The 59,762-nt window shown below is 40.1% G+C and overlaps 1 protein-coding gene across 1 annotated transcript; it reads right to left on the bottom strand.

The window, feature by feature from the left end:
- Window positions 1-337: 337 nt before the first annotated feature.
- On the bottom strand, window positions 338-41,742 carry cdh31 (cadherin 31). Its single transcript, XM_048546840.2, has 16 exons — window positions 41,502-41,742; window positions 41,125-41,224; window positions 26,352-26,548; window positions 25,861-26,016; window positions 22,393-22,548; window positions 19,642-19,786; window positions 17,117-17,289; window positions 16,549-16,677; window positions 15,926-16,108; window positions 14,322-14,566; window positions 12,386-12,528; window positions 10,359-10,583; window positions 8,690-8,914; window positions 5,608-5,738; window positions 2,472-2,612; window positions 338-2,353 (listed from the first exon to the last, which is right to left on the bottom strand). Exons 1-16 carry the CDS (start codon window positions 41,646-41,648, stop codon window positions 2,144-2,146), a joined length of 2,706 nt encoding a protein of 901 aa, XP_048402797.2. The 5' UTR covers window positions 41,649-41,742; the 3' UTR covers window positions 338-2,143.
- Between the last annotated feature and the right edge of the window lie 18,020 nt (window positions 41,743-59,762).

The raw sequence follows: 59,762 nt of genomic DNA, 5'->3' as shown, positions 1-59,762 counted from the left end.
GCCAACCTGGTTTCCAGTTTGAAAGTGTTCTCCAATTGGATTGGCTGCTTAGCCAGCTTCATTTTGCTTGGTATGTGACAGAACCACCATAGACATCACCAAAATAAAAGCCACAACAGAAAGAACAGGGGAAAAAGTGACACCACAGAATTTGCCAAATCTTTGAACAGCTTTCAACAATGCCAGCCATGAATATTGCCCTTTGCTATTGAATATTTGCTTGTCTTATTTAATAACACTTTAGCAATTATTCAGACAACTCATTAAAATCCTAAAAACACAGACTAATAAATTGCAAGTAGCCATTTCAAGCTCAGGAAACATCTAACGAAACAAATTTGAACTGTTATAAAGATTTATTTAAAAACCACAATGCTACTGTAATCAATGGCAGAACAAATTAAAAAGGTCACTTAGGAAAACAGATATCAAAATTCTCTCAGTACATTAGATTACTATGAATATCAAAAAGACACAATCTTTGGTTGTCAGGAATTAGCTTCCTTTGACCATTAGACCATCCTTAATGGATAAACTGAATAGGTAAAAACAACTAATTCAAATATTCCTAAAACTGTACTCTACATTTCTCCATTAGAATTCATATCATACAAATTATACTTTGAACTAAAAGATAGAAATGAGCAAAAATTATAGAATTCATGTTTCACAAGAAGGAGTACTCTGCTGAGAGCACAAAATCATGAATGAAGAATAAATCAGTCTGCCAGGATGACACATGTTAAACATGCATTGGCCACAAAGCTCTCAACTGCTTGTTGGTTTAAAAGAACAAACTCAAATTTGAAACTGACCTGGCCCAAACATGTTGGGTGTAGTAAGAGAAGGGAACTAATATCTATCCATGTTCAAACTGCTATTGAAATGTAAACAAACAAATGCAGGTCTTCAAACCTTGACAGGCCTACTTTGCATTTCCTACCAAGATTCTTCACGTACAGACTAAAGTGGGAATGGAGTAGGCAAAATAAGAGAGAAAATGGGTAAAAGGGAAAATGCACAACCACAAAGATGCACTAGAGATTCTTGTGTAAATTTGTGTCTGAAACATCTCTTTCAGTTGGAAGATTTTTAAAATTTTACAACCCAAATTTTTGTTGCAAATTTATCCCATCTACTTTCTTTTTTGTATAATTCGAGATGCACAACACAGACTAGAGCATAAATTTATTATTAGGCAACGGCATTTAAACCTATGAATTTATGCAGCACAACATAAAATTTTGCTGCCCAAACGTGTATAGATTGCATTTGTTTCCATTCAGTGTAAAACTGTACAGTAGTTAATTACCTACTTTGATAAAATGAATGATGTGAATTCAGTCAAGCAATTCAAAGCCTACCTGTCAATCACAAAGTCACGCTTCGGAACCTTGATATAAAATAATAATTTTATTCTTTTGCTTTTAATTATTGACAACCCAAGATGTTAGTGCATCAACTGGGGAAATAATATCTTTTCTTAAAAGTTTTGCTTTTCTTAAAAGCTCAGAAATGAATATTTCCTGAGAATGCATGTGCTGGCTGCATTTTGGCTAGTAGCTATAATAGTTCCCACAATGGTTTACACCGTACACACACGATACAGGGGATCGAAATAAATGAAGGAAATCAACTGAACACGGTATTTACTTAAGTCTACTGAAAGCAATATATATTTAACTAAAATAACACTACTTTAAAATTTTATGTGTTACTTTTAAATTCTTCACATTATGTTTCTTACACAAAAGAATGAAATTATGTTGCAATTAGTTCAGTAGTAATGTACCGGAGGAGGAAGAAAATGTGCTAGGACTACAAACTTAACAACCTTTGGCTCGTTTAACTTTGGAAAAATCCAACTGCATGAGTTATGGACTATTGGAAACAAAGCTCTTCAGGGATGATTCATGCTGGCGAGCTTAGATAAATTTGGTATTTATCTAAATTTTAATGGCAATTTAGTAACCAGCTTTCAAACACTGACGCAAGATTGGTTGACATGTAATTTCAATTTGACCCAATCCTGCCACCAATAGTGCCATACATTGATTTCCTAACATCTGCTGCACTCATTTCTCTTAAGCATTTACAGTGATTAAAAAAGTAGTCTCTAAAATGGCTGATAAAAGCCATCCTCTCATTCTTCCCCACCGCCGTACATCTCAGCGAGTTTTTTGAAGCGTGGTCCCCAATCGTTCAAGTGGTCGTAATCCTGGTCTAAATCAGAGTTGGTGGACGAGTTCACTGAGCTCAAAGATTCTGCTTCTGACCCACCACCTTCATAATCAAACACCAGGAGGGAGTCATAAGGTGGAGCAGTAGGATCATTATCTGCTGTCTTCAAATTCTATGATGGAGAAGGAAACCACAGGGGAAAATAAGTACAATTCCTATCACTGCACAAAAGCATTTTATGATCGTACAATTCACTTAACTTTCACACTTTGATAACGGTGGCAGCTTACCTCATCAATAAAGTTGCCAATCTCATCCGGGTTTGCTGGGCGTGGCCGATACTGTGGTGCCAAGAGTAATGGAGCCACATCATTACGAACAACTTCAGGCCTTGCATCTAAACCTCTGTGCAGTTGACTCAGATCATAATCCTGTTAAACAAGAGGAACATAGTTATATTACCATGTTAGTGTTGGAATATTGATTTTTTTTGCATCTTATAAGTTGGATTAGTGCACTGAGGATGGTGATTTTTCCCTGTGAGCAGTATGGGTGGGATATGCATGCTAAATGCATAAAGGAAACAAAGAGGAATCCACATGATTGGTAGTAGACACAATGCCAACATGATACGCTCCCAATTTGCAGCCATCCTGTTTGAAGATGAGAAATCAGGTCCTGGAAGTTAGGACTATAGTTTAAAAATGGAAAGAAGCATTTTCTGCTTGAAACAGAAAGGAGTAATAGCAGCTGTTACATGCAAAAACCTCTAACAATCTTTAAAGCTTGTTAAGGTGGAAAACCGATAAATGATTGTCAGAATAATACTTCCAAAGCTTTATCCAGATTTCTCTCCCAACAGCACAGAATCTCTTTCATTGGACAAGCCGGCTTTACCAACCAGAATTCATGGGCAGAAGCTGGCACACCCAGTGATCAGCTGAGAACAAGCTACTGGACGTCTAGTTTATTTTCCCATCTGCATACAGCATAAGGGCTTTGCTATCAATACATATCTCTTAATTGCACTCAGGAAAGTGATAGAAAACTGCCTTCTTGAACAGCTCCACTTCACCTGGATGTTGCATTGTAATCAGGAAGAAACAATGATAGAATTACAAAGGCTCACTACTATCACAGATAGTGGCTGAGGCCAAAACATTGCATGTCTTTAAGAAGGAATTAGAAATCACTCTTAGGGCTGAAGGCATCATGAGGTATGCAGTTGGGTGGGGGTGGGAGGGGCGGGGGTGGAGGAGAGTGGAACAGGGTACAGAGTTGGATGATCAGACCTTGCTGAATGGTGGAGCAGACTTGAGAAGCTGTATGTCTTAGAACATAGAACAATACAGCGCCGAACAGGCCCTTCGGCCCTTGATGTTGCGCCGACCTGTGAACTAATCTAAGCCTCTTCCCCTACACTATCCCATCTTTATCCATATCTTACTCCTCCTATTTTCTACTTCTATGTTTCTGTAAGACTACAGGAGGCCGAGGGATGACCTTTGAGGTTTATAAGATCATGAGGGGCATAGATAAAGATGAATAGCAAAGGTCGTTTCAATGCAATTAGCAAACATCATGTAATAGCCTTGTAATGGTGGAGAGTCCAATATGGAATACCACTCTGAGGAGCTTCTGCAACAGTGCTCTCTACTTGAAACAATGCAGACTTGGCCATGAGCATTCAAGCCCATTCAGAAATCAGAACGTACACAAAGGCCATTGTAAAGTGATAGGCCTAGCAGATAACTTCATTTTAGTTCCACTTGTGCCTAATGTGAGAACTGGTATAGTAACAGGATGAAAACAAAATCAATGTTTCTAAATATAAATTGATAATCCTAGGCATTGAACAATTTGGATTCAATAAAGTTAGAGATTTAAATAGTCAAAACTCAAAACTGAGTTCAAAAACATATCCATCCAATTAACTTTCATACCATAGAATAAAATTCTACCATTCCGTATGATTGATATCTCACATTCCAACACGAAGTAGCTCATTTCAAGAAAAGTGTAGTTTAAAGACAACTTTTTTGTGATTGCTTTATCAATGATTTTTTAAAAAAAACCAGGATTAGGAAAAAGCTTTACCAATTCAATTATTATCCTAGAAAATCAGATGGTGTGCTTGGATAGTTAATAATTTTATTACGTGTTACTTTAGAACAAGAAATTTCCAAAAAAAAAACCTGTTGTCAACTTGGAGATACCAATGGTCAAATGTATCAAGGATTCAAGTCCAATTTTGCAGTATTGTACGTCCTGATGATCTGAAACATGAATTCCATTTCTTTCAACAGACACTACTGATCTACTGATATTTTCAGCATTTTTTTGTTTACAAATGTATGGAACTGAACATGGAAATGTGTAATGATTCTAAACTGAAGGTGTCTGGTGGAGTGCCAACAGTAGTAGCACACCACTTAGCCATGTCACAAGTTATATTGCAAGGGTGCTATCAAAGCCATGGCATTGAGTGAATACACAACCCCGAGCTCTTCCAATAGGTCTTCAAATAGTTAGTATTTCACATGGAGTATCTTTTGGTCATTCCAGATGAAAAAAGTTGCTAACAATTTCTTCACTTTGAAATGGCCACTTTTCCCTATTATAAACATTTATTTTGAAATCCATCTTCACAGGACTTATTGTGGAAAAAAAAATTCATCTGAATGTGACATTCAAACAACTGAACGCATTTATTCAATTGTTTGAATGTCACGTTCACATTAACTTGTTTTTCCCCCACAATAAGTTGCGTGAAGATGATGGATTTCAAAATAAATGTTTATGGTAGGGAAAAATGGTCACTTCAAAGTGACGTATTTGTTGGCAACTTCTATCCCTCAATTGAATTCTTGAGTCTGAATTCTGAACTTTAAAAAAAGTTAACTAAGTAATTGTACAGAACTTGCTTCAATGAATTTGTTTCCACAGATCAGAGACTTCAGCCCTTCCCTTACATTACGGCACCCATTGTTATTGAATTTTTGAACGTGTACATTTTGGAACTTTGATCACCAGTCAAGTTTCAATTTTCTTAATGATTTACGACCAAGTGTAGAATTAGCAGTACATTAGTCAAAGCCTTTTGAAAATACCATTCATTTAGTCTAGCTCACGTCGCTTAGATTCTTCTTTTTATAGATGGGACATTTACATTCTCACAGGGTATATCCATTTTATCATCTTTCATGGTAAGATTCATATCTAACAATGCAGTTCTATTTGGAGAAGCACAGGTTAGCTGTGAATAGTAGGGTCCAATGTCTGACAAAGTGTATGATCAAATGCAATTATATTGCTTAAGATATAAGTGAGCCCTTTGTAGAAAATAGACGCCAGAGCAAGTGTGTAGAGTAAGTCAATTAACATAAGCAATTTGCAAAAGAATAAATTTTAAACCCTGATACTAACCTGGTCTTCCTCACCACCACCTTCTTCATCATAATAATAAATGTTGTCCCGAACATCCTCTTCAGGCAGTAGGGGCTCCTTTTTGACATTTCGCCTCCTTTTCACAAATAGCAGAAGCAGCAGCACCAAGACTGAAGGAAAAAAAATTGGAATTTAAACACAAATTCAGATCCTGCATTTGACATCAGAAACACCAAGGAATATAAGCGCTTCTATTCTTGTGAACACAAAAACACTTCCAGCCCAAAGCACATACTAATTTTACTACAACAAACTTCAATTGTGACATCAGTGGCTACTTGTCAAATTGTTTGGTTTCTACTTAGTATTTCAAGAAAGGAATAAAAAACCTACTTATCAGAATGGGTGACCTTCCAAATCCCCCTGTCAAATTTACTAGTTACTAAAATGTTGAATTTAACAAGGGAATGCTATTGGCACTTTTAAGAAATTACTTGGCCAATTTACTTCCTATGTTAACTGGCTGACCTCATTTCAACAAATTTTGAGTATAAAGCACGTTGATAAGCCCCAAATCATTGGGAACACTTCATAAAAATGTAGGTTCTATTTTTGTTTCAGTCAAACTCATGACGATCAAAGTCAGTGCTGTTCTCACTAATATCAGTATAGACCAGTTTGAATAGATCATGATTGAACTTGTGGCTGGCACAGAGTCCCAGATTGTCAAAAGTGTATCTCTTTAAAAATTCTTCTGAGCATTTTCCATAATTACCACATTTGTTGCCTTGCAAACTATCTCCACTAAAACTCTGCTCATACCATTGGTAAGCTGCTGTACAGCTGCTAACATGGCATCTCGATCATTCAGGAATGCTGAATGCTTTTTAAAAGGACATGTTTTGGATCTCTGAAGATCCTGGAGGAAGGGAATTCTCTGTAAAACAGGCCAGAAATTTGCAATTCTCTGCTAACCATTCCTCAAAGTATACAGTTTTAGTGAGAAATCCAGCAGTAAAGGGAACAAGCTCTGTATAAGTGATCATGACCATAACCCGATTATCAATGGGGAAATAAATAAATATTAATGTTGATCAATCATTACTTCATGATCAGAAATAGGGCAAGGTTACAAGTGATATGAGTAAGATAGAGCCAGAGTTTTACAGCCTGGAAGCAAACTGTTTGGTCCATGCCAACCATATTCCCAAACCAAACTAGTCCCACCTGCCTGCGTTTGGCCCATAGCACTCGAAACCCTTCCTATACATGTACTTATCCAAAATGTCTTTTAAACATAGTTGCAGGTATGGCTACAATCACTTTATCTGGCATTCATTCCACACACTAACCAATGAGTAAAAAAAAAATTTCCCCTCATGTCATTTTTAAATCTTTCTCTTCTCACCTTAAAAATATGCCCACTAGTTTTGAACTCACACCTTGGGATGAAAGGCTTTTGTTATTCACCTTATCATATGCCGCTCATGATTTTATAAACCTCTAGGTTACCTTTCAATCTCTTACATTCCAGTGAAAAAGTTCCCAGCCTATTTTTAAAATGCAAAACCTCCATTCCCAGCAATAACCTGGTAAATCTTTTCTTAGCTCTCTCCAGTTTAATAATATCCTTCCTACAACAGGGAGACCAGAAGTGCACGCAGTATTTCAGAAGTAGCCTTGCAATGTCCTGTACTACCTCAACATGGAATCCCAACTTTTATACTCAAAGGTTTGAGCAATGAAGGCAAGCATACTAAGTGCTTTCTTAACAAAGCTGTTTGTGATGCAAATTCCAAAAGAATTATGTACCTGAAACCCTAAGTCTATGTTTAACAACACTATCCAGGGCCCTACCATTAATTGTATAAGTCCTGCCTTTGTTTTACCAAAATATAATATCTTGCATTTATTCAAATTAAACCCCACCTGCCACTCCTCAGCACAATGATTCAATTGAGATCTCTTTTGTAATTTTGAAAGAACTTTTTTCAATATCCATATACTATTAATCTTGATGTCATCTGCAAGCCTACTAACCATGCCTCCTATATTCTCACCCAAATCATTTAGAAAATGACAGGCAAACTAGTGCTGATCTCCGTGGAACACCACTGGTAACAGGCTTCCAGTCCAACTCTCCAACACCATCCTCATATGGTAAAGCCAATTTTTTTATCCAACTGACATACTCACCCTGAAGCCCATGCGATCTAACTTTACTAATTAGTCCACCATTTGGAACCGTTTCAAAGGGTTTACCAAAGTTCAAGTCAACAATGTCTACCACTTGGCCCTCAATCTTTTAATTTACTTCCTCAAAAACTCAATCAAGTTTTGAGACATCATTTCCCACAGATAAAACCATGCTGACTATCCCTAATCATTCCTGGCCTCTCCAAGTGCATGCAAGTCTTATCTTTCAGAATGACCAATAACTTACCCACCGCTGATAGACTCAGAGGTCCACATATCCTAGCTTCTGCTTACAGTCTTTCTTAAATAAATCTAAGGATGCTCTCTTTCAAGCAGAGGGCAGCAAGGGGAGATTTAATAGATATTCAAAATCGTGAAGGGTATTAACAGTTTATTAACAAGAAACCTGAATAACCGAACATTCGGCAGCCAGAGAATTACCAACCCCTCCCCTGCTTCAAGCAGCAACATAATATGACCTGGAACATATTGCCTGAAAAGGGTGGTAGAAGCAGACCTAGTAACAACTTACAAAAGGATATTCAATAACTACATGGTGTGGAGGTGATGGTGAGGGGTAATAATTGCAGAGCCATGCAGAAAGGTATTGAAAATTAGATTAAATTTCTTATCTCTTTCAGAGAGCCAGGACAGGAACACTGGTGTATGGCTTCATTCTGTGCTGTAACATTCTGTGATTCCTAGAACCTTCAACACTTACACACACTCATTTAATATCACTTTATCAATGTTCAAATAGCAGCACTTATGGGAAAGAGAGACCTTATTTTTGTTGGAAATCAAATAGCAACAACATAAAATTACCCCAAAGCAATGATGGTTGAAAATTTAGAGTGCACATTATCAAATTAATTCTTCAGATGCAAAAATTTTTTATTTTAAGCTGCATGTGAACAATACTCACGCAGTAATGCTAAGATGGCACCCAGGATAGCCAAAATGCTGGAGATTCCAAATGCTGCAGCAGCTATCCTCTCTTTACATGCTCCATTGTCATGACAGTCACAAACCTGCACCTGCAGTCCAGTGACCTGGGACAGCTGTGGCCTTCCACTGTCCGTTACTTTCAAAGGAACTTCATATATGCCAGGCTCAACTGTTTTCTTCAGTAGTAACATTACCACATCATCTGAAAAAGGACAAAAATATTAAAGTGTCTGATAGGTTTCAACAATCCTGAAAACGATCTCACTCTGTTTTTTAAAAGAATGTTCTTTGAGCAATGCATTTATTGCCCACCCCTAATTCCCCTTGAACTGAGTGGCTTGCTAGGTCACTTCAGAGGGCAGTTAAGAACCAACTATTGTCGTGGATCTGGAGTTAAATGTAGGCCTTCCCTATGACAAAAGTGCACATTGATTGTACCAGACGGCCTTGCACGTCTATGATGGGTTTATGGCTGCCAATGCAGAGACCAGATTTTAAAGAGGTTAATTAAATTTAAGCTGCCTTGCCCATACAGCACTGTATCCAGATTAGTGGTTGAGTGGCATTGCCACAACACCACAATCTTCTCCCATTTCAGACAGGATGCCACTCCCAAATGATGTCAACTGATGCACACTTCAGGCACACTGCACTAAATGGCACCAACCGTTGTCTGTGGGATTTTAAAGGGACTGCTGTAAGTCAATCCATAAAAAGAAGGTCAGCTAGAAATGTTGTGGTACCCAAACAGTCCTTCAGAAATTTGTGTTAGCTATAGCTGACAATGTGTAGTTGTGTGTCCTCCAATTGCAACTCATTATTACTAGCTTAGCTCCTTCCAACAGAACCTAGATTTCTGCATTCAACCACAGCTTCCTGTCAGCACTGGTTCAGACATTAAATTAGAAAGCAACAAAGTCGTGGTTTGCAAAATTTCCAGGGAAACATTAAGCAGTGCAATTCCTTCTGTTGTCCATATTAAGCTAGCATTTAGGATCTTCTTAAATCTCATCTCCCAAAGCCAGCAGAGTTCTTGCCTGGCAATTAAATTGTCTTCACATGCCATAAGGCCCTGTTACAGATGGCAAATTTTCTGCTGAATGATCAAATTCAAATTAGAAAGATTTTGAAATTTTCAGGTCAGTCATGAATCCCTTCCCGATTTCTCAATTTTTACAATTTCTGCAATGTGAAACATTCAAACAGGATTCCTCATACATTAGCCTTTTAAGCTTCTCCCCGTTTAACAATACCTTTGTAGAAACAGCCACAAGGAACTTCTCTATATCAATAAAAGAAAAGTGTTTGATCTAATTCTCAGTCATTTCTCCCATTCTGTCTTTTCCCAGTTTTACATTAATTCCTTGTGCCCATTTGTCAAACATCTTGAGATGCTTCGTGAGGTTGAAGGCTTCAGGTAAACTCACATCTCTATGGGAGTGGGGATATGGGGACCACAAACATTTCCTTATGCTAATCATTCTCCAGCAAGTCCCAATGTAGGGAGATGTACAAGCATGTTGTCAACACATTCAGATGGGAAGAAAATATTAGAGAAAGAGAAAGATCAAAGAGATTGGGAAAGAAAGAAACAAAAAGAATTCATTATTTCAGTAAGAGTCTCCCTTCAAATACAAGCTGCTTACTATTCTCCGTGTTTTTGATTGTCCAGTTTTGCTCAGCTCCATGAGCTGGCTGCACAATGTACGGAAAAGTGTTGGGTGGGATATCTTTGTCCAGAATGGTTACATTGACAGGAAGCGGATTATGGTTGCACACACGGTTTAAAGGAGCAGTAGCAATGGGTGCATTGTCATTGACGTCTTCAAGCTCCAGAAGGAGGGTCCCAGTACCAGTAGCAGGTGGAGTCCCTGTGGAAACAAATGGAATTCTGAATCCTAAAGCAGAGCTTGGTGGAAGTTCAACACTCAACTGAATCAATCGATCCCTCTTTGTGCAATCACTATGGATGGTATAATCTTAATTCAGGAAGGGCCCTAGAAGTCTCATTAATCACAGCATCAAATTTACGTTGAATGACTAGCTTTGTTGCTTCTGCTGCTTATTCTATGTCATGTATGAGAAAAAACAACTTTCTATTGTAAGTCTTTTGCTCGATTGAACCTCTCTTTCCTCGAATTGGTATCACGTGAATGCTCGAGATTTATCTTTTCCATTTTAAATTTGCTACATTTCCACATCAGCCATTAATTTTCAAGACTGAAAGCTGAAGCTCCTACTTTCTTATGGAAACAACAGAATTATCAAGAGGTCAAATGCATGAAAGGGATTATTTTCCATGTACACATTTCACTTACAAATAAAAGCCCAAGGGACCGTCCACATTCAACACGGTGAGTGTTACTGCGGACGACAGTAATATAACTGATAAGGAACAGAGAGTACATTAGTTACTGGAAACTCTGAAGTTATAGCACTTCAACTTTGTTTTCATCCTTTCGCTTGTACACAGGGTTCTGCTACATATCATGCCAAAAGGTTTAGACCTTACTTTTTTTTTCTGTTATTCATAAAATTCAAACTTTCCAAGGGCATAAATGGACATAGTTATCACTTTTTTAAAAATTGTCACACATTAAAACTGTGGGTAGTACAATATGCCTAAAGCGGATGGAAAGTAGTCAGTCATTCTTTTCCTACAGAATAAATAAAAAGGTGATTTAACTTTAGGGCAGTGCAGTGGCTCAGTGGTTAGCACTGCAGCCTCACAGCGCCAGGGACCCGGGTTCGATTCCAGCCTCGGGCGACTGTCTGTGTGGAGTTTGCGTATTCTCCGTGTCTGCATGGGTTTTCTCTGGGTGCTCCGGTTTCCTCCCACAGTCCGAAAATGTGCAGGCTAGGTGGATTGGCCATACTAAATTGCCTGTAGTGTTCAGGGGTGTGTGGGTTATAGGGGGATGGATCTGGGTGGGATGCTTCAAGGGGTGGTGTGGACTTGTTGGGCCAAAGGGCCTGTTTCCACACTGTAGGGAATCTAGTCTAGCTGTACTAAAAGAAATTAGAAACAATAAAGTTCCCATTTCAGAAAACAATGAGAAGCCACAACATTAACGCCATTAAAGTTACCCAAGAACATGAGTATACAACTACCGTTATTATTTCTTCCCAGAGGCTTGCCTATCTATGCAGAACAGAAGAGTTATGTATCATGTAATTGCAAATGTAATTTTGGCTTCAGTTTCGGATATTTACAAACCAATATGGTTTCAGTGGAGATAAATTAATTTTAAATGCAATACACATACTGTGATAAACAGTGTAATTTAGAAGCAAGGTGAGGAAATGGGAAATAACAATACAAATTAAAATTTTTACAGTTTTTTGCGCAGCGCACTATCCCAACTAATGTTTGTGCCTCTGCTGGAGCCATCTCTTTTCAAGAGGATTTTAAAAAGGACATATTCTTGTGGGATGGCCAGGCCTAAAGTGCCTGAAGTTGGAGACGATGCAGAAAAGCAAGAGCGTGTTAAAATGCATTTTTTAAAACAAACGGGTTTTTCAAAAAGGGCTCTAAATCAGCCAAGGCTATTTGCATCATTCCTCATGGTTATGTCATGAGGTAAAGAAATATTGCAAAGTCACCAGGAAAGAATGCTAGGCTATTAAGATATGATTAATTGGGTTTGCTCACACACACAAAAAAAGTACTCACCATCATCATAAGCGAGTATTGTTGCAGTATATATGCTGTTCTCAACATATGGAGACTCTCTGTCCATTTTACTAACTAGTTTAATGATACCAGTATCTGACTCAATTTCAAACCATTTTGCTGGGTCACTTCCCATTCGGTATCTGGAAAATAACCACAAAGCCCTTTAAAAATCTGAAAAAAAAGAGCAAAGAGCAGTTTCCTGTTGAACTCTATCATCTTGCATATATTTCCAATTCACAATGGTGGAGCAGTCAAATACTTCAGCATGGAATTACAATTCCTGATGCAAGCTCGACAACTGTATAATCGTGTCTGAAAAATGTACTTCTTTCAAGACAACTTAAATAAGCATTACTTGTTCTAAAAAAAGCAACTTTGTATTAAACACATATAAAGCATTTTATTTGTTCAGTGAATACTTAATTGCATCAATTTCACCTCTACTAGAGTTGGAAATAATGGATGTAATTGCAATCCAATCACAATGGAACTTGATACCTAGTCAGGTGTTAGGTGGTCAGGAACATGCACATGCCATTCTTCTGGGGATTTAATGTGTAAGTGTGGCAGAACAACAATGATGTTACAATTTCTATCAGGAAATAAAAAGAATTCCATCATTCAGGGCACCAAGGTTGGATGGTATTAAGAAAGAAAGCCAAGTTTGGGATTTAAAATCTCACCACAATTCAGTGGCGTTTGTTTGCCAGGTAGTGGGATGCTAAAAAAAAGGTGAGGAATTCCATGGAATTCAGGTTTCAAAAAAAAGGAAAAAATTCAAAGAAAGAAACTGTGCTTTAGTCATCTTCAACTCATTGAAGATGTGGGTGAAAATGAGTTATTTATGTTTCATCTGTGTTTTTACTCCCCCCACCCCACTCATGATAAAACATCATACAAATAGAGGTGACAATACACAGGAGGATAGAAGATGCACAAGTAATACAGCAGAAGAGACCTTAAATCTCTAAACAGCATGTATGAATGTCAGCTCCCAGACTGATGGATCAAGCCTTCCAAAATATTTGCACCACACAGAGGACTTGTGTGAAAACACTGCAGCTGACAAGCAACATGGGGGGGAAATCTGATTCAACATGTTTTGGTGACCATCCATGACAAAAGGCTGACAATGACATGAACTGCTGGTTCCATAGACACATTTGTGCTGAACTTGCATTGGTCTCTCCGGTCATGACAGAACATGTGGAAGACGAAGTCACTTACAGATTAGACATAAGGAGTCAGTGAATCGTCATTGGCTAAAGCTGCGTTGTAATTTACTGGAATTAAACTTCATGCACTTAAGCAGAATACAAAAGCCTGGACTCTGTGCTCAGCAGCAAAAAACAAACTTGTCTCTTGCTGCAAATCTCTTTTTCTTGTTTAAAAAAAACACAAAAAGATATAGCAGGATCCAGACTGGATTTCATCTACTCTGGCATGGCTTCAACTTTGGCACCATTGTGGGGTTGAGCTAAAGTACAAGCAGACACATCAGCCCGATTGCAGAATTCAAGACAGAAAAAAAAACGTCAAATTGACATATTTAATTATTTTAACTCCCATACAAAACTTCTTGCATACACGTAGGATTAAGGGAGAGCGAAAAGAAAACAAATTTAAATTCATGAACACTCACGAAAGAAAGATTAGCAATTGTGAACTGACCAAATTTTAACCAATTCAGGACATTTTGTAACAAACGAAGGAGTTAGGTCCACCATGAAGCATAAATATTTCCAAAAACAGGAGCAAGCAACCATTTAATGCCTTGGCTATCTCAGCGTTGACTACATACTTTGTTCCATTTGCTGCTGGAAGCTTTCTGCACTGATAATACTATTTAACCAGTATAAGACATTTTTACCAGACATTTGCAAATGGGAAGTCGGCACTACATTAAAAACATTACTACAAATCCATTTCATACCTAACAGTTTGGTCTAGAGCATTGTCAGGGTCCTTTGCTGAGCAAGAGGTTACTGTACTTCCTACTGGTAGATTCTCAGACTTCTTGTCAACCTTAGTTTCTGGATCAAATATTGGTGCTTCATTAACATCTAGTACATTGATGATGACTGTAGCAGAGGAAAGCGGCATGGTTGAGGTCAGAGGTATTTGATTCCGCACTTCAATGATCACCCGATGCTGTTTGCTCTTCTCATAATCCAAGGGCTGTATCGAGAAACAAAGTTCAATAAACTCACGCATGCAATACTGAACGAAGAGTTATTTCAACGCGTCACCTTAAGTGACAATGTTACTAGCAGAAAATTAACAGAATGGAATAGCTGTATTTTCAAAATGAGTTTGGGTGGGTGAGAAATGTTCCCCAAGATGTTAGACTCATATCACCACCAAATGCCATTAGCTGGAACGTTTGAAATTCTGCAGACCTTGAAAAACAGCAGGACCAATTCTCCTAATTTGTATCAGCGTAAGATAAAATTGCAGGCTGGGGCTGGTTGCTAGCCCACACTTTGTACCTGGCTGGCATTATTATGTGGATAGGATCCAGTCCTTCTCAATTTTTATGATGTCTGATGAGATTGTGGCTTTTTCTATATTAACCTCTATAAGACATCCAGGGTCAGGTTTGTAATGATACAGCATTCTGGAAGTCTACAAATAACTATGTAACACTAATCTGACATTTCTGTTGACTAACAGCCCAACTGGCTGGCTGTTCACTATCAGATTGAAATGTACAGAAAACAAGGAGGAGGTCTTGTACACAGAGCAACAAATGTCATCGGTCGTAAAAGCACAACAAAAAAATACAACCTCACCCATGTTTCCTTTTGAAAAACAGAAAATCTCCTTGGATAAATACATGCATACAAGTACAATGTATAAAAATTATTATTTTGGTGGATGTATAATGTGACTGGATCTGGCAATCTCGTGACCTAGTTATGTAGCTTCACTCTGCAGTGTGATTCCAGCGTGGATAAATGTATATCGTGTGTTATGGATACGTAGTTGTTTGGCATGGCACAAGGGGATTCTAATAATGTCAAATGTGGCAGACAGTGGGTCAGGTACAACTCAAACGTTGCCTGTTTCCCAAAAGGGTCTGACCATTGTTTGTCACAATGGAATAAGGTTGTCTGGACTGGGCAAAAGCACCACTACATCTTTTGATGAACCTATTTGTTCACAAGACGACTTCAAACTGATCCTTTGTCCTGCTGTCTGCATGCATATTGAACACATTCTTGTACAATTTTCTCCCATTTTTCCCCAAGAACACATTGTGTGTGGGGTTGTGGTGCCAAAAAAGTTTGATGATGGAGGGGTTTTGTAGATTTCTTGCATTTTTTGTCCTCTTGTAGAAGGGGAATCCACATTTTTTTGGCAAGGTGGTTCACAAAGTTTGCATGTGCAGAACTTTCCGCAGGTGTCAAAAGACACAGCCATATTAGAAGCACCACCTAAATCAGTTTGAATTCATTTCCAAAATGCAGAATATTTTTACATTTTCTGATAAGTAGATGTATCTACGGCATTTACAAACAGAATGGAATGCCCTACCTTAACTAACTTAAGGACTCCATTATTGTGCAAATCAGTCTCCATTGTAAACTGTTGTCTCTCATTTCCAAAAACGATGCTGTAGTTTGCTTTCCAGCTGGGTGAATTAGGCTCATCTTTGTCAGTTACAGAAAGACTTGTTACATCATAATCGATTTCATTTTCACGTACTTCTACAGTAACCTGTAAGTCAGAGAGATAAAAGTCACACGGGTTGGTGGGGGAAAGCAGATTAGCAAAATGCCCCAAAGATCAAGTTCAGCCTAGTTTGCTGGGATGGTCACTGAACCCTTCCAACAGTTAGCATGCCCTACTTCAGTTCCAAAATATGCCCTTACTCCTAAAGGAAACAAATTCCTGCAGAGCTGTTTCCAGATCCAACCTTTGATATATTGTTCAACTAAGTGCTCATCTTGTGGGAGCCCAGTGTCCCTTGAATAGTATTACAGAAATTCTACTTCCATCTCATTCATCAACAGCAAAGAGTACAGGTTTATGATCCACCTTATCTAATCAGATGTGGGGAGTCTGGAGCAGCACCCAAAATTTATAGGCAACAGGCAAATCATCCCCAGTTACTACATTCAGACAAACAGCTTGAACTCATTAGATACAACAAATACCTCTTTAGTCTCAAATTGCGGAGCATTGTCATTGGTGTCAGTAACGGTGATTATTGCAGTAGCTTGGGCAAACAAGCCAGCCCCTTCCATATCAGCTGCTCGAATTGTAAGTGTATATTTATTTACCAACTGACAGGAGAAAAATGAAATAAAAAAAGTTATTATTTGCAAGTACATTAATGCACTCAGTCAAAAGTCATCCTCAGTTTGGGCTACATCTGATCAAAGAAATCTTATTTCCTAAAGACCCTGTTTCTAGCTACTGGCAGTTTGACAAGCAGTAGCTAAAATGACATTGGAATTGGTCGTGCCTGCTGCATGTACACACCCTTTGGTGGGTTGAAGAGGTACTGGATGTACATGTGCACACTTTGACAATCACATCAGACAACATCTTGTTAAAGGACAAACAGGGCCATGATGTAATTGCCAAAATGTTTCCAACCACCTTCAATGCTATGCTCTGATACCATATCAACCGAGGGATCAATACATCCCAACAAGCTGCTTAACATTTTAGTAACGAGCCCTTCATCACCACACAACAGGTTTATCTATGATCACTCACCTCTCTGTCAAGTCCAGCACTCTGCACAGTTATTAATCCTGTTTGTGAACTAATTGTAAACATATTCCCGTTGGGTAATTCTGGTTCTTGCTTCAGAATTGAGTACCTAATTATACCATTCAGAGAATCTTTTTGGTCTTTGTCAGTGGCTGTTATGTTCATGAAGGAGGTACCTACCAAAACAAATATTAACACATATTGGTTACACAAGACTTGGCATATTGATTATTGCCAAATAGTGACTCATTGCTCTTCTCTGGAATAGTGCTTAGAGATGTTTCAAGTCCATTTGATAGGGTACATGGGACTTTGGTTAAATGTTTCATTTAACCTCTTCCCTCAGTGAGTCACTGGAGTTTCAGTCTACATTCTGAGCTCAAGTCTCTGGAGTGAGACTTGAGATCACAATCTCAGTCAGAAGTGGAAGTGGTACAAACTGAGCCACTGCTGATTTTAACATAGAACATAGAACATAGAACATAGAACAGTACAGCACAGAACAGGCCCTTCAGCCCACAATGTTGTGCCGACCATTGATCCTCATGTATGCACCCTCAAATTTCTGTGACCATATACATGTCCAGCAGTCTCTTAAATGACCCCAATGACCTTGCTTCCACAAATGCTGCTGGCAACGCATTCCATGCTCTCACAACTCTCTGCGTAAAGAACCTGCCTCTGACATCCCCTCTATACTTTCCACCAACCAGCTTAAAACTATGACCCCTCGTGCTAGCCATTTCTGCCCTGGGAAATAGTCTCTGGCTATCAACTCTATCTATGCCTCTCATTATCTTGTATACCTCAATTAGGTCCCCTCTCCTCCTCCTTTTCTCCAATGAAAAGAGACCGAGCTCAGTCAACCTCTCTTCATAAGATAAGCCCTCCAGTCCAGGCAGCATCCTGGTAAACCTCCTCTGAACCCTCTCCAAAGCATCCACATCTTTCCTGTAATGGCAGAGGAGGCCAGAACCAAATCAGTCATAATCTTATTGAATGTTTGAGCAGGTTTCAAAAGCCACATGTCTCCTTCTGCTCTCCCACCTTAGCATCCATGTTCCTAATGAGTACAATTGCGTGCAGTTATTATTACTGCCACACTATGTTTCAGCTGGCAGCACTGTCCTTACTGATTTTAAAATGCAGCCATTTTTTATTACATCGAAGATTAGATAGGGTGCTACTTTGATAAGCAAGATGCAGAATGCTGAATGTTACTACAGTGAAGGCAACAGTTTTAAGCATGAACCAAGTTAGGCAGTTTCAGCCTGGAGAAGGTTCTGGGACAGGACCTCGTAGCTACTTCAAACTGCTGTAGAATTCCCTGTGCAGATAGGCTTTCATGCTCAAAAGAAAGCAAAATCCACCATAATGCAGAGCAAAGCATTACAGTCTAACATTTTAAAAGTTACGCCCTGAAAGTAATTGCAGAAGAAAATTAAGATAACTAAAGGCTTGGGTATAGCTTGTAACCATTTACTTTGATATTTAATATAGGAATATGGGAATAGTCAGCCACGACTGGACCAGATCGAGGAATAGACACCCTACTCCTTTTAAAGTTTCCCCCAAATCAAAAAGATGTAGCTCAAGAAAGTGAGAAACTGATTAAATGCATTACATTGCATGGAGTGTTCAACTTTTGTTAACTGTACCACATTACAGAACTTATACACTGAAGCTTTTCACAGAGTGTAGCAGCACTGACATCTGCAGCAGGCTCAAGAAGCCAAAAAGCCTACTCTTGCTATTATTTCCTATGGTCTAGTGACCGGGAGGAGCTCACTACCAATTGTCAAAAGTGGTGATACCTTGGCAATCAAGCAGCATTACATTTCAGGTCCAAATGCCTAATGAGGCAGAGTGGCAGCCGAGAGGGAATGTAAGGGAAGCAAACTTTACATTCTGCATCATGGGATGGCTGATCCTAGTGTCAAAAGACTCATGGGTCAAGAAGCAGCTTGTTCAGCTACATGAAGACCCATGGCAGAATTTTTCAGCCCCGTGTGAACAGCATCTTTGAGTTGATGGACAGCTAATGATAGCAGCGCATATAAATTTTGTCCCGGAAATAGTTTTCACATATATGGCCGTAGGCCCACAAAATATTTCGCTCCAACTGAAATGTCAGTTCAACATGCAATTTACACAGTGGTCATGAAAAGTCTACATATAGAAAGCAAAAATTCAGAATAAATAGGCAATGAAATTTTCATACAACAGCTGTGAAAAGACAAGACATAATTAAGTGCAACAACACAGAGGAGTTACAAGAAAAAAGTTGGACATATTTAATAAGATTGATGGCAAACTTTTGACTCAGGCAAAATTTCAATGAGATTTTTGAATACAATCTCCAATCAAAGCTATAAATTCAACTATGTGAACAAGTACAAATTCAAAGAAAAGCAGTCTAAAACACACCAGTTAATATATTTTAGACTGGGATATCAGTGTAAAACAATATGCCAGCTGGTGTATTCGGGAGTAAGAAATCTGATCCGAGACAGAAATTGCCTAGTTACCAGGTGTAGCCCCTTCTGCAACATATCCATAGAATGTTGAAGAGGTAAATTCAGGCTTGTTGTCGTTCTGGTCGATGACTTTGATCATTATGTCCACGGGTTGTTCAACATTATTTCCATCTGAATCTTTTGCGACAGCTATCAGCTATGCAGAATGGATAGAAATAAAACCATTAGAATAACTGATAAACCTTGCAAAAACAACTTTGTAACACCAAAAAGCAATGAAAATCTTGTACAGCATACAGTCTCATCAGCTGACTAACGTTTTCCAAGAAATAGTAAACTCACGCAGATTGCCACCACAATTCACAACAGAAGGCTGCAAGGCGGCAGGGAGCAGTATAAGTGAGGGCATGCTTAGGTGAATCGTGTTCAGTGCAAAGTGATGGGGCTGTGTCCAGCAACAGGATGGTGCTAGGGATGGAAAGGGGAGGTGGAGGAGGTGATCATGTCTGGCAGTGGCTGGGGATATTGTGGGGTGGCAGGGTGGAAACAGGTGGTGGCAAGTTGGGGTCATATGCATTATGTCTCAGAACGTGTATCAAAAACTTTTTCTGAGCAGTTAAGTATTTCACTCTAATATAGACCACCAATTTGAAAAAGGATATTTTTGAAGGGTTCCAGGAGTTGCTGAGGAGAATCTTTCATCGTCCATGAAATTCCTTCAGTCTGCAAGAATGGGGAATTTGCAGGGTCCCTGTGCACAACTCCCAATGTGCTTCAGAAAGGATTGTCTGATCATCAGTACATACAGGTCTTGTATATTTCATCTTGAGGGTTAGTAAATCTACACATCCCTGTACCTGATGTCGGTTTTTAAATCCAATAAAACAAACATATATTCTGACCATCAATAAGTTGTTGCAAACAGTAAGAGGATGTCCTTCTTAGAAGAAAATATTGGGATTAAAATTTCCAAGAAACTTGGAAAAGTTTTCTGTCTCATATTTTACGGTGAGTATGAGCTACAGAATTCACTTGTACTTAAATGTGTAATGCTCATGTATCATTAGCATGAATTGGCGGAGTCTGCAACAAATAAAAGCTCCCAGTTCCAATGAAATATGTTTCACACATCAAATAATTCAACAATACAAATAAAACTGCTATAAAAGAGAAAAAAAAGTTTAGTCTTTCCCCAAAACTTTTTTTAAAGAAAGGAGGAGAAAAGAGACTTAACAACAACATTCAAAATAATTGTGCATTGAGGAGTGATGACATTAATATAATTTTTTTTTTATAAAAGGCAAATTTGCTATCATCACAGCTATAATTATTTCTTCAACGCCTGGATAAATTACAATACAACTAGGGATGGGGGACATAGTTGGAGTTAATATGCCCAGAATTAAAAGCTTGCATTGTTGCTCACAAACATTTTTAAAAAAGTACTGCTAGCATTTACAGATACAAGAGACTTCTAATCTTCTTATCAGACTTCTTCAGTCCAATCAGACTTCTTATATCTTGGTCAATATTGCATTCCATCTATCTAAACGATGCGGCACACTTTCCTATAGGGATCCTATAATACTAGAAATAAATTAAGTGATGTTCACAAGTGCTTAAACATAATGCACAATTGTTCTTAATTTAATTTTCAAAATGAAAAGGACCTTGGAGTGCAAGCTCATAGTGCCTTGAAAGTGGAGTCACAGGTAGACAGGAAAGTGGTCAACTTTTCAGGCCAAAATCCTTCATTGTTGACTTTCCTGCTCCTCAGATGCTGTTTGACTAGCTTCACGTTGATCGACTCTAGTTTCCAGCATCTTCAGTCCTTACTGTCTCCAAAATAGTGAAGGTGGCATTTGGCATGCTTGCCTTTATTGGTCAGTGCATTGAGTATAGGAGTTGGGAGTTTAGGTACAGGATATTTTTTGGTTAAGCCATTTTTGGAATATTGTGTGCAGTTCTGGTCTCCCTGCTACAGGAAGGATGTTGTGAAACTTGAAAGGGTTCAAAAAACATAAGAATATTGCCAGGGTTGGAGGATTTGAGCTAAAGGGAGATGCTGAATAGACTGGTGCCATTTTTCCTGGAGCGTTGGAGGCTAAGGGGTGACCTTAGAGGTTTATAAAATCATGAGGGGCAAGGACAAGGTAAATAGACAAGATCTTTCCCCATGGGTGGGGGTGTGGTGGGGAAGGGGGAGTCCATAACAAGAGGACATAGGTTTAGGGTGAGAGGGAAAAGATTTAAGAAGGGACCCGAGGGGCAACGTTTTAACACAGAGGGTGGTGCATGAATGGAATGAGCTGCCAGGAGGGAAGTGAAAGAGGCTGGTACAATTCCACAATTTAGAAGGCATCTGGATGGGTATATGAATAGGAACGGTTTAAGAGGGATATGGGCCAAATGCTGGCAAATGGGATTAGATTTATTTAGGATATTTGGTCGGCATGGACGAGTTGGTCCAAAGGGTCTGTTTCTGTGCTGTACATCTCTATGACTATTTGGAGCAGTCAGTTTATGGCTTGAAGTTAATCTAGCAAAGGTGGACAAAATCAAGTTGGAATGTATGCTGAAACAAGTTACAATGGATTGTGCTGACCAGTGTTTTTAAACGCAAACTTTGAACTTCTCCCACAATTCTAAGTGTTCCAAGTTAAATGGAACGGCTCCAATGTATGAGGGAAGGCCTCTATATTAACAGTATGTAGGACTCGTTACTGGATCAATGCAAACAATAACTGAAAGTAGTGAAAACAACACCAACACCACCGAGAGGATTTGAAGAAACAAACTCACTTTATATGAATCTTTTTGCTCTCTATCTAGAGGTGAATGCACATAAATTGAACCATCTTCCTTCTTTATAGTAAATAAGCCCAGAGGTGGCTCATCAGCACCAGGTCCCTTGATAAAATATTGCACAGGAATTTCTTTTTGCCAACTGGACTTTATCTGCAAAAACAAAAAAAAATTAAACATTGAGTGCATCATTTTGAAAGCTGTTAGTTCCAAGTCTCAATAATTTTAACAGTGCTAGTGGATCTGACATTGAAATGATGAAAAAAAGAGAGAAGCTTCGGTTTGAAAAATAATCTAGAGCATCAAGATTCACAGTCCCTTGACTATTTATTAATTCTAGCTGGAAAATGTGGATCAGAAATTCAACAGTGCCCATTTCTGACAGTGCGTCAGATTTAATCTATAATAGTATAAAGAGCTTAACAGCTGCTGATGTGGAATAGCAAAAAAAGCATCAGGTAAGGTAGATCATGTGATACTGAGGAATGAAGGTCCTAATGGACTCCTGCAGAATTATGCTTCAATTAATAGAGAAATAGAAGATCAACATATAGTCATCTGGTAATACATAGCTTGAGTACTGTTGAAAATAAAAGAGACATTTTGCCAAAGCTTTTCATCTTGTACTCATCAGGCCAATTCACCTGATTACCAATGAAGGGGAGAAACAATATTTATAGTCAAGGACAGTGTTGATTGGTTAATAGGTGGATTCTAGTTGGTAGAGATGTTGCCATAATGAGTGTAGCAGTTAATGATGATTGACACTGACATCTGATTGAGGATGGTCAGTTTTCCTTGCAGCATGAAACACAAGTGTGCTGTAAGCTTTATATGTCAACACACAGGACCTGTTCTTTGCACCTGTTTTAATTCAACAAAAAAAATTATAAACCGTTCACTGGCCATGGCATTGCCCATAGAAAGAACCAGAGTCAACCTGTCTGGCTTGAAATCAAAGCATGTCAGTTAACATTCAATCATCATTAACTGCTGTACTCTCCATTCTAAATGCCTCCACCAATCAGCACTCTCTTCAATATGAAAATTAAATTTACCCTTCATTCGTATCGTTGCAAATTGTTATAATAAGTGAAAGACAGAAAGCTTCAATAGAACATGTCTCCAATGATTATTTATTGTACATTAATTGCACTATAGGGAGGACAAGATCGCACTAGATAGAACGTAGAGGCGATTCACCAAAACGTTAGCAAGGCCAGAGCATCTCAGCTCTGATGAAACATTTGACAGGATGGGAATGTTTTCTTCAGAGCAGAGTAGGCCGGAGTCAGTGGGGTGTCGGGGATCTGACTGAGGTCAACAAAAAAGTTTGACGGGCGTAGAATAAACATTTCACTTTAGTAGAGGGGTCATATCAGTAGGGCTACAGCTTAAAGGGAAAGACTTTTCTCCCCCCCCTCCCCTCACCAGAATGGTGGGTATGTGGAACTCACTGTCTGAAAGGGTGGTAGATGTAGGAATCATTACAACATTTAGATAGTTAGATGATCGTTTATAATAATATAAAAACCCTACGGTGCAGAAAGTTGTCATTCAGCCCATCAAGTCCACACCTACCCTCCCAACAGCATTCCACCCAGACCCAGCCCAGCATCCCATCCCATCCCATCCCCACACATTTACCATGGCTAACACACATAGCCTGTACATCTTTGGACTGAGAGGGAAAACGAGAGCACCTGACAGAAATCCATGCTGATGTGGTTAGAACATGCAAACTGCACATTGTCACCCAAGGCTGGAATTGAACCAAGACCCCTGGTGCTGTGAAGCAGTAATTCCACCACTTCAAGCAGCATAACAAAGGCCATGGGCCAAGTGCTAAGAGATGGGATTAGAGTAAAATAGGTGCTTAAAGAATGGCATGAACGTGATGGGTCAAATAGCATATTACAGCACAGAATGAGGCTATGTTTGCACTTACATGATTTCCAGCCCTTAACTGTCAAAAGCAAGCAGAATTGAGTCATAATATTTATAAACAACCAGCAGCACAGGGGAATTTAATATGGGTTCACAACGGGATCCCCAGTGTAATCTGTGATGTTACTAGCTGCCAGGGTGGTGGGGGTGGGGAGAGGCACCAAACAGAGGTGGAGAGGGAGACTTCTGATATTTCGGAGAAAGTTCATGTGAGCACTTGCTGAATGACTTTTGGAGGGTGGAGAAGCCACTAAAATAAAAAAAGGGAACACCAGCTGCCCCACATTCAACGAAACAGCCACTTGTGGGATGGAGATGGGACTTCCATCTCTGACAGCTGACAGCCAAATCAGGAGCCAACAGCCATTCAGAAATCATCTCAGGCATGCATAGCACTGGACTGGGATGAGTGAGTTTATGTAGAAGTCAATGAGTAACCAGGCCAAACTGACTAGCCCCCGTAGTGGACAAAGGGGGGAGTTCCTTCCAGAGAACATTGGGACTGGTTAAGGAGGGCTGTTACCAACCTACTCAAACTTACTGAGCTGGTGTCCTGTTAGAGGTCTCTCCCACAGTCAGTTAAATCCCAGCAACAGCAGGGTAAAGCCCTCAAACAGGAATTATCGATGACTTGGGTTCACCAGTAGACAGGCTGCCAACCATCACTGGCCACTGGTACAATACCAGTGGAGTCCAGCCAAATAATCTAGTCATTTTTAAAAAAATAAGAACAGCTTGGAAATATTGCTACAAATATTTGCACAATATTATTTTGTGAAGAACCTTTTGGAATTTTCCAAAAGAAACATATGATTGCAACACAGAATGATGAAACAGCTACAAATCGTTAGGGGGTAGAAAATAGTCACTTTGAGGCATCTTGCAAAAAGATTTAACTTAATTAGCCTGACATTTTTGGAAAATATCAAGCTACAGGCCTATTAAGGAATAATAGCATCGCCGTAGTGTATGTAGAGAGTTTAAGTCAGGTGGTAATAAAAGCCATAAAAAAATGCAGTTCAAAATATGTCAGAAATTTTGTTTTGAATTCATAGAAGACCAGCTGACAGAGGGAATATAAACTAAAAATTCATTAAAATATTTTGCGTAGTTTAATTTGTTTATCGTCTCCTGTGTTTCATTGACAGTTTCTTCTGACTGGCCATTCAGAGTTAGTTGCAAGATAAGCTTTCAGTTTTGTCTTCTCCAATCATGGTTTTCTTGTTTTATTTGTATACCCTACCTTTTTAATTCAGAATTGTTATTTGAAGTCTGAAATGAATAGAGAGATGGCAATGCATTGAACAAGAAACAATTTTCACTGTGTCAAAGTCTTGAAAATAGCACACAGTAACAACATTTCTCTCTTCACTGCATGTGGCTCGTTTTTGCAGTGCCTAGTATCTTAAATTTCTTTTGTTGTTCTTCAAGGGAAGAATCTGAACGATTGGTGCAGTAACTTTATGTTGCTACAAAAATGTTGCCATATAACCACATTTATACACGGTAATGACAAACCTGTATAACAAATTTGGGATAATCTCCTCTCTCATTTTCTGGAAAGTTGATAGTAGGAATTGTCCATTCTCTTTTCTTCCTTCTCAGGGAAGAGCCTGCCGAATGTTGAGACCGCATAATCAGGACTTTCCCAGAGTTATCATCAGAGATTTTTGGCTAAAATGCAAAATCAGGGCATTTGACAGTGAATTCAATGTTTCGGTAAAATACTGAGGCTCTCTCAAAAAAGGAACATATATACATTTAAACATTAGACACTAAATTTACAAAGAACATAGAATAAAATATTGACACTTTGCTACAATTGCTAAAACAAAATGAAATTGGGTTATATCTGGATGGTTCCAAACATGTCCAAGGCATGTTTGTTGAGCAAGCCACATGAAAATTACAGAAGTCATAACTCTTCACTAAACATATGGCTGTAATGTGTTCACAGCACTAAAGAGGGGGATGACATTTACTTATAGGAATTTTTTTTAAAAAGTTACCTTTTCTCCATTTATTAGGACAGTAATGGCAGCATCCCATTTTTCCTTTGCCTTATTATGTGCCATAACAAGAAATCTTGTTTGGTTTTGTAGGGACATTGCATTTTTAACAGAAACTCTTCCATCATTATGTATTTTGAAGCGGCGATCATCTGTTTCAAATGTCACATCACTCTGTTCACTGCAGTCAAAGTGAACTATTAAAAAAAATTAAAAAGAAAGCAATTATTCAGACCAATCTGTCAACAGTGAACGAGTCAGTTCAGGTACATATTGAATGGCAGTCATAAATAAAATTACAAAATGTTCCTTTTGGATGGACTTTGTACTGCTATCACAAGATACAACAGAATTCTCACTACAGATTTAATCTGCCCAGCAGTATATACACCTGGGTCACTCTTCTATCGATGCCTCACTGAATTCTCCCTGCAGCTTTAAATCTTCACGTTTTATTTTGTTTCTCTCCTCAATTCATGATAGTACTGATAATTTGCTAGATTCTAGTTCCAATCACACACACAACATGCAACAGATACACACCTCAGTGAGCAATACGAATGAGTAAGTGATTTTGGAGCATTTAGTAACTGGTGTATACGTGGCATGATTAATACCATGAAAATGTCGCAAAGTGCTTCACGAGATCCTTATTGAATAAGGATAATAAAGTGTGACAACAACAAGCAAATGTGATACCAAATCAGGCAAGCGGATGACTAAAGGCTTGATCAGATGGGTATATTTTAAAGGGCTGTCTTAAGGAACACCAGAAAGGTAGAGAGGCGGAGAGATACGCCGAAAGAAAGAATGAGAGAGCTTAAAGCTTGGACATGAATTAGTTAGAATTAATAAAGGAAATGAACTTCAAAAGAAAACATGATCCTGCCCTATTCTGAAATAGAGACACAAGTGATCAAAATCCCCATTGCTGATCAACTGCAATTCCCTACTGTCCCTGGAGATTAACTAACTTTGCACAAACTAAGGCTAGGATTTAGTGCTCCATGCACTGGGGGTGTAAGTGACTTCAGAGGTGATGGATCCTTGTCCTGATGCAGCAAACTTGCTTGCCGGTTAAGATCCAATCAGCCACTTTAGAGCTGACTGGCAAGTCTCTCAGCAAATCATAAGCTTTGATATTGAAGTCCCACCCCACCAGATACCACTGATTAAAGCTTTGCCCTGCAATGGCAAAGGACTGACAAGGCAAATCTTGCCAAGAGGCGAGAGGTCAAGGGGATTGGAGACAAGGATTGATCTTTTGCAGCCACCTTCATCAGCTTCAGAATGGAACAAGTAGAGACAACAGCCCTCCACTTCTCAACTCAGCAAGGTCAGTACATTTTCCCAGCCCTGCTGGGAAACAAGCCAAGTTTCTCAATTAAAAAGTACTTTGGACGCTGGAGATCTGAAATAAGAACAGGAAGTGCTGGAGGGGCCGAGCATGTCCAGCAGCATCTAAGGTGAGATAACTCTATGGCCGGAAGGCAAGTGGTTGAGTTAGTGATAATGGGAACTGCAGATGCTGGAGATTCCAAGATAATAAAATGTGAGGCTGGATGAACACAGCAGGCCAAGCAGCATCTCAGGAGCACCTCATCCCACCTCCTTGACCTGTCCGTCTTCCCTGGACTGACCTATCCCCTCCCTACACCCTCTCCACCTATCTTCTTTACTCTCCATCTTCGGTCCGCCTCCCCCTCTCTCCCTATTTATTCCAGTTCCCTCCCCCCATCCCCCTCTCTGATGAAGGGTCTAGGCCCGAAATGTCAGCTTTTGTGCTCCTGAGATGCTGCTTGGCCTGCTGTGTTCATCCAGCCTCACATTTTATTATCTTGGTTGAGTTAGTGGTGTGCTGAGGCCCTCAAGTGACCCTGAAAAGGCTACTCGAATGAACTTAATTGACAATCAGTGTAGAAGGTCACCTAATAATCTTCTTGCCCAACACTTATTTTCATACTCCATTTAGCTTTTAGATACACTGGTCTCCCTCAAGTTTATCTTCGATCCTTGTGAACTTGCCAGCACTCAGTCCATAAAGTGTGCTCAATCTCCATTATCACATCAAAGTGGTAATTCACTTTGAGTGCCTGGATAGTCACGGTCAACAGACTGCTCAACTGCAGGAGACAGAGGTAAGCCTGTTGTTATTGTCACATGTCGACAATACTGGTGTAAAGGATTGCAGAGTGACCAGAAACAAGCACACAAGGTGTCTTTTAACTTCCACTTCAACAGGAGCAGAGACCAAATGAAGAGACCCTATCTCTATTCAGGATGAGATCAAGTCAGAGTGGACAAGGTATTGAACCCTGAATCTATTTTTCAGATGACAGATCCAAATTGGGTACGCCATCAGAAAAACAGATTTCCTTCTTTATATTGATGAAATTAAAAGGCAAAACACTCAAACTGAATGTACATCATACAAAGTAAATTGTAGAAATGGATACAGCTTTAACATTGTTAATAAAGTTGCTTCCAATCACTAAATGAACAAGCAAAAGAAAAATAGTAAAATGCAATTTTTGCTATAGAGGTGTACTTTTCATCACAGTCATTGTAAAGAGGCACTGCTAATGTCTGAGGAAGGAAATTTGAGGCTGGTAGAAAACCTGAAAGTTAAAGACTGCGGCATCTCTACCCAAACTAATAACAGAATCACTTAAACTTTCTACCTCTATTTCTCAGCTAATAGCCAACCAGATAGAGCTAAATGTGGAGATCAGAAGTTTTAATCTCATTTTCCCTGTTCCTCCACAAGTCTTGTGATAGTGGTACATCAGAGATATTTTAGTGTTGCAACATGAAGGGCATTAAGTTGGATCTTTGTTCACTTTATTCAGGTGTATTTGGATTTTATAAAAATAAGATCAGCCTTAATTACTGCCAAACAATTTTGCTGACCAAGAAACTCAAGTCAGATGCAGACAGACAGTAATTTCTTCAGAATTCCGTTATTGTTGAAGATTAATTTACTCCTTGCCTTAATGTTGCTTTTTATCCTTCATCTTAAATCGGATACTGTAATTTGTACCACCTTGTTTGACAGTATCTCAGTTAAGAAATCTTCAATATGACATTGCAAAAGCCTCACTTGCTTTTCCTGTTCACTCACAACGGATCCCCTTTAGAAGATGTGCTAAGTGGAGAAGAACCATAGAAGCTCTAGAAAAATTCTTATTTGCCTCTTAAAGAGTCACTGAGGTCTACAGACATCATCAACATCATGAAAGTTCAGTGCTATCCTTTCACCACTGTGTTCCAGCTCATAAACAATTCTTCTTGACATTGAGTTAACTCAATTCAAAAAAGGACATGGTTTAACACCACAGTTTCTGTGGGTTAACTACAGACATATGAAATTGGAAAATTAAAACAGCTTTTATGCAATATGGATTATTTATTTTCCCAATTCAGTATTAAGCGAGATTTTAATGAATTCAAAATCCATCCATTTAATGTTGGAGTTAAAGATAAAGCTCATTATTCCCAAACTTTAACCACACCTGTTGAGAATTCACAGTGCAAATTGGGCACCCATCCTGTTGATCGTCCCTGAACTAATGCAGCAAACTCTCTGCAAGCTTTCGATGGACATTGAAGAAGTTAGGAGATTCCAATATGTGTGCAACTTAGTTTATTTTCAAATGCACCATGGTTATTTGTCTTAAATATGCCTTTACAACCAGAATCAAAATCAATAATGTGCCATTACATTGTTCACTAGAGCTAACACTTCACGCAATAGCTTCATTAACTGGACATCTAAATGTTTACAAGCTATCAAAGTCACAATATTTAAAATCAACTACAGTATGTATTCAAATGAGCTCTGAATTTCAATAAAATGTGAGGCAATTTATTTGGGCTTTTAAATATTAGGATGTATACCAACACCACCCCAAGATGGATTCAGAATCCTTCCAGAGATAGCATTTCCAATTTCATCTGACGTGCTTCTGGTTAACAATTATTCTGATTCAGATATTAGATACTGTAAGTTATGGAGGAGAAAGTGATATTGAAGATAGTTTGAAACAGAAGTGTTGTACTGGAGTTGTTCACTGTACACTTGAACACTTTGGGCTCACTCTGTTCCCAGTCTGAGATCATGATATACATACACTTGAGGCGCCTCGAAAGTTTGGACAGAGACTGAAACACAATAAATCTGGTTGTGCACACTGTTTTAGCTAGAAAAACAAGGGAGCGAGCTATTTGGTTGCAAAATTAGTAGCTTTATGGTGGTCTTAATCCTTGCAATCTAGTTCATTGGTTTAGATATACAGTATCAGGTTTCACCAGTGATAAAAAGGGAGATTTCTAAGTAACACAAGGTGGATTTTAACAATACTTTCAAGAAACAGCACAAAATATAGAAAATGTATGTGGATATGTCAAAAGGTAAAATGTGAATTACAAAAATTGAAATATTGCTCATGAATGGATTGAAAAGCTACAACTGTATAATTTTGGAAGCAAAAGCAATTCTTAATAAAGACATTATAAACTACAGGCCCCAGCCTCAAAGCTGCTAATTACAGATGTTTCAAAGAAAGCTTGATAGCAGTGGATCTTCAAAACTTAAAAGGCAAATGTCATCTTTTGAAATCTTGTTTAATGTAGGGCGACAGGACAAGAACAAAGAACAAACTAATTGCAGGAGTGCAACATGAAACTCAAACCAAGTCTAAACACAAATCAAGGAATGTTGAAAACACTGAAAAAGTCTGCACCTGCAGAGTAACCCTTCGCTAAATTGCAGTTATCCTGTTTTTTTCTCCCCACAAAAATTGCTGATTGAACATTCCTTTATAAATTCTTCATAGAAGAAGTTGTAGAAACTCAGGACAGTAATATCAGTGAGTCATGTGGGTATTTCCCCAAGAAATATCAATAAAATTTGCCTGCCTACTGGGTGCTTGTACATGCAAGCATGAAATGATTAACAGTTTTTTCAATAGTTGCTAGCAGTTGCACTAACAAAATGAAGCATTTTTGATGTTACTTGTTTGGATAACAACAGCATTAAAAATCTAGTTTCACATGACATAATAGTCAGCTTTTCTACCCTTTCAAACAAACCTAAAAATCAGGTTAAAATGCTCAACGATGCCAGTACAGGTGACTAGCAAGGCAATAGTACATGCAGATTGTATTGTTGATGACTAGGATTCAGGTGAGTTCCAGCAAAATCCAGGTGACAACAGCAATTCAGCTTAAAAAAGGTTGCTATCCTGTGGTAATGTCTGCATGGCTGAAGAAAACAACTTGTCCAGACTAGCCTGATCAAGCATGCCAATTTCCATTGTTTTAGATCAAATAAGTTGCCTAGGAAATTTGTTATAATCCTAGAGTGCATTCAACTCAATAACAAATGGGTACTGTAGCCTAATCATTAAAGGTCCTCTGTTAGCAAATTTAGAGAACATTAGTAAATAATCAGAAAAATTTGCTGATAATGCACACCCACAAAAGTGACCGTGAAAGCTGCCAGATTATTTTAATACTTCAATTGACCTGTTTATGCCTTTCTACCTCAATGTTGTCTGGCCTACTTGTAATTCTAGTCCCATGAGACATTTGTGCAATTAGAAATGGGTAATAAATACTGCCTTATCATGGTCACCTACATTCCAGAAGTTAAAAACTGAACAAATCAATTTTGTTTCATTTGTCTTTGGAATATGCTGCCACATCTGATAGTGATCAATGTCTCACATTACCATGCTTTTGTCTCAAAGCCCCTTTCAAACTGCTTCGTAGATCACAGCTACCTTTGTTCAACATGACTTCCCATTCCAAACAACACTTACACCATTATAAAACCAAAGTGGCTTTAATTCTGCACCAAGATCAGTTCACAAAGAAATACTGATGTTCTGTCAGTCTCTGAATGGCTGCTAATTAGATCGACAAAGTATTCTCACTACACACTTGCCGTGGATCAGAGTACAACAAAAAAAGCTGACAAAAAAACCAGCTCCATTCACATTTTAGACACACACGATAAAACGTGGTTTAACTGGCTTCCATTACTATTGCACTGTATAAAACTATTTTCATAATGTTATTATAATAATTTGATTAAAATACTGGTAATGAAGCACTCTCCCTTATGTCTTTTGAAATTCATTAAAATGGATGGAAAAGACCCTTATCCAGATACTGCTAGCCTCAGGTCTTACTCCCAGTTGAACAAACACAGATTCAAAGAGCAGCAGCCAGCAGGCTCGAGTCCTTTTAACAGCCAACAGTTTTAAAATGAAAACAGACTGTTCTGAGGTAGTCATCACAGACCATTGAGAGAAAGACTCTATCTGACCACTTAGTCAGAGACCAGTGATGGAAGTAATGGAAGCCTTAGGTTTCCTTTGGCACTTGAGAAGCCCTGCTGCTCCTTCCAGCCCATGAGGAAAGTTATAATGTGGTTTTGTCATTTCTAGCCCTGCCTCCAACAGGTTCGACTCAGTGAGGAAACCAATGTTAGAGTCCGATCTTACAGATTTTCATAAAAGGACACAGGCAGATACTGTGTTAAACACTGAAGTGGTCCTCTGTGCGAGAACCAACAGAAAGGCTAACTGCTAGTGCCACTTTGAGCACTGCAGTGTGTGACAAGGTAGTGATAAAAATCACAGGCAAAAAGGGAAGGATTTCAACTAAATTTTATCCCCACTTGCCACCCATCCTACCCCAAATCTTGTCTGTGCAGGTGGTAGGATTTTAAAAACACTGCAGTAGATTCAGCACTCTAAAAGGTAAAGGAACCAAAAGAACAAACCAACAATGCCACCTACAATAATGCGTCAGCACCAAACAGACTATAAAAGCAATTGAAGGAAAAAACAGTCTGTTTTTTGCAGAAGTTATGCAAAGACTCAAAACAGTATCTATATTGAAATTTTCAAACAAAGAGTGAAGAATTAGGATGCAAATTTAAGGACTTGCTTTCTAGATTTTTCTTTAAGTACAAAGTGTTTGTTGTTCAGATTATGAAAAATTAAGATTAATAAAGTAATTTGTTGTTCAATCTGTAAAAGGCCAGGGGGAAGAAAAGGATTAGTTCATGTAGATAACATGAAAAAATTTTGAAAGGGTGGTTGATTGGACCTGATGATTGAATAATGTACATTGAAATAGTTAAAACTGCTTTCTGATTCTAATAATCCCATGCTGTTTAATTGAGAGAAAGTAACAGCAAGAATGAGCAAAAAGAACAAGTGACAAAAGAAAATGGAGACTTCAGTTAGTCATGGTACCGGTGAAATAAAACTAGGTAGAAAATCCAAAGGTTTGCTTCTTCTTTGTTTGTTGATGGAGTGCGTGTGCTAATGTTGTGAAACCTGAAAACATTTTCACTGAACAGAAAGGAATCAACAGAATATATTCAATCTGCAACAGGACAGCATTACAGCAAAGTCTTTAAAGTTAAATCTTCTTTGCTTCCCACAACCATAGTTATTAAACTTGTAGGCACTGAAACATGCAGGGATAGCAATTATTTTGCCTCACCCTAAGCAACAACAGAAACTGGTTTTTCAACTGTAGACATTCTGTTTATACAGGACGACATTCCAGTCCAGACAAGCCCAGGATTACAGGTATCTGAACCAAAAGCCGAGATTTTGTCAGACAGAATGTGGTACTTATTTCACAACTCTCAAAGTTATTTACCAGATACCACTGCTGTACGGTCAACTGCAAAGTCAGAGTCAACGGTCAGGAACAATTGAGGTCATTTAGTCACCATGCACGAGGAACTGAATGTTACTGCTGTTGACAAATAAAGTCGTCATTGTTACTGTGTCTGCTTTCATGAGGTTGTGAAGGGAGAGAGGAAAAAAGGAGGCAACAGGTCAAAGCACCTGCAATGAATTTTGCAGCACTTAAAAAGACCTCTATTGCACCAGTGGACACTGCATGTTCCTTCCCAGACAGATGAGCGTGTAAATGGGAACAGACAGTCCATCTCTACCACACCCATGGTTAGCTGCCTGAATCTGGTAATAACCACCTCGGCAAGGTCAAAACCAGGCTGATAAGGAAGTCCTCTATCCTACACACCACTCTTCCTTCCTTACACTGTCCCCCCTTCTGCCTGATGCTTACAAATCCCGACAGCAGTGTGAATTGCAGTGAAAACTTTAAGAGCAGCTGCTTCAAAAAAAAACTAAAAAACCGACGCAAGTAAAAGAAGGGTTAAAAATAAGCTGTTTCCTCCAGGCCACACAATTACATACAACTTGATATCAAATGAACCTACTTAAATGGTTACCCCATGGGAAGGCTGCATGTAACACTCTTCATCCCAGATCATACATCGGGGAAGGTGGGACATTATGGTGACTGAAGAGAAAGGTTAAGACCACAATCAGACCAGATACAAGTCTTCGTGAAAAATGGGGCAGACTCTTTAGGCTGAATGGCCTACCCGACTCCTATATCTTGTGACTTTCTTACAGGCTACACCAGTCAGTCAGTTTTCCTTCTTGCAATTCAGGTTATCACCTATTCTTGTATTGGGGTGATTGTACGTTGGTGCTCTTCTCACAATAACTTGAATGCAGATTTTTTTTTGGGGTGGCAGTGGGGTTAGTACAAGGCAATTCCACCACCTGCAGAAGGGAGTTGAGCTCTTCTCTCCTTCATTACTCTAATGATACGTTATAGAATCTAAATGTAGAAGTACGTCAGTAACTCAGGGTCACAATTTCAAGGATTTCAGCAAGAGAGCTCTGACCAAGACAAAGAAACGTCTTCACTCAGTTGTTAAGATTTGGAATGTGCTGGTGGAGGCGGGTTCCATAGAGATTTCAAAAGAAAGCTAGATGTATACATGAAGGTGATGAACTTAAAGGGCTATGGATATAGGGCTGGTGAATGGGACTAGTGGGTAGCTCTTTCAAGAACCATCACCAATGTGGTGGGTTGAATGGTCCTCTTCTGTAATGAAACATTCTATGATTCTAAGTAATAATCTTTGGTTGCCAGCCATTGAGGTTCCTAGGTGAAGCAAAACTGGCGCTTTCCTTGCCACGTCAGAAAATGCATTTTTTTTTTTAAAACTGTAGATGCCAAGACCTTAATTGATATATGCAACAGTCTAAGATCTCTGTCACATGGGTGCCCAAATCACTATTAAAAAATGCTGAGCTTGACAAGTGAAGGTACACATATCTTTAACATTGCTGACATATAAATCTACTCACTGAAAACAAAACCATGGGCCACAAATGTAGAGATAACACGGTGTGAAGCTGGATGAACGCAGCAGGTTGAGCAGAGGAACAGGAAAGTTTGACATTTCGAGTCAGCACCCTTCTTCCTCTGATGCTGCTTGGCCTGCTGCGTTCATCCAGCTTCACACCGTGTTATCTCAGATTCTCCAGCATCGGCAGTCCCTACTATCTCAGCCACAAATATCAATTTTCACTGCTCTTCTTCAAATGAAGAAGATAGGTTCTTTTACAACCACCTGAAAAGGGAAGCAGGCTTTGGTTTAATATCTCATCTAACAGTGCTCCCTCAGTTCTTCACTGGAGTGGCAGCCTTAATTTTAGCATTCAAGCCTGGGAATGGGGCTTGGACAGACAGCCTCGTGCCTCAGGGGAACAAATATTACAATTGAGAAATGCCTGGCAAATAGCTTTACTGCTCTGAGCACATCATCATATTCACAATGGGTACAAAAAAATCTGTTGGGCAGGGCACCATCAAAAATCGTAAAAACAAAAGATAATTATTCCAAGAGGCCGAAGATTGTCACAAACACCACCTTCAGTTTCTCAGTGCTAACAGCAATAATTAGAGTCAGTTCAGCACTGTAGGCACTCATTAGTAAATTAAACACACAAAAATAAATTACAAGTTATCCTGTATCTCTGAAGCAGGGCAGATCTCATGTGGATTGAACCACGGTGTTTGCCTCTCGTCCTCACCTACGAGCTCAGGAGATAGGAAGAATCTGGAGCAGATTCTCCTTGGCTGGAAGGGAAGAAGTTAAAGAAAAAAAAAGGAAAACCAAAAAAGGAAGTACACATGCACCTTCATGTATTCCATTTGGTTGATATTCAGTTTCCCTGCAACGTTGTGTGGACTCTAAAATGGCATGGTTTTCAGCAGACATATTTAGTTTTAAATTCAGGGATTGAACAGACTTCATTCCAACTTGCTTCAGGCAACAGGTAATGAATGGCATTAGTGCCGTCAGATATTTATAAACAGACATCTTAGCTGGACGTCTTCCTGCCAAGTGTGGCCCTTGAAATAAATTAGTAAAAACCTTGTGTGATGGTCAAACAGAAAAGAAAAAGACCTGATGCTTGTTAAATTTGGTAAACCTCCTGAATTTATAAATTACAAACAGAACGTATGCATGCTTCTGGGCAGTTATTATGGTTCCTTTTACTCCCACCTCCATGATATGGATAAAACTTCAAACAAGGTCTTACTTGCTCTTAGCAAATTCAGAATTAAGGGCATTTGTTCCTTCCCCCATGCCATCTACAGAGTGTTACTTCTTGGAAAGATTCTCGCTATTATTTTTCATTACAAGGTGTTGAATACTCAATCTTGTGAAAAATTCACTCAAGCAGAGATCTTTCAAAGTTTGTTGTTTGATAACTTGATTCTCTCTTATCATTTACAACTGAACCATTAAAGTATTTTGCAAATATTTATGCAGGATGCCAACAAGTAAATTCAACCATTCATTAGGGATAACAATTGCAAAAATGTATTGTTGAACTGTAACTAACTATTGGCCAAACAGGTTGTGCTGGTGTTTAGAGATAATGGGAGTTGCAGATGCTGAAGAATCCAAGATAACAAAGTGTGAAGCTGGATGAACACAGCAGGCCAAGCAGCATCTCAGGAGCACAAAAGCTGAGGTTTCGGGCCTAGACCCTTCATCAGAGAGGGGGATGGGGAGAGGGTTCTGAAATAAATAGGGAGAGAGGGGGAGCCGGATCGAAGGTGGATAGAGAAGATAGGTGGAGAGGGGATAGGTCAGTCTGGGGAGGACGGACAGGTCAAGGAGGCGGGATGAGGTTAGTAGGTAGGAAATGGAGGTGTGGCTTGGGGTGGGAGGAGGGGCTAGGGGAGAGGAAGAACAGGTTAGGGAGGCGGGGATGAGCTGGGCTGGTTTTGGGATGCAGTGGACGAAAGGGGAGATTTGCATTTTTTAAAAAAAATCTATTGTCACTTGTGCAGACATTGGATTCAGATCGGAATAGGTCACAACATTTTGCTATGATGGAAAGGCAGGATCTTGGTTCTTCACCTCTGTAAATAAATGAACAACTTGCCAAACAAATTCTGAATTTGCTTTTGAAATGAGAGTCCAGCCAATGCAAAGAATCATGTAATCACTCTAACAAGCTAGTCTAATCAGTTGTTAGTTTTAATCACATTTACCATTCCTGAAAGTGAGGTGTTAGCAGAGATTATTTAATCTTAAGTGATTAGAGATAGAAAGGATTGTTAGAATGTAGCACAAGTCTGTTAACCATCTATCCAATCTAATTCTGACATTTGCAGCCTCAACTCCTTCCCGAGAAGTTAAATTCCACTCAGATTTGTGCAAGCATCTCTTGCTCAGAAGACTAACAATCTCCTTCATTCTAAACCGCTCATCTATGGCATAATCTGACTCAGGCCACTGTCTGAAATCATTTCAAACACATCTATTAGGTTGTCTTATAAACTGCAATGTTCTAATACAAAAATTATATTCAAGTTATATTTATATTTTATCATACAAGGTAGCACCCTGGTGAAAAGGCATTGTATCCACTGATTATTCTGACAAGATGTAGAACCCAATATTGCATCAAGTATTTCAGATCAAAGTCCAGCAAGGTTTCATGGGGAGTCATTCTTTTGGTTTACGTCCTTTATACCTTTTAGTGTCAAAACCTAACATGGCATTATTATTTTACAGCCTCATTAGCCTGAAGTGCTGCCTTTAATGTCCTAGTAAACCCGCACCATCCGCCAGTGGATGTAAAGAAATTCATGGTACAACCCAAAGTGTAGCAAGTTCTTCTCATTGTTTAATCAATATGTTAATCTCAATCTACATTACTATTTGTTACCTATTCTTTCAGATCATTTGTTCTGGAGAACTAGGTATGCATTAGATCAGAGTGAAGAGAAGACATTATTTTAAATCCTGAGTGTACAGCTAAGCCCAAGAGGCCAAAGGATTTCTGTTATAGACTGTGTTAGCTAACCTCAGAGTAGTAGTTTAAATGATAAAATTGACATATGCTCTGCTTCGCTCAGAGAGGGGAACAACAAGACAAAACTAAAAAACATACAAATTTACTTAGGATAATGACAAATACAAGAGGTTGAAAACAGAGGCAATTAACAAAACAACAGCCTGCCCAAAAAAAGATGTATCAAAATTAATCAAATGTATTAAGTTTTAAATTAATTTTAAAATTAAATTTAAATTATTACAGGGTAGAAAGGATTTCTAGGAAAAAGCATCAGCTCGTAGCTCAATATCAGACACTCAAGCATCATAAGCATGCATTTGGAGACACACCACTGACTATTTCCACTATAACTCAAGTTTTGGCTTACATGATAAAGGCATACAGAGTGAAATGAAGTGGCAAGACTTGTCATTTCCCACAGTATATGAGCTATCATACATTACATCAAAAAACATTGAAACAAAAGTACATTCATCTCTAAAAGCCAAGATAACAACGTGTGGAGCTGGATGAACACAGGAGGCTGAGCAGGAATGCTGACGTTTTGGGCCTAGACCCCTCATCAGAAAAATCGTTTTTTTTATTTCAAAAGAATGAAGGAGATTATTAGTCTTATTCGTGTTTAGGCCCACAATGTCAGCTTTCCTGCTCCTGAGATGCTGCTTGGCCTGCTGTGTACATCCAGCCTCTCATCTTGTTATCTCAGATTCTCCAGCATCTGCAGTTCCTATCATCTCTAAAAGCCAAAATACCAGTTGCAGTAAATGAAAAGGAACCATTTTCCTTGTTATACAACTCTTCACGCTTTTGTTGTCCTGATCACCGTGAAATGACGAACATAAACAAAAATCACGAGAATTTAAATTGACTAGAGACAAACATAGTAAAACAATTGGCAAGAAAACAGACACGCAAGATTGGACACATTATTTTGTCATGTGTTCAGAAAGTCTTTACAGCATTTTGACTACCCAATTCATGCATAATAACGAATCTCTTCAACGCACACAAATCCCTCTTCACAATAAACCACTTCATCTGCATGCTTTGTAGTCTTGGTTTGGAATAATATTTGAGTCATTTATATTTATCCTGATAATACAGAGAGGGCATGCGCATAAACTGTGTACAGACAGCAAATCTCGTTCATTGACATTGGAATGTAGCACTTGATTGAATAACTGGAAAAAGTTTTTTTGTTGTCAATTTGACTTCTATAAATAAGTCAGAGTGCAATGTGACACCAAATTAAAATGTGTTGATGAGACAGCAGTAATTTCTGACAGGCCACCCACACGAGTTTTTAAGAAAATGTCTTGGCTGTTTCCACAATGAAAGCCATAAGTACGTTCCCCAAAGGGACCTCAGAAACTTTGGAGAACAAATCTCAACTGAAATCCAAGGACTTCAAAGTTCAGTTTCTCCAAAGACTGACCAATTAATTTCAGTCGAGGGACAGAAAACCTTTGATAGAAAGTATTTGTTTTAGTGGCCCTATTCTCCGACAGGCAGAAGACATTTTCAGGTGAGCTGGACTTTGTTTTGTGAAACTTGGGTGGCATCCATTTTGTAAAATTAAATCAAGTCATCACACAGGGGATTTCAACAAGTAGAGAAAATAAGGAGCAAACAATGGAATCAATTACCAATTTCCCCTGAATGAAGTTAGCAGGAATTTATAGAATGAAAAATAGGACAGCTGGTTAAAACGTAAAAGAGATAATTCAGTGCTTTAAAAGGGATCACCTAGTTGGTAAAACGCATTATAATCTGATCGGGGCTGTTTGGAAGCTAAAAGAGTGTTCCGGGGCTTTTCCCAGAAAATTAAATTAATTTTGTACAAGCCTTAGGGTGATTTTGACAACGTGTTTCTCCGACTTAGCTGTACTGAGCAGATGTTAGTAACAGTAATTCACTGACCACAGCATTGTGCACCATGATTAGTTAAAATTTTGTAGAGAAATTAAAATAATATCTATGACACACACTCGAGACCTCTTTAGATTAGATCAGGGGGTTGTTAGTGTAGAAACGCTGATAGAACTCTCTCATCCGAGCTCTCCTTCCTTTCACTGCACTCGAAACACAAACAGTCCACTAGGAAACAAACAGGGTCCCCACTCATGTTAAAACCTGAAATTTCCTTGCCAATATTGGAGAATTTGGGAATATAAAAGGTAGCACGGCTATAGTTGAAGATTGAACAAGAAGTTGAACAAAAGGCGAGACCAGCAGAATCGAAAGTCCAGCCACCGCCCTCAACACAGGCAGCAGATATTCTCTGTGAATGTATTTATCACCAATTCCTCCGGTAAAAGAGAGGGGGGTTGCGAAAAGAAACGGGATCTCGGATTCTTCTACAACCGAGGGCACTTTTAAAAAAAATTCAATTCCTTCTCACTGGATCCCTTTTTCTTAGGGATCCGGAAAGGATTCTCGATCCCTTTTCTGTGTTCCCACCCCCAAGGTTCTCAGTCTCGCTTCCGCATTTCTCCGTGTGAAATCCCCGCCGATCCTCACGTACTTTCCTGAACTCTTACCTCTGCCCAGAACTTGTCCCACCTCCACTGACGGCTCCCTGAAAGTGTAGCTCTTTGGCTCGAACCCTTTACATCCAGTCGATGCCTCGCCGCTCCAAACCTGTGGATACGGACAGGTTAACATCAAATAAAAGTACCAAACACAAATCCATCCTTCCCCTCCGTTTACAGCTCACACCGGGTCCCCCGCCGCGGCAACGGGGATAATTCGCACTCGCTCGGATGAAAGCTCAGCCGATAATGAAATTGATACGAAACTGAAGATATGGAGTGCAGGGCTAGGGGAACCGTGTAACAAACCGGAGGTCTTGCCCCCCTCCCTTCGCCAGAATTCAGATGTACACGGTCTAACCTCGTGAGAAGTAGAACTCACTCACCTGGAGCAGGAGGGTGACTATCCCCAGAAACGACAGCCTGTAACTCCCCATTGGGTTACGAGTCAGTTTCCAAAACGCGTTGTGCCTGTTGCCTCTGAATTCCACCTCCTCGTTCTCACTGACTTTCCCCTTCTCTCCGATCACCATCCTTCTCCAAAACTGGAAGCCAATCGCTGCCAATCCAGGTGACGTCTCCAGGTGAGTTTCTCTCTCATTGGCTGACGCCCGGATGCTTGTATCCAATTTTGGGTAAAGCTGGCGTCAGGTAAAGGCGGCGGCGACGCACCGACGCTCTCAGCTCCCAGTGATTGAAACTGTTGTAATAAATTCCCCCACTCCCAGTTTCAGGGGAAGGTGGCGGAAATGATGCCGTTTACTGGAAGGAGCGGGCATCAAAATAACTTGCTAAGTGTAAACTATCTGGACAGCGGCCTCTTGGAAAGTTGGCATCAATCCCATTTGTGTACTGTGGATCTGGGCAGCGCCTGCATTAATGTCGAGTTTGACCCCAGCACAGATCGGTGAAAAAGGAGGTTACATTCCAAACAAGGGTGACTGGAGTAGACAGTGCTAACTTAAGGCAACTGTTCTGCATATTTGGAGAGAATTCAAGTTCAGATATTGTCTATCGTGAAGCCATTCTAGATGATGAAATGTATAGGAGTCATTTCTCTGTAAACCAGAATTTCTAGAGAGGAGGGCAGTCTAGCGAAATTTAGTCTTTCATCAACCCTCCCTTGTTTCTGGCGTGGATCAGCAGCCCCGATGTTAATTGAGTCAACTTTAGCAGATTCTCCTTCATTAGAAGTTAATCTCGAAATCTCCCCGTCCTTTTGTACCCCTTTCAGGACACTCCTTACAACTGTTAAACGTGCTTTAGAAATACATGCCGTTGTTTCAAATACAGAAAACCTTATTCAGTGTTTTTTTTTCCAACCAGGACATCATCATGCAACTATTGTGTCTGTATATAAACACTTGCTGCTTGACAGTAGAGTCCGCAGGTACATAGGATAGTGAAGACGGGATTTAGCCTGCTTGCCTTTGTTGCTTTGAGTAAAGGAGTTGGGAGGTCATGATACTGATGTGCAGAACGTTGGTTGGGGCTCTTTTGGAATACTGCATTCGATGTTGTTAAAGTTTTAAGTGTTCAGTAAAGATTTACAAAGATGCTGCCAGGGTTGGAGTGTTTGAGCAATAGGGAGAGGCTAAATGGACTGGGGCTATTTTCCCTGGAGCATCAGAGGCTTATAGAAGTTTGTAAAATGATGAGGAGGCATAGATATAGTGAATAGACAAGGTCATTTCCCCAGGGTGGAGGAGTCCAAAACTGGAGGGCATAGGTTTTATGTGAGGAGAAAGATTTAAAAGGGACCTACGGGGCAACATTTTCACCCAGAGGGTGGTGTGTGCATGGAATGAGCTGCCAGAGGAAGTGATGGAGGCTGTTACAATGACAACATTTAAAAGGCTTCTGCGTGGGTATATGAATAGGAAGGGTTAAGAGAGATACGGGCCAAAAGCTGTCAAATGGGATTAGATAAATTCAGGAATAGTAGGAACTGCTGATGCTGGAGTCTGAGGTAACAAGGTGTGGAGCTGGAGGAACACAGCAGGCCACGCAGCATCAGAGAAGCTTTCCTGCTTCTCTGATGCTGCCTGGGCTGCCATGTTCCTCCAGCTCCACACCTAGATAAATTCAGGATATCTGGTAGGCATAGACGAGTTGGACGAAAGGGTCTATTTCCATGCTGTATGACTCTATTTAGTAGATATCTGTGACATTTCATCATAGCTAAAATTTAAAAGGCAGTAAATGTAAATAATTTCTTCCTTTATTGAACTGCTGCAGTCTGTGTAATCAAAGTAAACCACCTATACTGTTAGGGTGGGAGTTCCATGGTAATGACCCAGGGACAGTGAAGCAACAGCAATACATTTCCAAGTCAAGAGAGTATGTGTTTTGAAGGGAATTTGAAGGTGGTGATGTCCTCCCACATCTGCTAAATCTGCAGTAGAGTTATCTCCCTAAAGGGCGTAGACCTGGATTTGTAGGTTGCAATTGACAGAAAATGCTCCCAAATTCATTTATATGTAAAATCACAAACAAGTAGTCACAAATTGACCTCAGAGTACATCTACTTAGATTACTTCCACTCTGGGAATCACTGGACAATGGCTTCAAAAGGATATATCCTGTTAAGTAGAGTGAAACAATGTACTGGCTGCAGCTGGAGGCTGGTGGTATGGCAGTGAGGCAGTGGAAGAGGACTGGGACTTTGCAGAGATCGAAGGGAATAAAGAGGGGTAATGCATTAGAATCAACACAGACATATCTTGTTGGTACCTTGCCCAGAGGACTATTAGTTATGTCAGCAAGATTTTCAGCAGGAAGTGTTGGGATTGGTGAGCACGCAGCCAAACAAGGATGATGTAGTTCGAGTTCTTGTGGTCAATCACACATTTATGAGGGTTTTGGCTGAGAAATTGGATCATTCCTCAATTGAGGCGTGTTCCAGATGCAGCATTGACTGCATGCAATGTAAGCAACCAGTGGGAAGGCCACAAAACATTGAGCACTTATATACTAATGAGGAAGACCAATGTCAGGCGTGGCTGAAAAATGAGAACTGTACAAATAAGCTTTCAGGCCTTGCTCTGTTTACGGTGTGGAGTGAATCAATAAAAATATTTTTCAATGTGTTTACAACGTTGTTAGAAATAGCAAACAGAGGAAATCTTTATCAATATATTTGGATGTCACCACATGGAGTCTATGTACCAGAGGAAACATTCTCTAAACTATTTAAGAACGATGCAGTTAAAGTTTCTGTGATCAACTAATGTGTCTGTGAGGATGTGGCTTTTGGTGTGAAATGTAATCCTGAAACAGTTGCTGCGCTGCATCTAATCCAGAAATGGAAAGAGAAATGATGCTTTTGTAGCCATGCTGATTGGAAAGTTAATCAACAGGGCATTTTTATCTATCTTTACCCAAAGCTTCAACTGAGTTGCTCACACAGTGACACTTGCCTGTTGCGAATGCAAGAATCTTTGCACTGCCTAAATCACCAACATTGCTGATGAAGGAGGAAATTGAACATGCCTGTGTGTGTACACTTCCTAGTCCCTGCCACTTTCTATTTGCAGTTTTTCAATTTTACCCTAGATATTCTGAAATTGGGACAGAATAAACATAGTTATTAGCTTGTAGGGTATATTTGTACACTCACTGTTTAGGATTGGCAGATGCCTGGATTGGGGAGCAAAAAAGTCAGTCTTAATACATATTGATCCTGGTATGTGGGGTTGGGAGCCTGTTTTGATTCTAACACCGATGTGTCAGTACTTAGAAAGCCTTTCCAGCTTACCACATCTCTGTGCAAAATTTAATTCTGTAGCTGGCTTGGGATCTTAAGGAATGCCTAAGATTAAAAAAATTCTGAATTCCCTTTACCAAAGCAAACATTAACATTGAATTTGATCATTTTCTTATGAAAATTGTTGCTGTAATGGGATGGGGTAGGAATATTCCTCTCCCCTGCGCCAGTGTACTAACACCTGATCTCATGAGCTCTTGCTGCAGTCCTGTGAAAGGAATTTCACAGTTTGCAACACAGATTATTGTGCAATATATCAGCTTACTTTGAAGTTGTTGGTGCCACATTAGGCTCTTTTCCAACACTTTGTGCTTTGTGTTCTTGTTAGAGAATTGGTTTCTATCTGCAGGCTGACTCAACAGTACCCTATTACTTGCATGCCTGTACATGTAGCATATGACCTAGTAAAAAAATTACATATAGTATTATAAAATAGTCTTCAAGTCAAGAATTGGCAGGTGCTGTATTTTCAAGGGTGTGCCATTTACATGATAAATAAAATTGTGTCCTCCCTGCTCCAGCAAGGCTGCATAGATCATATACAACTATATAAAGCTGAAGTTGTCCAATATTTGTCTCTTAACTGTTACTACCAAAACCAAATTGCTTTGTACCTCATAAAATGATTAGTGTAATCACTGACTGGAATACTTTTGAATGCTTGGAAGAAGAGGTCAGGTTTTACATAGATGTAAGCCAAATTTCTTGTCAATCACTGAAACAATCTAGTATAATCAGTCATAATTCTGATGTTTGTGCAGATACTTGTCACTATTCACAGGCAATCCTTAACAGATATCCATCCCAATAATTAATCATCAGTCTAAAATAATTTACTGCACCATTTTTAGAATGTTTTTTCTTATTAATCATGTCAAGCTGTAGAATCTTGAGATGAAACAAAAATCTTGCCATTTATTAGACTTTAAGATGTGCCTCAAACAACATCTTCCCGGTGCTTGAATGTACACAATTATGGTGTAGTGGTGATGTCAGTGCGATAGTAATCTAGTACTTGAATTCAGTATTCTGGCAGATGATGACATTGTAATTCAATAAAATCCTAGAATAAAAAGCTATCATTAATGGTGACAGTATAACCACTGTCCTTTAGTCGTCACAAAAAAAACATGGATCACAAATGTGCTTTAGGGAAGGACATCTGCCATTCTTACCTGGTCTGGCCTACAGTAATGTGATTGACTCTTAACTGCTGTCTGGGCAATTAGGAATGGGCAATAAATTCTGGCCTAGGCAGTGATGCCTATATGAATAAACAAAAAAATCCAAATCTTAATTAGCCACAGAGTTTACTTATGTAAGACCAACGGAGGATTAGATAGGGTGGACAGTGAGAGTCTTTTTCCGAGGATGATGACTTCAGCTTATACGAGGGGGCATAGCTACAAACTGAGGGGTGAAAGATTTAAGACAGATGTCAGAGGCAGGTTCTTTACTCAGAGAGTGGTAAGGGTGTGGAACGCCCTGCCTGCCAATGTAGCTAACTCAGCCACATTAGGGGCATTTAAACAGTCCTTGGATAAGCATATGGGTGATGATGGGATAGTGTAGGGGGAGGGGCTTAGATTAGCTCACAGGTCGGCGCAACATCGAGGGCCGAAGGGCCTGTTCTGCTCTGCACTGTATTTTTCTATGTTCTATGTTCTGTGTTCTAACAGGAAATTAACGTTTCATCATTAATTTAGTTCAGTTATAATTATGCAATCAAGGGATATTCATTGATTGATCTAATGTTATTCTGCTTAACTGTCACCAGTGTCGATTTTATCATGTGACTGTGCTTATCCTCACCTGACAAAGAGAAGCATGTCAGGAGTTTCAACAGAATAAAGGTAACAACATGCCCAGAGGTAATGGGAACTGCAGATGCTGGAGAATCCAAGATAACAAAGTGTGAAGGTTGCTGAACACAGCAGGCCAAGCAGCATGTCAGGAGCACAAAAGCTGATGTTTCAGGCCTAGACCCTTCATCAGAGATCTCTGATGAAGGGTCCAGGCCCGAAACATCAGCTTTTGTGCTCCTGAGATGCTGCTTGGCCTGCTGTGTTCATCCAGCTTCACACTTTGTTAACTTGCCCAGAGGTCCCTGGTTAGCCTATTTCCATTTCACAGAACTAGATTGTGTAAATGTACAGCCTTCCAGGTTGAATAATGCAAGGTAACATCCTCCCAACATGTGAAATCTTTAAAGGGCAACAAAGTAAGGCCAGGAGGAAGTCAAAGAGGAACAAAAATCATAATAACCACAGTGTTTTACACTGGATTTGTTTTAATGCATAGTGTCTTAGTATAGACAATTAGTTTTGACTAAGTGTAATCTTTGTAATACAGTTAACTGTAACAATGTATTTAGGATTGTAATAATATAATCCTTCAGAATTTTAATACACATGACTATGTATTATCGGAATGTATAAGGATATCTCATCACGTCACTCTTTGTACACAGTCTGTATAACGATTTATTTAAATCAATTCTTTGTGGTCTTCTATATTAGCTTCATATGGTTTTTAAGTTTCCCAGTATATCTTTTGTCTTTCAGGCTAAAAAAAAAGTCAATCCCAACACCCTTAACCCCAGATAGAAGCAGTTAGCTTCTAAAACAAATATTTACTGAAAAGGGATTTGATTTAATGGAGGCTCTTACCAAACAATGAAAACTAAGACAATGAGTTCAGTATTACTTGTGGGGGATCTGACAGCTTCCATCTCCCTATTCTAAACTATGAGCGAAAAAAAACTCTGAATAAAGTGCAAGATGTTTTAAAAGTAACAATTACTAATCATAATGAAGAGGATGGGCCCATGGATAATTGACACTGGAAGGAATGAGACAAGAGATAATAGCCATTAACTGATGTCACCTCCTACTACCACCCTTAAGAGCTATTAGGAGATTGATCATGCAGCCCATAAACCAACTAGAGATGAGCCTCACCTTACCTCGCCACATACAATGAAAGGACCTGATTGACCAGGCTGCGGGTTATGGCTTGGAAATCACAACAAGCAGCAGCTTTCAGAGACCAAGGCTAGTGTAAATGTACAGCCTCATTGAAACTGAAGTTAATGGAACTTGCTGTCTAAACAGAAGCAGAAGATGCCAGAGGTTTTGGAGAGAGACCATAGGCTGACTCTTGACCCCCATCCCCCAAGCTGAAGCAAAAGCCATATTGTGCCTCTGATGTCGTTTTGACAAATATTACTTTGTAACTGATATAAAGTTTCCTGAGCTCCTGCACCAGATTGTCTCCTGTTGCTTTATTGGCTTTATTTGAGATTTCTGTTTAAATTGTAACCTAAAACTTATACCTGTCCGAAATGAAACTAAACAAGTAATGCTGTAGCATACACCTTGTAAATAATAAATAAATAATTCTGGCTTCTTTTCTCCATCATTAACCATTTCATTTATCCCATCTTTTTGTTCCTTGACTTCTCACATTTGAGCCTGTTCCCATTAAACTTTCACCATTCACCTTGTTTTCCTGGCCCCATGCCAGCTGATAATGCAATGGTTCCTTTCCTCAGGTACAGCTCACAACCTTTCAAATTTGTGGTCATCACCTTTCATTCTACCTTTGACTGTGTTCTTGCTTCTCGGATCTAGCCCTTCTTTCCCATAACTATATGCTTAAACCTCTCCAATTAAATTTCTGCCCTGCTCAACACCAAAACAACCCCCACTGAAGTCTGTATGATTTAGACCTTAAGATTTTACCTTTACATGTTCTTTACAATACAGCTACAGCCTTAGACATGGTCAGCTAAATAATTCCCCTTCAATGCCTCTCTTTCATTATCTTATGATTAAAACTGTCTGTCTTTCATTTTGATTTACTCAAAACGTTAACTCTCTTTCCTACTCCACAGATGCTACCAGACCTACAGAACTTTTCCAGCACTTTATCAATGCAAGTTGTTGTTACTGTTAGCCTTTATTGCTATTTCCTTGGCGTAAACAGACAAAGAGTACGACAGATTTCACACCTTGCTGGAAGTGTTCATATCTGGTTGTTAGCCTCTTTCTCTAAACATTTCTCCTACTGAGTTAGCAAACCAAGGAACCAAACTGGTCTATTTCATTACCTTGTCAATACACGTGTCTTTAACATTACAAAAGAGTTAGTCCAGCCACCAAGTTTAATTAGTTTCTCACCAAAGACACTGAAGCAAGAAAACCCGGTTAGCACAGATGTTTAAGCTGATGAGAACTGATGCCTATGTGCAGATGCTTGTCCAGATTGGTCACCAATGCTACAGAAAAATGAAGTCATCCTATTGATATTGCTGACTACACAAGTATTAAATCAATTATGTCCTAATTATCTGGCATCACACAAAATAAAGAAATCTTCTGGCATATCATGATCATGTGCTCTGTGGTTTTGAATGAGGAAGCAGCTGTAGAATACTTCTCAGTGGTATCCTGGGCACTCAGCAAGTTCCCACTGGCTCACAATCAGTCTGTGCCATGGCAGGAAATTCTATGGTAACCATCACCGAGTGTGGCTCAGAAGCTCCACTTTGGTATGGCAGTCCTGCCATATTTGCTGCAGGAAAACAGTGTGGGAGAAGGTGCAGGTTCTGTAGGGTTCTGTAGGTACAGCTCACAACCTTTCAGTTCTCTGAGGGGTCCAGTTAGCCAGCTGAGCTTTCATTTCTGCTCATCATTCCAATGTTTTTCCAACTAGTCTACCTCTCAAAGCCACAGTATCAGCGACTGTTGCCGAGTTCCTAGTGGCAATTTTCACCAACATCATATTTCACTTGCAGGTGTCCTTTATAGCAGAGATGTGGAGACTCAACAGGTTGTGCCCCAGTGGTCAGTTCACTTTTCCGGCAGTCTTTCAGCATACCTCCATCGTTCAACTGATAGACATAGCCAAGTTAAGACAGCCATCACTGATTCAACAATGAGTGCGTTCTGATGCATTTTGATGATTGACCCATGAGTCAGTGAATTTGCACTGCTAAGGGATGCCAAGGATATGTCTGAGGCAACAAAGATGGAACCTGTTCAGCTTTTTCTCCACTGAGCATGTATTAAGTCGCACTATATGTGCACTGAGGATACAGTCTTGGTAGATAGAGTTCAGTGGCTTCAGTCATGTCGATGATGTTCCTACTCTCTTGGGCATAACCGTTAGAGATTTTGCAGAGCATGCGTTGATTTCAGCACCCAATGACAAACTACTGTTGATTGTGGAGTCTAAATATGTAAATAATGAGAAGACATTAATATTGTCTATTGTCACTCAGCAAGCAGACTGAACCAATTTCTAATTATCTACATTGGTAAGAAAATGATTGATAATACAAAAGAAGGTCAATCAAAATGTCCTTGAAGCCAAAAGTGATTTTAACTCCACCTGGTGCAAACAAAATGGCTGGGGAATAAAGGTGATGGGTGGGATGATTGTAGAGGTCTGTGATTTGAATTCTCAATATGCTATTTTCAATCCCATCATTTTCAGATGAATCTTTCCTAAGTTGGTTTTCTTTCCCTTTTTCAATTAACAATTAGTAGCTAGGATAATTTTAAAATGTGTATTGACAACATAATTGAATAGACTGTATTAGTTTCTTCAAAGAACTGGACAATACAGCAGAGGAACAGGCCCATTGGCCCACCAAGACTGCACTGACACATGGTGCCTTTTCAAACTGAAATTATTTTTGCCTCTACATGGGTCCGTAGCCCTCTATTCCCTGCTTACTCATTATATCTGTCAAGATGCTTCTTAAATGTTGCTGTTGTATCCACCTCCACCATCTCCTCTAGAAGTGCAATCCAGCCACTTACTACCCTCCATGTAAAAACTGTGCCTTTCACATCTCCTTTAAACTTAACTCCTTTAACGTTAAACCTATGACCCCTAAGTAATTGATATTTTTACCCTGGGAAAAAGACTCTAACTATCCATTCAATCTATAGTTTAACTAACTTCTGGTAGATCACCCTTCATCTGTTTGCATTCTCATGAAAACAAGCCAAGTTTGTTCAATCACTCCTCATAGCTAATACCCTCAAACCAGGCAACATTCTGCTAAGCCATTTCTGTGCTCTCTCCAAAGCCTTCACATCCTCCTTATAATATCACACTAGAACTGTACAGAATATTCCAAGGGTGGCCTAACTAAAGGTCTATACAACTGTAACATGACTTGCTAATTTTTATACTCTGTGCCCTTACGGATGAAGGCAAGCATGCTATATGCCTACTTGATCACCTTCTTGCCACTTTCAGGGAATCGTGGACCTGTACACCTAGATCCGTCTGTATGTTGATGCTACTAATGATTCTACTATTTACTGTATATTTTCCTCCTGCATTAGATCTTCCAAAATGCATCACTTTGCTGTGGTCTGGTTTAAACTCCATCTGCCACTTTTCCACCAAAGTCTCCAGCCTGATCCTTTACTGTATCCTTTATTGTATCCTTTAGCAATCTTTCTAACTGTCTGCAGCTCCCTCAATCTTTATATCATCCAGAAAATTACTAATCAGTCCATTTACCTTCTCCTCCAAATCATTTATGTATCTCACAAACAACAGGGGGCCCAGCAGTGATCCTTGCAGAACTTTAGTTAGAACAACACACTTCCGCTGCTAGTGCTTGTTTTTTTATAGAACAAAGAAAATTACCGTACAGGAACAGGCCCTTCGGTCCTCTAAACCTGCACCAACATGCTGCCCATCACAAATAACACCCCCTACCTTTCTGGGGACCGGTTCCTCTATTCCCAACCTATTCATATATTTGTCAAGATGCCCCTTAAAAGTTACTATAGTATCTGCTTCTACTACCTCCCCTGCAGCGAGTTCCAGGCACCCACCACCCTCTGTGTAAAAAACTTGCCTCGTACATCACCTTTAAACTTTGCCTCTCGCACTTTAAACCCATAGTCCCTGAGAACTTACTCTTCCATCCTGGGAAAAAGTTTCCGACGTCAACTCTGTTCATGCCCTTCATAATCTTGTAAACTTCTATCAGGACCCAACCTATGTCGTTCCAGTGAGAACAACACAAGTTTCTCTAACCTAGCCTCATAGCTAATGTCCTCTACACCAGGCAACATCCTGGTAAATCTTTTCTGTACCCTCTCCAAAGACATCACATCCTTGTGGTAGTGTGGCCACCAGAATTGAACACAATATTCCAAATGCGGCCTAACGAAGGTTCTATAAAGCTGCAACATTATCTGCCAATTTTTAAAGTCAATGCTCCCTTTATGACTAAGCCAGTTCTCTATCCATCTTACCAGCTCACCATGGATCTCATGTGATTTCACCATTTGAATCAATGAGGGACCTTGTCAAGTGCCTTGCTAAAGTCCATATAGACAATGCCTATTGCCCAGCCCACATCAATTATCTTTGACACTTCCTCAAAAAACTATCTCAGGTTTGTGAGGCCCGACCTTCCCTGCACAAAGCCGTGCTGCCCACCGCTAATACATTCATATTTTTCCAAAAATCAGTAAATCCTATCCCTAAGAATCTTCTCCAATAATTTCCCAACCATCAACATAAGGCTGAACAGCTGTGATTTCTGAATCATCTCTGTTGCACTTTTTAAACAAAGGAGCAATGTTCGCTACTCTCCATTCCTCTGGGATCTCTCCTGTGCTGAAAGAGGATACAAAGACTTCATACAAGACCCCAGCAATTTCCTCACCTGCCTTACTATGCAACATCAATATAATCCTCCCAGGACACACCATCCACCATGTCCTTCTCCTTGTTATTACCGATGCAAAATATTTATTGAGTGCTTCACCTACTTCCTCCAGTCCCATGCATAAATTCCCTTCTTTCTCCTTGAGTGGACCAACCCTTCCCCAACTTATCCTCTTGCTCCTTATATATGTATAAGATGCCTTGGGATTTTACTTAAGACATTTCCTGGCCCCTGTTAGCCCTCCTAATTTCTTGCCTGAGTTCTTTCCTACTATCTTTGTATTCTTCAAGGACTCCGTCTCTCTTCAATTTCCTAAGCCTTATGCATGTCTCCTTTTTCTTCTCGACTATAATTCCTGATTCCGTAGGGAAAATGTTTGGTAAAAAAGACAAACACCAGCTATTAACATTTTTTACAAGGTGAAATCTGTCATACTGTCAGGCTCAGAGGACTAGCCCCTAACTTACATGGCAAAACGACATCTCCATAATGTAATGCACACACATTCTCCAAATTGTAAACAAATATTGGTGGTGCAAAGTTTCTTAGTCCAGATAAATGATCATAAAACAATATTCCCTGTGGGCAAGGACATTTCAGATGACGGCTTTATCTCCACCAATACCCACTTCCCAATTTAAGGTGGAAATCAGTATGTGGGACACTTATTTCTTCTGATATGGAATCCAGTTAGAGCTATTCTATTCAAGAATGAAATCAGGAAATATCTCTTCATAGGACAAAACAATCCAAAATGCTTTGTCATTCCAAACACTCATCCTACCTTTAACCTCTCTTTTTCCTTCAAAGTCCTTGGCTATGTTGGTGCTTCCCAGCTCCAAGTCCTTTATTCCCATCACTCTATGATTTAACCACCCTAATCGAGTTTCCGCCTGTACCACATCAGTGAGACAGCTCTGACCAAAGTCTGAAATGTTGAAATCAGGAAACACTTTTTCATAGGACAATGTAAAAATCAAATTGCTTTGTCCTTCCAAACAATTGTCATATCTTTAGCCTCCTTTTCTTCTCCAAAATCCTTGACCGTGTTATTCCTTTTCCAACAGAAATTGTCAAGATTGAGATAAGCAGATTTCTATTACGTAAAATTATCAAGGAGTAGGATCAAAGCTGGGTAAACGGTATTAAAGCACAAACATGATCTGATTGAAAGTTAGAACAAGCTCAAAAAGGTGCTCCTTTTCTTAAAGAAAGATCACAATATATATTTTTGAGTTTAAATGACAGTTCTGTTTGATCCTCCAATGTACACACACTTTTTAAAGAAACCTATCTATACTACCTAACCACTTTTTCCTGCTATTAGAGTTTCTTTAATTGTATATACGAATTAATCAGGGCAAGTGTACAGATTTTATCTTACTAACAACTTCAAGCTATGGGTATTGGATGGAACTTTGCCATACACGTAGTTTATAATTATTCATGCAATAATATAGGAAATTATTGCGACAAGAATGCTAGAAACCGAATTGATGTCAATGATACTGTGTCCTTCTCTTGGCTAAGCATTCACACATAGTAAAATGTGGAGAGATAATGGGAACTGCAGATGCTGGAGAATCCAAGATAATAAAATGTGAGGCTGGATGAACACAGCAGGCCAAGCAGCATCTCAGGAGCACAAAAGCTGACGTTTCGGGCCTAGACCCTTCATCAGAGAAGGAGATGGGGAGAGGGTTCTGGAATAAATAGGGACAGAGGGGGAGGCGGACCGAAGAGGGAGAGAAAAGAAAATAGGTGGAGAGGAGAGTAAAGGTGGGGAGGTAGGGAGGGGATAGGTCAGTCCAGGGAAGACGGACAGGTCAAGGTGGTGGGATGAGGTTAGTAGGTAGGAAATGGTCGTGCGGCTTGGGGTGGGAGGAAGGGATGGGTGAGAGGAAGAACAGGTTAGGGAGGCAGAGACAGGTTGGGCTGGTTTGGGGATGCAGTGGAGGGAGGGGACGAGCTGGGCTGGTTGTGTGATGCAGTGGGTGGAGGGTTCGAACTGGGCTGGTTTAGGGATGCAGTGGGGGAAGGGAAGATTTTGAAGCTGGTGAAATCCACATTGATACCATTGGGCTGCAGGGTTCCCAAGCGAAATATGAGTTGCTGTTCCTGCAACCTTCGGGTGGCATCATTGTGGCACTGCAGGAGGCCCATGATGGACATGTCATCGAAAGAATGAGAGGGGGAGTGGAAATGGTTCGCGACTGGGAGGTGCAGTTGTTTATTGCGAACCGAGCGGAGGTGTTCTGCAAAGCGGCCCCCAAGCCTCTGCTTGGTTTCCCCAATGTAGAGGAGGCCACACCGGGTACAGTGGATGCAGTATACCACATTGGCAGATGTGCAGGTGAACCTCTGCTAAATGTGGAAAGCCATCTTGGGGCCTGGGATAGGGGTGAGGGAGAAGGTGTGGGGGCAAGTATAGCATTTCCTGCGGTTGCAGGGGAAGGTGCCGGGTGTGGTGGGGTTGGAGGGCAGTGTGGAGCGAACAAGGGAGTCACGGAGAGAGTGGTCTCTCCGGAAAGCAGGCAAGGGTGGGGATGGAAAAATGTCTTGGGTGGTGGGGTCAGATTGTAGATGGCGGAAGTGTCGGAGAATGATGCATTGTATCCGGAGGTTGGTGGCGTGGTGTGTGAGAACGAGGGGGATCCTCTTTGGGCTGTTGTGGCGGAGGCGGGGTGTGAGGGATGTGTTGCGGGAAATGTGGGAGACGCGATCAAGGGCGTTCTCGACCACTGTGGGGGGAAAGTTGTGGTCCTTGAATATCTTGGACACCTGGGATGTGCGGGAGTGGAATGCCTCGTCGTGGGGTGGCCACGGGCACCCACATGGGCCCCAGCTATGCCTGCCTCTTTGTAGGTTACGTGGAACAGTCCCTCTTCCGCACCTACACAGTCCCCAAACCCCACCTCTTCCTCCGGTACATTGATGACTATATCAGTGCCGCCTCTTGCTCCCCGGAGGAGCTTGAACAGTTCATCCACTTCACCAACACCGTCCACCCCAACCTTCAGTTCACCTGGGCCATCTCCAGCACATCGCTCACCTTCCTGGACCTCTCAGTCTCCATCTCAGGCAACCAGCTTGTAACTGATGTCCATTTCAAGCCCATCGACTCCCACAGCTCCCTAGAATGCACCTCCTCCCACCCACCCTCCTGCAAAAATTCCATCCCCTATTCCCAATTCCTCCGCCTCTGCTGCATCTGCTCCCACGATGAAGCATTCCACTCCCGCATATCCCAAACATCCAAGTTCTTCAAGGACCGCAACTTTCCCCCCACAGTGGTCGAGAACGCCCTTGACCGCGTCTCCCGTATTTCCCGCAACACATCCCTCACACCCCGCCCCCGCCACAACAGCCCAAAGAGGATCCCCCTCATTCTCACACAGCACCCTACCAACCTCTGGATACAACGCATCATCCTCCGACACTTCCGCCATCTACAATCCGACCCCACCACCCAAGACATTTTTCCATCCCCACCCTTGCCTGCTTTCCGGAGAGACCACTCTCTCCATGACTCCCTTGTTCGCTCCACACTGCCCTCCAACCCCACCACACCCGGCACCTTCCCCTGCAACCGCAGGAAATGCTACACTTGCCCCCACACCTCCTCCCTCACTCCTATCCCAGGCCCCAAGATGACTTTCCATATTAAGCAGAGGTTCACCTGCACGTCTGCCAATGTGGTATACTGCATCCATTGTACGCGGTGTGGCTTCCTCTACACTGGGGAAACCAAACAGAGGCTTGGGGACCGCTTTGCAGAACACCTCTGCTCGGTTCGCAACAAACAACTGCACCTCCCAGTCGCGAACCATTTCCACTCCCCCTCCCATTCTTTCGATGACATGTCCACCATGGGCCTCCTGCAGTGCCACAATGATGCCACCCGAAGGTTGCAGGATCAGCAACTCATATTCCGCTTGGGAACCCTGCAGCCCAATGGTATCAATGTGGACTTCACCAGCTTCAAAATCTCCCCTGCCCTCACCGCATCCCAAAACCAGCCCAGTTCGTCCCCTCCCCCCACTGCATCCCAAAACTAGCCCAGCCTGTCTCTGCCTCCCTAACCTGTTCTTCCTCTCACCCATCCCTTCCTCCCACCCCAAGCCGCACCTCCATCTCCTACCTACTAACCTCATCCCACCTCCTTGACCTGTCCGTCTTCCCTGGACTGACCTATCCCCTCTCTACCTCCCCACCTATACTCTCCTCTCCACCTATCTTCTTTTCTCTCCATCTTCGGTCCGCCTCCCCCTCTCTCCCTATTTATTCCAGAACCCTCACCCCATCCTCCTCTCTGATGAAGGGTCTAGGCCCGAAACATCAGCTTTTGTGCTCCTGAGATGCTGCTGGGCCTGCTGTGTTTATCCAGCTTCACAGTTTATTATATAGTAAAATGTGGATGTTTTTTGGCTGTAACTATGCTGATTATTTTCTGTAAGTATCTATTCCTGAGGAATTTTCTTATGGTCAGTTTGTCTGTAGATGGTTATCTCAAGCACGAGAACCAAGATTTCTGAATATGTTTGCTCATCATGTAAACAAGACCAGACTAAAGTATCTGACTTGACATGATTTGTCTTCGTGACAGGAGGGAATGTTATGACTACACTAGAATAACTGTGTTACTGGACTGGTAATTCAGAAGCATGGGTTAATATTCCAGAGCTTTGAGTTCAAATCTCACCATAGAAACTGAAGAATTTGAACTCAGTTAATTAAATCAATGTGGAATAAAATGCTCCCATCAGGAATGGGTCAAGGTGAAACTGCTGGATTTTTGCAAACCCCTTGGATTTACTTGTGTCCTCTAGAAAAGAAAATGTGTGGCAGAATTTTACAGCCTGCTCTGAAATCAAGGCAGTGTTTCATTGAGTACGTCTTCAAGAAACCCAAGTATAACCAAAGTCAATAGGAACCAATTCTCTAACTTCAGATAATGTTGATCTTGTTAGTGTTGATCTGGCCTCATGCATGTCCTGTACAGCGTAACCTGTATGCCTCACCGTGTCCAATTTATTTTTACTCTATCATCTGTATAACCTTGCTTATTATGATCTGCCTGTACTGCTCACAAACAAAACTTTTCACTGTACTTACGTACATGTGACAATAAATCAAATCAATCAATCAAGGGCAAACTTTCCATTTACTGGAGTCATACTGCACACAAAGGACTATGGTTGCGAGCTGCAAAGGGGGATTCTTCATGCGGCTTTCATAACCTCTTTGTGCTACTTTGGTAATGGAGAGAAATGGAAAAAGTAGCAAATGATAGCACAATATTCACCTTATTCACTTCCTCTGCCATCAGTCTAACAACATTGCAGTATGTATTATACACGAGATGCATTGTAGCAAATTACTAAAACTTCCCCAAAACTGCAAGTTCCACTTCTTAGAAAGACAAGACTAGAAAGTGCATTGGAAAATCTGTATGCAAGTTTTCCTCCAAGTTACATTTCATTCATTATTTCCTGTTCAGACTCCTTGAATTTCCTTTGAATAGCATACATGAATAGTTTCATAGGAACATAAGAACATAGCAACTGGAGTAGGCCATTCAGCCCCTTGGGCCTGTTCCACCACTCAATGAAATCATGGCTGATCTGTGGCCTAAATCCATATACCTAACTTTGGCCCATATTCCTTAATACCTTTGCTTCATAAAAGTTTATGTATCTCAGATTTGAAATTAACAACTGATCCAGCACCCATTGCCATTTGTGGAATAGAGTTCCAAACATCTACCACCCTTTGTCATAGAGTCATAGAGATGTAAAGCACAGAAACAGAGCCTTCAGTCCAACTCATCCATGCCAACCAGATAAATCTAGTCTCATTTTGCAGCATTTGGCCTATATCCCTCTAAACCCTTCCTATTCATACACCCATCCAGATGCCTCTGAAGTGTTGCAATTATACGAGCCTCTACGACTTCCTCTGGCAGCTCATTTCATACATACACCACCCTCTGTGTGAAAAAGTTACCTGTTAGGTCCCTTTTAAATCTTTCCCTTCTCACCTTAAATCTATGCCCTCTGGTGTTTGATTCCCCTACCCCAGGGAAAAGACCTTGTCTATTCACTCTTTCATTGCCCCTCAGGTCAGCCTATAATGTCAGCCCTCAGTCTTCAATGCACCAGGGAAAATAGCCCCAGCCAATTCAGCCTCTCCCTGTAGATCAAACCCTGTAACCCTGGCAACATCTCTTGTGTATAGAAGTGCTTCCTAACATCTGTCCTGAACAGTCTGGCCCAAATTCTAAGTGGAATTCCCCAACCATTGGAAATGATTTCTTTATCTACCCTGTTTTTTCCAGTTAATATCTTTAAAACTTTCAGCAAATGATGTCATGGTTCAAGGACAGAGTTCATCATCAACATTTCAAGGGCAGTTAGGGATATGTAATTCATCTTGTCATTTTAAGCAATATCCAACTCCTAAAACAGAATTGTGAAATAAAATCTGTGCACGATCAAACTTGTTAATGAACACTGCTATGACTGAAAATTATCAACCCTGTCACAACATCACAGTAATCTGTAAAAATATGCTCAGAGAAAAATTCAATTTGTAAAGGCAATGCATTGCATGAGCTTCATTCAATTCGTAACTGGCACCAAGCTGGTAGATACCTCCATTACTTGGCTCTATGAGGAGAGGCGAATCAGTCTTTACTTTAGATTTTACACAGTGACAATTACTGAATCTTAACCCAGCAAGTAGAGCTTTACTCCAGCAAAGAGTTAACCATGTCAGAGTTTCAGCAAAAAGAATTGCTGATCTAAGTATAATGAGGACTTATGGTTTGCTGTTTCGTTTACATTTCTTTGTGATGTGCAAAATTAAATGTTGAACTGTTCTCATAAAGGGAAATTTCTTTTCCTCTTACATTTTGCATATGGGCCTGTTCCTGCTGTATATTTTCATCATGTTCTGCTTTTTCAGTTTTTTTTTCTTGATGGGCATAAATTAAACTAAGCAATATCAGCAGCAAATGTTTTGATGAGTAACAAAAACAGAAGTTGCCAGTAAAGATCTGCAGATCTAGTGTCTGTGAAGAAAACTCAGAGGGAGGCTTACCAGACCTGAAACGTTCTCTCTGATATTTTTCTTCTCAAATGCCGCCAGACCTGCAGAACTTTTCCAGCAACT

The sequence above is a fragment of the Stegostoma tigrinum genome, chromosome 16 (genome assembly GCF_030684315.1).
Source record: "Stegostoma tigrinum isolate sSteTig4 chromosome 16, sSteTig4.hap1, whole genome shotgun sequence".
Classification (NCBI taxonomy): Eukaryota; Metazoa; Chordata; class Chondrichthyes; order Orectolobiformes; family Stegostomatidae; genus Stegostoma; species Stegostoma tigrinum.
This window is presented reverse-complemented; position numbering and strand designations above follow the sequence as displayed.

What these genes read in the sequence shown, in the direction of transcription:
- cdh31 (XM_048546840.2), bottom strand. Translation starts at nt 41,648, where the DNA reads ATGGTGATCGGAGAGAAGGGGAAAGTCAGTGAGAACGAGGAGGTGGAA. An exon ending in TAGTCACCCTCCTGCTCCAG is followed by an intron (nt 41,225 to 41,501) that starts GTGAGTGAGTTC and finishes CCGTATCCACAG; the next exon opens with GTTTGGAGCGGCGAGGCATC. An exon ending in TCCTAATAAATGGAGAAAAG is followed by an intron (nt 26,017 to 26,351) that starts GTAACTTTTTAA and finishes TTTGCATTTTAG; the next exon opens with CCAAAAATCTCTGATGATAA.